Source organism: Talpa occidentalis, unplaced genomic scaffold (assembly GCF_014898055.3).
Source record: "Talpa occidentalis isolate TD23 unplaced genomic scaffold, MPIMG_talOcc4v2.1 talOcc4.18, whole genome shotgun sequence".
Lineage (NCBI taxonomy): Eukaryota > Metazoa > Chordata > Mammalia > Eulipotyphla > Talpidae > Talpa > Talpa occidentalis.
The window spans coordinates 13,001,284-13,073,372 of NW_023601851.1; the positions used below are offsets into that span (position 1 = coordinate 13,001,284).

A 72,089-nucleotide genomic window follows, 5' to 3' on the forward strand; every position below is an offset into this window, starting at 1 on the left:
GCAGCATAGCGGTCATAACTCATCACCACAAGGATGTGAAACTCTGCAGCCCCTGAAAGTATCAGCACAAAGACCTGGAGGACACAGCCCGGGAAGGAGATGGAGCCGCTGTGCCTCAGAGAGTTGGCAATGGACTTGGGGACTGTGGCTGAGAGGAAGCAGAGGTCCGAGAAGGACAGACTCCTCAGGAAGAAGTACATGGGGGTGTGGAGGTACCGGTCCAGGGTGGTGATGAGGATGATGAGCCCGTTCCCCAGCAGGGCGCACAGGTAGACCAGGGAGAAGAGCAGTGGGTGCAGGAAGCCCATGGTCCCCTGGGTGGGGAACCCCAGGAGGACGAATTCTGTCACAGCTGTGAGATTGGTCACCCCTGGAGCCGTCATCTGTGTAAAACCATCGACCTGAATAAAACATGACACCTACAAGGACAGTCACAGGCATTTCCCAGCAGTCACTCTGAGGCTGTGGAGTGGAGCAGCTCCATGTCACTCACTCTGTTGGGTCTTTTGCGTTCAGCTCCAGAAACGCGCCTTTATCACAATGGATCTGGGATCAGGAAGAAGGATCATTTTGGTGATCATAGGATTATGCTCAGGTTGATCTCATAGCCAGACTAACAGCCCCTCCCCACCGCCCCAGTCCTGTTGCTCCCGCCTCTTGCCCAGACCCCAGAGTCTCCACCCAGCACACCTCCCAGAGGTTGTCCTGGGCACAGCCCCAGAGGACAAGTGACCATGCCCAGCCCCTCCCAACCCTGGAGACGTGAACATGCCCAGCCCCTCCCCACCCTGGAGATCCTTTCCCTGCTCCTCCATCACAGCCCTGGTCTGGGGAGGCACCACAGTGACCGGCGTGCAGGGAGATGGTGTGTGCGGGTCTCTGTTTTCCTGCCCCCAGGACCCGACACTGTCCTGGAACTGAATGATCTGGGCTCGGCGTCACGTGCGGCATGTTCTGATGCCTCCATTGTCAGATTCCTGCCCCTGTGGCCTCACTGCTGCCTCCTTGTCTGTCCCCTCATCTCCTCATCTCCCTGCCCCTGACTACCCACATCTGAGGACTCGGAGACCACATTTCCCGCAGAGTCTCCTCGGGGTCGCACCCACACGTCCCTCCTGCAGGATGGGCTCATCCACCCTTGGTCCCTCCCGGCCCCTCTGTCCCCCTCAGACTCATGCACATCTGTGCAGGGTGGAGGCCGCTCTGGGGCTGAGCTGGACGGTCTGTGCGTGTGGCTGTCCCTGCCGGTCCCAGGGCCCCGGGTACCCTGGGTGCGGGTTTGTTCCTCCCCCCAAGCCCATGCATGAGTGGGGACCCTGGACATGGGACAGCCCTGCACACTCTCCTCCCCTCCAATGTCATCCTCTCCCCCCTCTGTGGGGTGACGGAGGGTCAGGCCCTGGGGAGGCAGGACTTTTAAGGGCAATGTGGGGAATAAACTTGTGGCTATGCATCAGTGTACATACAATTCAAAGAAATTTAATAAAAACTAGAAGATAAATTAAAATACCAGGTGGTCATACATGTAGACATCTTAGGAGTGATTTAAAATACTATTTGTAATGATGAAATAATTTTTGATACATCTCTCTCCAGGTGTTGTTAAAATATTGTGTTTTTTCATTTTAATATCACTATCCTTGAGTGATGAGTCGGGGAAAAATCCCAATTTCATGTCCAAAATTAGTAGACGTCCGTGCCACCCTCCCGTTAGTGTTAGAGCCATGAAGTGGTGATCATGTTGCTTTAAAAAGTTTTTGAATTTCCACTTGTCTCTTATATCTGTTGCAATATTTCAGAATAAAATGCCTTATCATTTTGATTTTTACCTATAAGTATTTTTATTTGATTTTGAGTTTTTTAATCCCAATTTAATTGCATCTATTGTTTTGATTTTATTTGATACTTAATATACACTGACTCTTTGAGTTGAGTGCCCAGATCATAGTTTTGAAGTTATATGCATCATATATTAAAATCTACTAATATGATGATGCTATTAAAATTTATAATATTTGGATTTTTCAATTAAAAAAAGTTATTTTCTCTCATTGAATCTTAACCCCAGGATGATACAGCAGTGCATCGTTGAGGAACTTCTGCAACTCTATAAGCAATAGTTTTCATTATTTATGAAATGTCTATTTTGGATGATGTGCTTTCTCTAATCTACAATGAAGCTTGAAATCTAAAAACTTTCAAGTCTGAACGATTTCTATTCTGAAAACTGTTTACGAACAGAATACCTGCAGTCTGAGGGGGGCGTTTCCAGCTGCCCTGATGAGTCTCTGTCCTGAGGTTGTCCCCATGGCGGGGCAGAGGGCGTCCTGGCCTCTCACTCCATGGTCGGGGCTCGTGGGGAGCCTCTGTGCACTAACAGGCGGTTCCACCCCGTCCTGCGCTGCCTCATGGACAGAGCAGGGTCTCAGGGCTGGGCTATTTGAACTCTGGAGCTGGTGTCTGCGTGTTGGACACTGTCCAGATACCAGCCCTCAGGGACCTTCCTACAGAGGGAAAGTGTGTGTTTACTCGACTGTGTTAATTGGAGCATCCTGTAGCACATTCAGTGAGCAATTAGTGCACTGAGTGTGGTAGAGGCAATTTTGTTAGTTTTTACACCTGTGAGGACAGGTCAGTTTTTACTCCTTGCCAGTCTCCATCACCCTGCACTGACCGGCCACAGGGGACCTGGGTGTGGCCCAGCAGACTTCATGCTCTTGCTCTGATATAATCCTGGTTTTTGCTTTTGTTTCCTTAAAAGCCTTAAAAGCTGTCCTTCCTTAAAAGCCACAATATGTGCCACGTCCAACGGGAGCTGGAAAGTCATCGTAACCCACTGTGCACGCTGGTTGGGGAGGGTGATGGGGCGGGGTGGAGGCAGGGGCGATAGGTGGGGGTAGCAAGGTGGACAGACAAGGGAAAACTCAGCAGATGTGAAGTTTAATGGGTGGAGCCTGGATCTTTTGAAATGTGTGTCTGTCTCGCCAGCTGTTCCCCTCAGCAGTGTATTTCAGTCAATCCACCTGTTCTGCTTGCTCCCCACTCTGTCTCTGATGAATCTTCTCATCCCCCACACCTCTGGCCTGTACCCCAGATCTTTCATGGATAAATAAATTAAATATTAAAAAAAAATAAAACCCAATTACCAAATATACAAATTATCTGAAAAGACACTTTACCATAATATACACATGATAAACAGGTGCATAGAAAGATTTTAATTATAATATGCCATCAGAGAATTTAAAATTAAAAGAGAATTGTAATACCACCACATTAACATTAAAATTACTAAAATCCCAAGCACAACAACCCCAAGTTCTTGTGAGGATGTGTAGCAACAGAAACTCCTCATTATTGATGGGATTGCAAAATGGCATAGCCACTTGGGAAGATGGTTTGAAATTGTATCGAAACAAACTGCTTTGTTCTTATAAAACTAAACATACTATATGATCCATAAATTGTCCTCACTGGTATTTATTCAAGTAAAATTTTAAAAGTAGTCCTACAGAAAAATCTGCATAGAAATGTTTGTACAGGCTCTATTCATAATTGCTAAAACTTGGAAGCAACCAAGATAGTCTTTAAAAGATGAACTGATAAGCTGTAGTATATTCAGACAATGAGCTATATAGCTCAGTGGTCAAAAAAAATAAGTTATCACATACATATATACATATACTTGTGCCTTGAAAACATATATATGTGTGTGTATAAGTTATTTTGTGTGTAAGTTATTCCTTTATCAAAGGATATAAAATAAACAACAGAAAGAGTGAAACCTAATGTAAAATATGGACCTTAAAGATAATGCATCAATAGTGGTTCATCAATTGTAACAGTAGATTCTGGATCACTAAATTGGTGGAAAATTAGTGGCTATGCAAGATATTAATAAGAAGGAACACTGTGTTTTTGGGAGGTCGAGGGGATATACAGGAACTCTGCAATTTCCACTCATTTTTCCTCCAAAAATTAACTCATAAAATAAAGTCTATTAATTTAAAAACTACAAAATAAATAATTGAAATTTACTGAGACATGATGTGGCAGTGAGTGAACAAAACATATTTTTACCACATTTAGTAAGGTTTTTTCAGTAGCTTAATTAAAGACAAAAAAAAATAGAAATGAAAAAATAATAAGTAATTCACCAGTATTTATCAAGCCGTATCTTTTCTGTAATAGAATTTGTGTGACAATTAGATAAATACTCAATCAGAAAAGAATGGAAGTTCACTGAATGGTTGTGCCTATTAATAAAGTAAACAAGATTAATTTATATGGTTAAATATGCTGAAAAAAATGGGAAGTTTTTAGTGCAGTTCCTAGCACATAGTATATGCTCAACAAAGCTAACATGTGCTGGGTAGTTTGTGGTCTGTGTGACAGAAGTGAAACACTTAATGCACATGATAAGAATTCAGAGAACAGGGCCTCCCTGGCGGTGCAAGGGGTTTAGCACCACACTATGAAGCTGTCCACAGCGTGTGTAGCATGAGTTCCATCCCCAGACAGCCAGGGAGCAACTCACATGGTGCAGCAGACCTCTCCTGTCTCGTTCGCTGCTCCACTCAGCAGTGTATTTCAGTCAATCTGCCTCTTCTGTCTGCCCCCGCCCCCATGTCTCTGTCCTGTACCCCAGCTCTTGTATACATAAATAAATAAATCTTTAAAAGAAAAGAATTCAGAGAACAGAGAACTTACTGCAAACTGGAATACTTGTGATGGAACTGAAATTTGTACTAATGTTAACACAAAAAAGAGGATCTGATAGGCAAATAAAAAAATACAAGCAAACCCACGAGGAACAATAGAAAGGTGTTAAACAAGCGAAACATGTCATGAACAGACATGCTGAACTCTAAGCCCCTCAGTCACTGCTTGCAAATATGTCATGGTGTTTCATTGCCAAGAAAGGCAGTCGTTCCAGGCAGCCATCACAAGAGGATTCTGTGTCATGAAGCAAGCAAGCCCACCCAGGGGAGCTGAAAATAGAGTGGCCTGAAGAAAGGCAGTGATGGTGGACTCAGCCCACATAGCAAATGCGAGGTGCACACAGATCACACACAGTGTGACTTTGGTCTAGGCAAAAAAAACTTCTTCTGTCTCTCCATTCCCTTACACTTCAGGAACAGAAATAATAGCAATCAAAGGGTGCTTCTTAGTAAATTTTATGATGTAGCCTGAAGGATGTTTCCTAAGTGAAGAACAAAAGGAGCAACAGCACATAAACATTCAGACATTACAACAATTTCGTTCATTTGAAGTTTAAAATCACTACATAGTACTGCTGTTTTAGCACAACCTAATGGTGATAGTCATTATTTTTCTTAACAGTTTTTAAAGATATAATCCAAATACCATAAAAGTCACCTGTTAAAGCATACAAATAAATGATAACTTCACAGTTGTGCAAACATCACCAAAATAAAATTTGGAACATTTTCATCACCCCCAAATTAACCCTAGACCACTAGCAGATACGCAGATACTTCCTTTTTGTACCAACCCTTAGTCTTGGCAAAATCCAACCTACTATGTCTCTCTGTAGATATCCCTCATCGGGTTTTTGAAATGAATGGAATCTTATAAGAAGTTATGTTCTGTGTCTCGATTCTTTGACTTAGCGTAAGACTTTCAAAATCCATCCAGGTCTCAGAATTTCATCCCTTTTTTTTTTTTAAAGATTTATTTATTTAATTATACAAGCACTGGGTACAGTCAGAAGTGCGTGAGGGTGAGAGAATGCACCAGAGCCAGAACGGGGAGCAGAACAGGCAGACTGACGAAATACACTGCTGAGGGGAGCAGTGTGCGCGGCAGGAGAGGTCTGCATGCCATGTGGGACCCTCACCGGTGGCCAGGGATCGAACCTGCGCTGCAGAGGCTGCGGGCAGCTTCGCAGCCCCACCAGGGGAGGGCCCATTTGTATTTTTCTTTTTTTTTTAAAGATGTATTTATTTATTTATTTATACAAGCACTGGGTACAGTCAGAAGCACGGGAGGGTGAGAGAATTCACCAGAGTCAGAGCGGGGAGCAGAGCAGGCAGAAGGACCGAAGTACACTGCTGAGGGGAGCAGCGCGCGGCAGGAGAGGTCTGCGCGCCATGTGGGACCCTCCTCCGGTGGCAGGGGAGCAGCTGGGGATCGAACCGGCGCCACAGAGGCCACGGGCAGCTTCGCAACCCAGCGCTCAACCGCTGCGCCACCGGGGAGGCCCCCATTTGTATTTTTCTTAACAAGCCATTTTAACCCAAAGCTGGAAGATTTACCACTATGTTTTCTTTCAAGAACTTTGTAGTATTTGATATTCCTTTTAAGTTGAATATTGATATTCAACATGGAGTTGAATGAAAGTTTGTGTGTGGTCTAAGATATACAACTTCATTTATTTGCACACAGACATTCAGTTGTCCCAACATTTGTTGAGAAGACTAATTTTTTTTCCATTGAGTTTTCTTTTCACCCTTGTTAAAAAATCAGTTGGCCATAAATGTAAAGGTTTACTTCTGGACCTTCCCTACAATTTCATTGATCTATGACTGTTCTGCTAGTATCACATTGTCTTTATATCTTCAATTTTAGCAAGTTTGGAAATAAGACTGAACCCTTCAAACTGGTTATTCTTATTTCAGATATTTTTGGCCATTCTGAGTCCTTTGTATTTTCCTATGAATATTAGAATCAGTTTGCTAATATTTGCAAGAAAATACACAAACAAGACAGGTTGAAGTTTCATAAATATGCACTGAAACTATATATCAGTTTAGGGAATATTGCCGTGGTTACAATATGAAGCCTCAGATCCATGAAGCTATGATATTATTCCATTTATCTAGATCTTTAATACAGCTTTCAACAATGTTTTATAGTGATCTCTGCGAAGGTCTTGCATTTCCATTGTAAAATTTATTCTTAAGCATTTATTCTTTTTGATAGATCGTTATCTTAATTTCATTTTCAGCATTTTAACTATTGATTTTTCTATACTGAGGGAATTTTAAACTTATTGAACTCACTCTTCTAATAATTTTCCATTGGATTGTTCTAGATTTTGTTATTACAGTATCATTTTATATATAATAAGATAATTTCACATATTATTTTACAATCTGAATTTTTCTTTCTTCTCTAATTTCTTTGGCTAAAACCACAGTACTGTGTTGAGTGAAGGAGCCAAACTGGAAATCTCTATGTTGTCTGTGATCCTTGGGAGAAATCATTCAGCCTTTTACCATAAGTCTGTTTCTGCCTGCTTCTTTTTGTAGATAACTTTCTCAGGTCGAGGGAATTTCCCTCTGCTGGTTTTTTTTATCATGAAAATATATTGAATATTGGGCCTCCCTGGTGGCACAGGGTAAAGACAGTGCTATCAAGCTAGTGACAACCACCCTAGGCTGGCCAGGGAGCAATCCATATGGCACAGCAGACCACTCCTGTCTCCCCCAATGCTCCTCTCAGCAGTATATCCTATCCAGCTCCCCACTCTGTCTCTGGGGAATCCTCTCATCCCCCCACACCTTTGGCCTGTACCCCAGTTCTTATATGCATAAATAAATAAGTCTTAAAATAAAAACTGGTGATACTTGTCCCTATCAAGCTCCACCACCAAAGGGAAGGTAGCTGGGACCTGAGGGTGGGGTTAAACAGCCAGGTTTGGTATAAAGCCAGACATGTGGGCTTTAGTGGGGGTTCCCCCATTTTGGCTCCCCACCAGCTTGCAGCATCCGGACAGCTCTGAGAGTGCCTTTGGGTTTCCAGGTCGGCGAATCGGGTAGGACGCATTAAAGAATTTATCTCCCTATTTTCTCCCTGAGTTGTACATTTTCCTTATTTCCGTTTCCCTTGTAAATAGACCTTTTATTAACCTTTTGTGTATGCCTGTAGTGGAGTATTAATAAGTCCCTTTTAAGTGTGCGGGTGAGGCCCCACAGCCAGGCAACCCGTTCAATATTGGGCCTGCCCTATAACACTAGGAGAAAATATAATCCCTGGTTTACAAAACAAGAAATGGGCCTAATGAGAGAAACCAACATCACAAAGAAATTCCAGATTTAGGAAGTAACGACTAGCTCCTGCATTAGAACTAAAACTTAGGACAGTGGAGTCTTCCATCAAGGGCTGCCTTCCAGGCCACCCTGATGGACAAAATACATCATCACATTTTACAGTTGAGCAGATGGTACATTGAGCTTTGACTAAGTGCTCTCCATTCTTCACTGTTCAGAACTGCTCTTAGGTGTACTACAGGAATATAAGATGTGAGAATGTTATGTGTGTGCTGTGATGTTCCCCATGGTGGCAAGGGTTTGTTGCAACTTGATTGTCTAAATGGGTGGGCCAAATGCTGAATGCATTAACATCAGACCAGCTCAGAAGGGCATGAATACAAAGATCATGGGGACCATGCTACTCATGTCGTCTGACAAATGTCCGGGCATGGGGCAGATTTCTGAAAAATCAGGAATCTCGTTAGCTGACTCCTGCTAGAGTCTCCTCATTTGTTTACGGCTAGTTTCTACCATTGCTAAAATACGCATTTAAAAGTAAAACGGCAAATATGGATCAATCACCGAATAACCAGTTTGATGGCAAATGGCAGTGTGTGATACAAATATTACATTTTTTTATAAAATTAGTAGTTCTCTGCCAAAGGCAGCAATTCAACATCTGGCCTTACATGAACAAGTGAAAAAAACTTCTGGGAACAAAAGGCTATAAACCTCCCTGGGCCAAGTCTTTTAGTGTGGAGATGTGGCCATTTAAGGCAAGGGCTAACTGGAAGATGTTGTGCCCAAGATCAGTAAACTCTGTGAGCATAGCCTCCATGAATCCAAAGACAGCTGATGCAAATGCAAAAGGGAGTTTATTACGGCTCAAGTCCGGGTCCTGGACAGGAACCGATGCAATGGCAGAGGTCGAGAGCCTGAACAGAGGAAGCAGGGGTCAATTATAGGGTCACAAGCGGTGCAAATTTGAAAGAAGCTGGCAATTACTCATTGGCTACTACAAAGGCATTTTGGCGTGCGTGGTTACAGTTTCAAACTGATTGGACAGGTAGAGATGCTGTCCCATTTATGGATAGGACTGCCCTCATTGGAGGTTGGGGTGGTCTGCTTTCTCATCACCAAGTGGAGTGAGGGTTGTGACTGCTGAAACTATCTCCGGAATGCGGCTGGACCAGATGTAACATATCAAGTTGGAGGATATACAAAATGGCAAAACCTCGGCTAAGCTTGGTTCCACAGAAGAAAGTCTTTTCCTTTACAGTTAAAGATAACAGTTGAATGTCAGAGGTGAGCCAAGCTCCAAGTAGAAGAAAACTCTTGATAAGCCAGAAGGCACCATAGTCGACTCCTGCTAATTCATTCATGTTTATTTAGGGCTGATTGGTATGGTAGCTGTTAGAGTACACATTGGAGAATAAATCGACAGTTTTGTGACTGGTTGAGCTAGCTATAACCATCTTTGGCCATGCATCTGATAAAATATTGGTAACTCCTTACAACTACAAACAACAATCAGCAATCTTACAGAGAAAGGAATTTTCCCTTAATCTTAAAGTTAGATACAGAAACTAGGCTGCCTAGATAAGTAGAAGAGTAATAGGCAGAAAACTCCTTGTTTACATTAGGGGAATTCCTCCCTGAAGGGAGAGCTGGGGGCTAGGGAGGAGTCAGTGCAGCTTGCCTGGCACTAATGCCCTCCAGGCCCTTGGTTCCTTAAGAGCCCATCAATATTAAAACAATATACTATAGATGATAACTTCTAGATAAAAGCCTTCTGTTTTTTGCTTTAGTCAATGAGTTAATATGTTAATCTCAATTTTATAGGTTAGTTGGAAAAAAATCCCTTTGTCTCCCTTCCCCCAGGTAATTTCCTGCCCTTTGTTTCCCCAGCCTTAGTTAATCCTTCACTCAGTAAACATGGAAATGTTAATGCAGTCCCAGAAGCCTTTTGCTAGTAATAAAATGACTGGTCATTTCAGATAAATGACTATTCTGAGAAACTTGTTGAGCTAATGAGCCTCCTTTAAATAAAAAAAAATAATAATAAATGTCACAGCCTCTGCAAAAGGGTAAATCAACCCTTGCTGCTCTGGGAAAAGATGTGACTGTTACCTTCCCTCATGCATATGCTTAGGCACTCTCCTGGTTTGCTTGAAATTTATAAATGAAGGGCTGCTGAGACCCTCAGCAGGACAAGGCCCCCACCCTGACACAGTGTCTGTGTCTCCTCATTCCCCCTCCCTTATCATTCTCTACAATTGCGCCAACACAGTCCCATCCTTCAGGAATCTCTGACACCCGGAGGGCTGCGGCTGGCTCACAACAAAATATTTCATCTTTGTATTATTATTTCCAATTTTTAATTGTTAAGTGAAGGGAAAGTATGCACTAGAAGACCTGCCTGTGTGTAATCTCTAGGACAGCAGAGGTTGGAAAGGAAAGGCCGGTCCGACCTGAGACAGCTCGTATTGTTAGGGGGAAATGATGCCCTCAGCTAATCCCATAAAGGCTTTGTGGACCCCACCCCCACTCCAGACTAAAGCCATCAGGACATTGGGAAAGACAAATCCCATCACCACCAAATGGAGGGTGGCTGGGACCTAAGGGTGGAGTTAAGCAGCCAGGTTGGGTATAAAAACCAAACACGTGGGCCTTGGGCTGGCTTGCTATAGCTCGCCTCCCTGCTTCAAGGCCAGCTCTCAAAGAGCCATTTGGGATTCCTGATCGGAGGATCGGTTAGGACTCATTTAAAACTTTGTCTCCCACTTTTCTCCCTGAGCTGTATATTTCCTCATTTCCCCTTCCCTTGTAAATAAACATTTTATTAACCTTTCGCGTGTGCCTGCAGTAGAGCATTGATAAGTCCTTTTAAGCACAGGGGTGAGGACCCACAGTCAGGCACCCCGTTTTGTATCGGGGTTGCTCTACAACACTATCAGGCCAATTAGCAATTTGCCTGAGCTCACTGAAGATGGTGACTAATGCAAGAAAAATTACTTTGGGCTGGTCAACCACAGGTGAAGCTTGGAAAACACATTGGGCGCCAGCTGTTATAGGGCAATCCCAATATTAAACGGGTGGCCTGGCTGTGGGTTCTCACCCGCGAGCTTAAAAGGGACTAATTAATACTCCACTACAGGCATACACAAAAGGTTAATAAAAGGCTTATTTACAAGGGAAAAGGAAATAAGGAAAATGTACAACTCAGGAAGAAAATAGGGAAATAAAGTCTTTAATGTGTCCTACCCGATCCGCCGACCTGGAAACCCAAAGGCACTCTCAGAGCTGGCCGGACGCTGCGAGCTGGCGGAGAGCCAAAGTGGGGGATCCCCTCCAAAGCCCACGGGTCTGGCTTTATACCAAACCTGGCTGCTTAACTCCACCCTCAGGTCCCAGCCACCTTCCCTTAGGTGGTGATGGGATGTGGAGTCCCAGTGTCTTTGGCTTTGGCCTGGGGTGGGGGTGGAGTCCACAAAGCCTGTATGGAATTAGCTTTAGGATATCCTTTTCCCCCTAACAACCCCATGCACATGCTAAATACCACCACCAACCCACTCACATCTCTGCCTCAGAGTCCACAACCCGCCAGGTGCGAGCTCCCGAAGGAGAGCCCGGAGGCGACCCAGCAGGACAAGAGCCAGAATCACTTCTGTTGGTCAATCTTTATTGGTTACTCTCACCCTTCACCCCAGGGATGCAGACCGTGGGGGACAGCAGGAAGCCACATGTGAGGCAGCGCCAGCCAGCTGGGAGTGCGGGGCTGGGCCCCAGCACAGAGTGCACCCCAGGGCCAGGAGTCCCTCCCTCCACAGCAGTGTGGCCTTCACAACCCTGGAAAGAGCTGCCTGTACTGTCCTTTTTATTTTTTTTATTTTTATTGCTTTAATAATAAGAGGAAAGGAAAATTTTGTATAATGTGTATGCTATTCTTGCTATCTACATTATATATAAAATATAGACTCTGTTTACTTTATAACACACATCTTTCCCCTTGATAAATAACTTAAAGATATCTAGTATACATGCCTTGACCTTGTCTATATACGTTTGGTTTTCTACATACATACATATATATAAATACATACATATATTTACTCACGTCTGTAAAACACAATAAATACATCCTCAACAATGACAACTGAACAAATGTAATTTTGGTTTAAAAAAATGAAGTATTTCTGTGAAAGCACCAGGCAGCAAACAGAAAGCCATAACTGCTAGAAACTTCTTCCTCCCCTGGGCTAGACACAGGGCAGAATTCTAAATATGTTTGGTTGCCTAAACAACAAAGAGGGGTCTAAGGAGTTGGTCGGGTCCCTGCTTTTGTTTCTTTTCCTGGGATGTGACTAGAGTTACAAGTAAGTCATTACATTCAGAAGGACACCAAGGTGTCCTGGTGATGCTTCAGGGACAGCAGAGACCCGCACAGGAAGGGAAACGCAATGGCAGCAGGCCACCATGGGGCAGAGCCCGGCCTGCCTGACAGCCTAGCTAAGTGCAGAGCCATCACCTATAGCACAGTCTTGCTATTACTCTGCTCGCTGTGTAAACAGAAAGGGTACAGCAGATTCAAGAGTGTTCAGTAGTGCAACACTTTAGTAGCCTGACTGAGCCAGATGCTCCGGTGCCCTGTCCAGGACTCCAGCACAGAGAGACTGGGATGTGGGGAAGAGGAAGGTTCTGAGGCCACTGCTTTGCACTGCTCACTGACTGGGGTCACTCAGTGCAGTCCTGGCTTCATCTCAAGATCCAGTGAGACCACCGAGCCTATCGTCTGTTGCAGTTGCCCAGGATGTCTTCACTGTTCTTGTAAGAAGTGCTGGAAGCCACTCAGGAGGGCCACTCCTGAAATTGGGAGCATTCCCTGTCTGTCCACTTTCCTGCCCACGGGGAGGACAGCCCAATGGCTGCAAAGTCTGCAGCCACATTGTGAAGTAGCACACCTTTCTTTCTCTGCCCTCCACCCTGGCTCCAAAAGGGAACTGAAACGCAGGGTGAACTCTTTTTTTAACGAGCTCCCACTTCTACAGCCTCTGCAGTAGAAAAACGGAGGCAGTGGGTGGAGCAGCGTCCTCAGGCAGTGGAACCCTAGGTCTGGATCTAGGATTGGGGTGGGGGCAACCTAAGGAGAGCTGGCCTCAGGAAATCCAAAAAGTAAACATCTGAATTGGTGTCCCTGTTCACCCTACTATAAGACAAATCGGTGAGAACGGTTCACCTTAAAATCACAATGGGAAAGTTTAAACAGCTAGTTTTTTTGGTAGAGTCGAGACATAATTGAGTTTCTAAAAACATTCAGTTAGCTACAATACAACAAAAACATTCTGTAGCTAAACATTCAGTTAGCTACACTACAGTCCTTAGCAGGTTTGAGTTCTAGCTGCAAGTCATACATCAATCAGCCAGGACCTCAGCCAAGTCACTTCACCTCTGAGCCTCCCTCTTCCTATCAGAGAGCCCCAAATCCTGGTAGGAGTGCAGTGTGACATAGAAATCTGGGTGACTTGTGGTACCACTAAGAAGAAGTACTGTAACCTTGACCATCATGTCACCTCCCTAGGATGTAAAATAAAAGAAGTGAATATGCTGCCCAGAATCCAGGGCAAATGGATTCACTTTCTCCCCAGGATTTCACTGGCCACGGCTGAAGCGACCCCATCCCGGCCCAACCCACCAGAATAAAGACAATCACATCAGAAACCTAATTTATGAGCACAGACCACATTCAACAGCTTCTGCTATGAGACAAGATAGTTAAAACCGGATAAAGGTATGAATTCAATATACAGCTAAAATCTAAGTCACAAATGAACATTAAAAGATCCACTCCCTAAGAAAAGGCATATTCCCATGGCATACACCCAGACCTCCGAGAACACATTTGACAGTCATTGGTAATAACCGGCCATGGACATTTGAAAATCCTAAGTCTGAAGCTTGCTGCATCACCTACACTCAAAATCAACTAGGAAGTCAATTTTTAAAGGACTTTAGCGATATTTCTGTTTCGGAAGGGAAATAAAAATTGACTCCTACTTGTAGCTCTCTCACTATCCTTCTGGAGGAATGTGAGTGTGGTTTCCTGCTCAACAGGAGGGTGTTGACAGAAGTGCAGAGCCCCATGCAGGTTGCAGAGAGCCCTAATCACAGCTGCTCCACAGGGCAGGAGGACAGCCCCCTTCAGAGTCCGCAGGGAGTGCTTTACTGCCCAGGAGAAGTACAGAGTCACAAATCCTTCTATTAGGGAGGCAAACTGGTTTGATGGAGAGGAAAGGCTTTGGAGTCCATTTTGCTTAATAGCTGTGGACTTTCGGCAATTTGCTCTTCCTTCAAGTCTCAATTTTCTCATGTATAAAATGGGTCCCGAAATACCCACTACTGAGTGTGGTTTATAGACGAATGATATCACAGATCTGCAACACTGCACACAGTAGAAAAATCAAGAAATGTTGGCGCACAGGGGGTTCCTCAATGGCTCTCTGCAGATAAAGTGTTTGGGAGGAGTTGTCTTGAGTTGCAGAGGGCCAAGTTTGCCCCTGAAGTGTCCAGATACACCTGACATAGGTAATGAAGGCCAGGCAGACTAAGGAATGTGGCTGGACTCTGCAACACCTCTCCCATCGTGGAGAGACTGGCAGTGATTGTAGACTCTCCAGAAGAAAGCTTAGAGAATCCAAACTTTCCAAATAAGCCCAGTGCATTTCCAAACACTGGACACCAGTGGATACCAGAACATCAGACTTACACCCTCTTTCAGGATGTGGAATTTGGGATCCCTGTGAAAGCAACCAGTGGCTTCAGCCACATTTTCAGTACTAGAAGCAGACACACATCTCAGAAAGTAAACCAGGGAACGGCAGAACTAGATGTGAAAACCAGAAAGTGCCGCCTCCATGCCACAGGTTCCTTGCTACATCTTAAAGCCGAAAGGCGCCGGATTATCACCAAGACTATTTCCCAGGTCAGTCAGTGGATGTGCCCAGACACCTAAGGACGCTACTGTCCATATGGGCTAAAACAAAGCCTTCTGCAGAGTGCCGTCGAGGGCTGAAGATGTCCGTTTCCTATTGTGACTCCCAATCAAGGCTTTGCAAGTGGTAAGACTGGGACCAACGGAGCACTAACATGTATCCCAAGCCCACTCGCAGTGAGCTTTGTATTAAAAAGTCAACTATCTGGGGCTTTATTCCTCCCATTTCTTCATCTACCTACTACATGTGTTGCAGCAGACAAAACAAATATACTTACTAAAATATTTTTCATGCTTCTCTAAAAGTCTATTTTCTTTCTATATACCCCAGCCTCAAATGAGAATTTTTGTTTTAGACCTGGAGCTCAGAGGCCTCGTGGGAGAAACCTCCCAAATATCATGGCTAAATGGAGGAACCTAAAATGAAAATCCGAGGAATATCCCAACTTACATTATCAACAATTTAGAAAAATGAAATGCAGAGTCACTGGTTTCCCTCCCTATTCAATCACAGCCTCGTAGGCCAGCTAGAAAAAAAACTTGTTTCCACTCAGAAGGCAATTTAGGACAACCTGAACCAATACAGTCCCTGGCCTGGCCTCTGCTCAAATTAATGGGAGACTTTAATTCTATCAGATGTGGTTTTGAACTGATAGTTACCAAAGCAACTAGCCAACAGGGAGCCAAGAGGGGAGCCAAGAGGGGACCCGCAGATCATTGTGAACCCGCAGTCTGATTTTGGGGCCTCTCCTGGTGGCGCAGACTCCTTGAGGCTGTCTGTAGCCTCTGCAGCGCCAGTTCAATCCCGGCCAGCCTACGAGGGTCTCACAAGGTGTGGCAGAACCCTCCTGTTGTGCCCGCTGCTCCCCTCAGCAGTGTATTTTGTCAGACTGCCAGTTTGATTCCCCGCTCTGGCTCTGGGGGATCCTCTCATCCTCCCGCACACATGGCCTGTACCCCGGTTCTTGTATAAATAAATAATATTTGAAAAAAATATAAAGTGAAGATTTGCATCCAGGAAGCCGCCTGATCCCCTTTCTTCCAAAAAAAAGTTTGAATTTACCCTAGTGGAAAAGAAGTGTGAGCACAGCGGGACTTTGCCTCCCGCCCTTCGTGACCTAATCATGTGGAGGGTTCATCTCCTCATTTTTTATTTATACATACCAGAACTGGGGTACAGGCCAGAGGTGTGGGGGGTGAGAGGATTCACCAGAGAGAGTGGGGAGCAGCACAGGAGGATCTACTGAAACACTATTGAGGGGAGCAGCGGGGAGACAGGAGTGGTCTGCCGCGCCCTGTGGGCAGCTCCCTGGCCGGGACCGAACTCGTGCAGCAGAGGCTGCAGACAGCCTCATAGAGCTGCGTCTGAACCTTGCTGCCCAGGGAGGTCCTGTGGTCAGCTCCCTGGCCGGTACCAAACTCGTGCAGCAGAGGCTGTGGACAGCCTCACAGAGCTGCGTCTGACCCTTGCTCCCCAGGGAGGCCCTGTGGCCTCCTTCCTGAAGGTCCTCTCTGGAGAGTAGCAGCTGGGTGCCCCGGGTTAGAGCCTCATCACCTGCCCCCAGAGCACACGGTGGGGTGGAGAGACGGGCTCCCCTTCCTTCGGGGCCGCCATTCAGACCCGGTTGGGGCGGGGTGCTCTCCCGCCAGCCAGACCTGGGCGGGGAGGAGGCGACGGCCCTGGACTATGTCACCCACGGTCCTCAAACCCTGAGGCGCGTCCCTGAGATGAACACACGGGTGGGGAGGACTGGCCCGGTGCACCCACCCCAGGTGCACCCACTTGCCACGACGCACCGGGAGACCAGTCCGCGGAGGCGGGTCACGGAGGGTCACACTCAGTAATGAGCCCCGACCCCCAGGGTCCTCCCGGCCCAGGATGATGCCAGCCAAGCCCCCAGGTTCCCACCCGCAGCCCCCACACGGTCTCTGCGCGCCACAATATCACATCACGGGTCTCCACCGCAGCGGTGCCTGCGGGAGCTGTAGTCACCCGAGCAGGGGCAGGAGAGAGGTCTGCTAGTGAAACCTCCCCACCTCACCCACAGTGTCCTTCCCCACCCCTCCTTTGGCTGCAGCCAGAGGACTCCACAGACAAGCAGGAGGACGGAATCAACACCTGAGTTGCCGAAGCTCCCAAATGATCACGTAGAGGCCCCCAGCCAGACAGGCACCCCCATGAGAGAGGGAGGGAGTTTAGGGGCTGAAGCACCCGGTGTTCCAGGTTTCACGTTATAGCACCTGGGGTCCTTTACTGTGAGCGATGCAAATGGTGTCTTGAATGACGACGACATCCTGGACACTACATGAAATATCTTTTCCTTTATTGGTGCATCCCGTGCTGTCCTTCTAAGTATCATCTCCCAGGAACCGATCTGCCCAACATGTAAATTTTTCCCAAGCTGAGATGACTGCTCTCCATAGAGAAAACTGCCAATAATTACTGTCATCAGAAACTTCTGGATGTTCTTATGAACCCGAAACTCCACTTGGCTCTAAACAACTCCGATTTCACTGTTAGAATCATTCTCCTTAAACAAGGAGAAATGGAAGCTCCTTGACCTATGACTCTGTCAACTGCCCGGTTTATGTTTCACAGCCTTCCTGAGGGGCCGGCTGACCTGGACACATTCTGCGGCGCTGAGAGTCTTGAGGGGCTCTGCACGCAGGGCCTGGGGGCAGCAAAATGCTGTTGCTTCCGTGGCCGCAGTCTGGGCCACAAGAGGGGCAGCTAATCTGGTCCGACTGTGCAGGGCTCAGCCGCTCCCCTCCTGCCCATGGGGCTCTAGCAACCATCCCTTCCTCAAGACGCTTGGCCAGATTGTTTTAAATTTATGCTTTTTTTTAAAGATTTTTTTATTCATTTATTTATACAAGCACTGGGTACAGTCAGAAGCGCGGGAGGGTGAGAGAATTCACCAGAGCCAGAGCGGGGAGCAGAGCAGGCAGAAGGACCGAAGTACACTGCTGAGGGGAGCAGCGGGCGGCAGGAGAGGTCTGCGCGCCAAGTGGGATCCTCCTTTGGTGGCAGGGGAGCAGCCGGGGATCGAACAGGCGCTGCAGAGGCTGCGGGCAGCTTCGCAACCCAGTGCTCAACCGCTGCACCACTGGGGAGGCCCCTTTTTATGCTTTTTCTTGATGCAGCAGATGCAGACCCTTTATGGAGCGGATATTCTGGGGGCTTTGCACTCCCCCCACCTCCTGTAACAACAGGACTTTTTAAATTCCCAATTTTGACGTCACGCCCCCCCAGAAGACAAAGGAGGTGAGTGACAGACACAGAACAACCCCCGCACAAACTCGTCTCTCCACACTCTGAGGACTGTCGCCCGCACGACCCCTGGGGACACCCGTGTCCAGTGGCTCCGGAGGAGCAGTGCCCCGGGAGAGTCGAGGGAGGACTGAGAACCCGGAGGAGGCGCCGCCAGCTCAGACCCAGGTGTGCGGGGAGGACGTGGCCGGCACGGGGTGACGCTCCGGAGGCGCCGAGACCGTCGCGGCGCGGGGAGGACACGCGGGTCACGGGGGAGCTGGGGGGGGGGAGACGGTCCCGCCAGGGACCCGGGACGGTCCTTCCTCCCCGCGGGCGACGGTGCCAGGGCCGCCTCTGCCCAGGCGGGTGCAGGTGCCCCTGCCCACCGCCACCCCTGGCTTCTCATCACCCCGTTTCCTCCGCGGGCCTTGCCAGCCGCTGTGGAGAGAATCCCCTGCGAGCGCCTTGAGGACATTCGTGCCCGATGGAGGAATCCACCCAAGGGCCGCTCCCGGCACCACACGTTCTGGGCCGACTCGCCTCCACAGCCCGACTCCACCTGGCCCAGGAACCTCGCCCACCCCCCAAGTTCGGGACTCAGGCCCCTGGAGGCGGCGGCTCCGGCTTCCCCGAGGTTTTCCCTGGAGGGCCGGGAGCAGTCGGAGCCAGCACATGGCTCGCTCAGAGGGAAAATGTTCCCGGGCTACTCAGCAGTGACCACGGCAAGCGCCAGGGGCCTTTTCACAGACTTCACGTGCCCTTCACACTGTTTCCTCAGCTCACCCCGAAAGGCCGCCGAGTAGGGTGCGCAGAGTCACGGCTAGACGGCACCCCGAGCGGCGTCCACGTCCTCCACCCCAGCTCTCTGCAGGAGGACGGCCCCGATCACTCTCTCCTCAGGACTGAGAGTGTCCACACTTCACCTCACCTTGGCCGACATGTCGGTCACCGCAGCCAAGCCCAGGAAAGTCTCATGACACTAGCTGGAAACAACGTGGCCTCTCCCCGCCCGAGACTGCTTGATGCTCATCCCTGCTTGTGAGAAGGTGAGCAGCTCATCCTGGCCTGCTCTCGGGATGTATTTTCTGTCTCTCAGGATGTTCCACATAATCTTGCACACATCCAAGTTTTTACAGATTTGTTTCATGAATCTACACATACTTATTAGTAGTATTCTTCAAAATGATATCACAAGTCAGATTTATAACTAAGGATTTGATAAGGTAACTCTAGCTCAATTATTTATTTGGCTTTCCAAAATACTCGTTTAACAAATAGTTAAGATTTATTTATTTATGCACACAAGAGCTGGGGTACAGGCCGTAGATGCTGGGGTTGAGAGGATTCCCCAGAGACAGAGCAGGGAACAGAGCAGGCCAACTGACAAAATACACTGCTGAGGGGCGCAGCAGGCCAGTCAGGAGAGGTCTGAGGCACATGGCAGTCAGCTCCCTGGCTGGCTGGGGATCCAACTTGTGCACAGTGGCTGGCAGTAGTTTGAGAGCACTGTGTTTAACCCCTGGGCCACCAGGGAGGCCCCTTACCTTTAGTTTGAGATCAGAAGTGTGACTCCTTCATTTCCCCCCACTTTTAATCAGGAAAGCTTTGGTTATTTGGGGTCTTATGTGTTTCCATATGAACCTCAGTAATCTTTGTTCTATTCCTCTGAAGAATGCCATCGGGATATTTATTGGGGTTGCAGTGATTCTAGAAGGGGCTTTGGGTTGGATGGCCCTTTGGACAATGTTGATTCTTCCACCCCATGAGCTGGGTCTTTCTTTCCATTTCTCTACGCTTTCTATTATTTTTTTTCCACAATGTTTGATAGTTTTCCTTGTAAAAGTCTTTCACCTCCTCTGTTAAATTTATTCCCAGTTAATTTTTTTGCGTGTGCAATTGTAGGTGGGATGGCTTTGTTAATTTCCTCTTCTAGTTCATTATTTGTACTTAGGAAGGCATATGTTTTTCAATGCAGAGTTTGGTGGCATTACATACACTCACTCTGTCGTATAACTCTTATTTCTGAAACCAGGGTGTCCCAAAGGCTTACATACACCCCCAAAATAGACCTGCGTTCTTTCTGCTCATTGCTTAACCCTTTGCACTCCGCTGTCCCCTCTCAGGGGACATTGGAATTCTAGCATATCACTCGGATGTCCCCTCTCAGGGGACATTGCAATTTATTAGTGATTATGGGGAATTGAGTTATTTCAACGCAACTTTTTGAGACATGCATGTTTCCCTGAAGTTTTATCTTGAAATGGCACAAGAAATTAAATAAAAATATCGTAAAATTACTAAGATATATACAAGAAATGTCAGCGGGTTTTGTGTCAGACGAGAATGTGAGATGCGTGCTCACGATGGTCCGAACACTTCAAAACGCCACTTGAAAAGAGTGATAAGGGGAGTTTGTAGAAGAAAGGTCGGTTTTCAAACATAGTGCACACTGTGTAGTGAGATATATAATTAAAAATAAACAAGTCTACATCTGGAGGAAAAGATTTTCAAAGCTGAGGTCATTTTGGTTTGAAGCTTCGAGCAGTGCACAATGATCTAACGAGGAGAAAATCGGAAAATGATTCTTTTCTTAGTGAATAAATTGTTTGGTGAAAGTTATTTTGGTAAATATCATCTTGTCAGCTAGTAATAACAATTAGAAATTTTCAACCCATGCATTTATTCATATTTTTATTAGAACAATGGCAAAGCGTCCAACCACGAATGAGTCTCATGACACAAGTAGCAGTAAAGATGAGCTCCACTAATCAGCCCGCAATGCATATTGGGGAGTGTTACAAAATTTATCATACTGTACAAAATTATAAACAATAAAATATTGGTTTTTTTGGACATATACATTCCTCGATGTCACCCAATTTATGTAAGTCCAATATCATTCTAATATGTTACTTGGTTCCAAAATTATAATAAATAATGCGAGGGTCTGTAAATGCACGTTTCCGCCGCAAACTAGCGTCGAATAGCTGGTAGCCAATGTCCAGAATGGTTTGGAGTGCAAAGGGTTAAAAGTCAAACTATTCTTTGTCTTCTAGCCTGGCTACATTACCAAGACGAACATGTTCTTCCCGAGCAGTTCTGCTTCTCCAGAGAAAGAGAACCTCGCAGCCCAAGACCGGCCATCCACCTCGGTCTTATGGGTACACTCCCTTTCATCCAGGGGATGAACTTAGGGGTGGGGGCGACCAAGGGAGATGGCACAGACCTGCAAGTAGCACACACCTCTTGTCCCCATATCCGAAGGATAAGCACCCCACAGAAGAATGGACCCATAGCCTCCCTGCTCCATAAGTCTCAGACCGTGAAGCTGTCCACAGCCACTGCAGCAAGAACTCCATCCCCAGCCAGGGAGCTGACCCACAGGGCGCAGCACCTCTCCTGTCTCCCCGCGGCTCCCCTCAGCAGTGGATTTCAGTGGATCTGCCTGTTCTGCTCCCCACTCGTCTCTGGGGAGTCCTCCCCTGCCCCGGTCCACTCCCTGCCCCTGGAGCTCAGGGTTCCTCAGGGTTCCTGTAGTGTCCTCACCGCTGGAGCATGGACAGTGTCTCTGGGCTGGGCTGATCCTGCACGTCCTGACCCCGGGATGTGGCTGAGCTGGGCAAGGTCCCCACGGAGCACGGTGGAGGCCATTCCTGGGCCTCCGCCCACCCATCCACAGAAGCCTCACCCGCCACACCCCTGGACGCCCCAACACACCTCTAGGGGGACGTGACACGAGTCCCCTGAACCCCTCACCTTCAAAGCAGAGAGTGACACTTGCTGCAACAGCCCACATGGGTCACGTCACAGCAACAGACACTTCCAGGGAACGTGGCACTAGCAGAGGAGTGTTGTCTTAGCAAACCCTGCAGGCCTCTTTGGACCAGGTCTGAGGTGAAGGCTGAGGGGCCCGATGCCATCTTTAATGGGCGCTCAAGGACACCTAGGAGCCTGCAGCATCGTGGAAAGCGGCCTGCGGCCTAGGGGTGAAAACCTCAGCAACCTCCCACGGCGCATTGAGGAATATGGCCCGTGGCCCCGACACTCCAGGTGGAGTTTAAAGGGACCAATGTACCTCCCCCTGAATCAGGGAAGATGCTCTCAGGGGACAGACACCCCGTCAGTCACCGAACTGGAAACACAGGATGGGGGCTCTGGCCATAGAGATGTTCCTGACGGAGGAAGCTGCGTAGAGGGCACGGACAGGGAGGAGCGGGCGCCCAAGTCCCAAATCCATGATCAGAGAAACAATCCCCGACGGACGGGCCCCGAGCCCAGCCCTGCGGAGAGGACGCCGAGTAGCCTACACAGGGCACGACTGCAAATCCACAGACCGAGGCTAGGTGTGGACATGCAGGCGATTAACGGGGGCAAACTCAGCGGGCCTCGGAGCCTCGGGAGAGACCTCAGGCCAAGCCCTTCAGCAAGAGACACGCCACAGAGACCCCCACCACCAGCACCCGCTCCCTGCCCGCCACAGCCGTGGGAGCCCCTGCTTCTCGGCCCCAGCAGCCACCCCTCGGGACCGTTCTGCTCAGGGAGCTTTCTTGTCCTTACTCCTGTGAGTAAATCTCTGGCTCTTCTGGAACTCTGGGCTCCACCTGGAAGTACTTTCGTACCAAAGACAAGAAATGAGGAAGAGCACACCCGAGGCCTCAGACTCCGGGCCTGCTGCACAAACTCTCCGCTCAACATCACCACGGAGCCAAAGAAAGACACCAGAAGGTGCCCGGGGCCCCTGAGGGGGGAGTGGTAGCGAGAGTTACATCAAGGACATCATCAGCCACCACCTAATACACCGACCACTCACCCCAAGGTATGAACTGACTCAGACAAAGACCACATTCAGGGCACGGCCAGCAACGGCGGAAGGGATTATGTTCTGAACAAAGAGTGAAGGAAGAAGACCTGGATTACATCATCACCTCCAGGAGGAATACAGGGGAATGAAGAAAGGATCAGGGGAAAAAGACAAAACTAGCAGGCAGATGACAGAGCTGAGACGCCAGCAGGGGATGGGGCAGAACAGGGGCCAGGAGGGGAGGAGCAGCACCAGGGCCTGGGGTGACGGGTCTCAGGGGCGGTGCGGACAGGACATTTGCAAGAATTATACAGAAGGGGAGCAATCCAATATTGCACAAAGATGAACAACAATTTAATAAAAAAAAATAACAGGCAAGAATCCTTTCCTTTAAAAAAAATTCAGGGGCCTCTGTTGGCGCAGGGGTGAAGTCTCAGCACTATGAAGCTGTTCTCAGTACTGCAGACACGAGTTCGATCCCTGGCCAGGGAGGTGACCCACGGGCACAGTAGACCTCTCCTGTGTCCCCACTGGCCCCCTTAGCAGTGGATTTCAGTAGATCCACCTGCTGTGCACCCCACTCTCTCTGTGGAGAATCCTCTCACCCCCTCATACCTCCGGCTTGCACCCCAGATCTTGTATGCAGAATTAATCTTCCAACAAAATTCCCTTATTTTGTAGAACTGGGGTGTAGACCAGAGGTTCGGGGGTGAGAGGATTCACCAGATACTGAGTGTGGTGACAAACAGGCAGAACCACTGAAATACATGGCTAACGGGAGCAGCGTGTGACACAGGAGAGGCATGTTGCGGCCATATGTGGGGCGGCTCCCTAGCTAGGGCTGAAACCCTGGCCAGAGCAGGTAATAGCGCTGAGATTTAAACCCCGAGGCCACCAGGGAGGCCCCGAAAATCCTTCATCATGAAAGGTAGGTAAAGACAGCCGCAGACCTCAACCTATAGCCAAGAGCACACAGTTCAACATTTCCTTCTAGAGGAGGACATTTTGGTGGTGAGCAATTCCAGCATCGGGGGGCACCACAAAGACTTAGAGTACTGGACAGAATGTGACGACTAAGTTAGAAAACCCAGAGAGACCACTTACCCACGCAACATGCAGTGTGCCATGTAGACAGACAGCTGCTGTGGACAGGCATAGCATCGCCCAGGAACTTAAGAGGATACTAGAAGCAACGGCAACAGGAACAACGACATCATCACTGCATGAACTTGGGAGAACAGAGTGAACCAGGTAACTCCAAGCAATTAAGATTGAAACTATGTCAGTTCCCATTGATCTCAGCTGCATGATGTGGTTTGAGCTCCTAACTTTGAATATTTTTAAAAGATTTTTATTTATTCAAGCATACAAGAACCAGGGTACAGGCCAGATGTGTGGGAGGGTGAGAGGATGCACCAGAGACAGAGCGGGGAACAGAACAGGCAGACTGACCGAAATACAATGCTGAAATACACGCAGCGGGCCAGACAGGAGAGGTCTGCCGCACCATGGGGTTGCTCCTGGCCAGCCAGGGAATCAAACTCCCACCACAAAGGCCATGGACAGCTTCACAGCGCTGCGCTCAACCACCTGCACCACCAGGGGAGGCCTGCCTGTCCACTCTTGACATTCATAGCATTTCCTTCCAGTGTGGAGTTTGTCATGCCTAGTGAGGGCTGACTTCCTGAAAAGTTTTCCCACTCTTCACAATCATAGGGATTTTGTCCAGTGACATCTCTGATGTCCAGTGAGAGCTTGCTTACTGGAAAAAGTTTTCCCACGCTCTTGACACTCATAAGGCTTCTCTCCACTGTGACTTCTCTGATGTTTACTGAGGGATGATTTCTGGCGGAAAGCCTTCCCACATTCTTGACACTCATAGGATTTCTCTCCACTATGAATTCTCTGATGTGTAATGAGGTGTGGCTTACTAGAAAAAGCTTTCCCACACCCTTCACAATCATAGGGTTTCTCTCCAGTGTGAATTTTCTGATGTTTACTGAGGGATGATTTCCAGAGGAAAGTCTTCCTACACTTGACATTCATAAGGCTTCTCTTCAGTGTGAATTCTCTGATGCTCACTGAGGTAACACTTACTGGAAAAAGCTTTCCCACACCCTTCACATTCATAGGGTTTCTGTCCAGTGTGAATTCTCTGATGTCTAATAAGGTGTGCCTTACTAGAAAAAGCTTTCCCTTCACAATCATAGAGTTTCTCTCCAGTGTGAATTCTCTGATGGAGACTGAGGGATGACTTCCTAGAAAAAGCTTTCCCACACTCTTCACAATAATAGGGTTTCTCTCCAGTGTGAATTCTGTCATGTTTATTGAGGTTTGATTTCAAGAGAAAAGTCTTCCTACACTCGACATTCATAAGGCTTCTCTTCAGTGTGAATTCTCTGATGTTTACTGAGGGATGATTTCCAGGGGAAAGTCTTCCTACACTCTTGACATTCATAAGGCTTCTCTCCACTGTGAATTGTCTGATGCTCACTGAGGTAATATTTACTGGAAAAAGCTTTACCACACCCTTCACATTCATAGGGTTTCTCTCCAGTGTGAATTCTCTGATGTCTAATAAGGTGTGCCTTACTAGAAAAAGCTTTCCCACACCCTTCACAATCATAGTTTCTCTCCAGTGTGAATTCTCTGATGGAGACTGAGGGATGATTTCCAGAGGAAAGTCTTCCTACACTCTTGACATTCGTAAGGCTTCTCTCCAGTGTGAATTCTCTGATGCTCAGTAAGGTGAGCCTTCCTGGAAAAAGCTTTCCCACACCCTTCACATTCATAGCATTTCTCTCCAGTGTGAGTCCTCTCATGTAGAACAAGAACTGACTTACAGGAGAACACTTTCCTGCACGCCTGACATTCATAGGGTTTCTCCCTTGTATGAATTCTCTGATGGACACTAAAACCAGGTTTCCACCTGAAAGTTTTCTTACACACCTGACACGGGTAGCGCTTCACTCCCGTTTGAGATTGTGGATGTACAGTGAGGGCAGTCTTCCATGAGTAAGTTTTCACATAATCGTTAGAGCCAAACAACTTCACTGCAGTGAGATTTCTCTGGTATCCCCTCTGTAAGGAAATCTCAGCGGTGCCCCCACACTCATCAGGTTGATCGTCTGCTTGTGTTTTCTGATGTTCAGTCAGAACAGAGGTTTTAGAGGCCGCTTCACCATATCTCTTATATCCCAAATGATTCTTTCCTAACTGGGTACTCTCACACGGATAGGTGTGAAATGTTTTTCTGAGACTGGCCCCACTTTCACAACATTTCTGCTGCTTATGTTCAAGATACCTAGGAGGATTCAAATGAACTGGAGTCATCTCCGCAGCTCTCCCCTTTTCATTACAACTGCAGGGAGTCTGTCTTCCTTGGGTTCTGTCTCGGACAACGAAAGGCACCTCATCACGGGTGTCCCTGCACTCATTGCATTTACGGACAATCCCTTCCAGAAGGGCTCCTCTAGGTGTAAATACTATTTCTTCACTCACGACTTTTCCTTGTTCACAAAATTCAAAAGGCTGTTGAAAGTTCTGAATCACCTGGTGACTAAGGTGCTCAGGATACTTGATGGGTTCCCTCATTCTACTAAAACCTCCTCGTTCTCTCTAGCATGCCCTTCATGAGGCTCACCAGGGATCATCATGGTCCTATGTATAGTAAAGTCCTCAGGCATCATCGCTGAATTGTTTTCATTTTTGATACTATGGTTCAAACAATGAATTGAGTGCAAATTGTTTTTTTCCATTAAGTCAGTTCTCTCCTTGGATGGTATTTTGCTGCTGGTGGTAAGAACTTGCCACACATGTCTGCCCTGATTTGCAGGGCTGTCCTGAGTCAGGTGATCCACAGTATGGACATCTAAAGTGAGATAAAAATGACCATGTCTCTAAAAAGGAAGCATTTTGAGTGAATACTACCAAGCGGCACGAAAGTTCCTATATTACAAAATAATTTACAGGTATTAATTTTCTGATTCATGTGTTTTGCCCATAGTAAATTATGGGGAGAATAGATTTTTTGGTATTTTTTACTTTAGCATAGGAGATCTGGGGTGTAGGCCAGAGGTGCAGGAGTGGGGGTGCTGTAGGGGAGTGTGCTGTAGGGGAGTGTGTTGACCAGAACAGGCGGACTGACTGAAATACACTGTTGAGGGGAGCGGCAGGTGAGACTGGAGAGATTTGCTGTGCCAAAGTCGGTGAACTCCTTCACTGTGGATCAAACTCAGGCCATAATAGTGAGAGCTAAGAGACTTAATCCCTAGGCCTCCAGGGAGGCCCCAATTAACAGATTTTCTAATGCCAAACCAGGATAACAAAGCAGTAAATCTAATTTCACAATGGTTTTATAAAATCATAAATATTTGCTAAATATAGTCTTTTAACTAGAGTTGTCGATTTCAACCAGAAGCATTTCACCCAACATAGATCCTACACACCTTCTTTCTTAGACTGACCCTGTGCAACTCTTGAGGGTACTTTCTGAATAACCAAGCCCTGCAGAGGCCATGGCTTTCCCAGAAACCCGTGGACTGAGAGACCCAGTCATTGCCCAGGCACTTTAAGCAAGAGGCCTGCTGAGACACAAGGACTCTGCTTCTCCATTTCCTTAGTTCTTCTTTCGACTCTGGCCCTGGCCACGGTCACCTGCAGAGGTTCTCAGAGGCATGTGCTTCCCTCCATGGAAGAGACCCGTCAGTTCATATTTAAATATCATATCACATTAAGGCTCAGAATCCTAATACATGCAGCAAACTCCACCTCATCATTGTGTCCCACGTTCCTGCTAAGTGATAGGAAAAAAGTTCTGCATCCATCCTGTGCTATCAGCGTTAAAGTCTTTTCTCACATCCTTCTGAGAGCAACACCCTGGTGGTCTCAACGCACTCCCTGGAACCTGTGTTTCTGCTTTGTTCATAGCAGCTCCAGTTTCTATGTTGTGTGTGACTCTCAGCTACATCACACTGTCGTAGATTCCTTTACTTTCCTCCCAACGATTCCCACGAGAAGGTGGAATTGCACAGGTCACACTGCTCCTCAAGGTATGAGCCCCCAACCTGAAACTCTTGGTGCCATGGCTTTAGAAACCACCACCTCAGGTTCCCCCTCCCATGTCACAGAACATCCCTTCCAACGCTGAACAATTCTGGGTCCTCCTCAGCCTCACAATTACTATGAGGGCGGTCACAAGGCTTGCCCTGAAACACTACTCATGTTCTAAATAACTCTCCAGTCAACGCCTCTCTATCCCTTTTGAGTTAGTCACCTGCTCAGTGACATCTCCAATAGCAATACATAGCCTCTATCCCAGACTGCAGAGGGAACTATAGATATGACATGTCAGTGCAACCCATTCACCTCACCTGAGCTCTGAAAGAAAATAATTAATCTCTATAATGATGCGTATGGAGCACACACAAAAACAACATCCTCCACTCTGTTTAACTCATGCTGGTCAAAGATCCTCTGTGGCTTTACCTCTCTATTAATAAATGTATTTATTACATATTCTTTCCTCACAGAGTGTATAACTTCAGAATGTAAAGATCATTTCTGTGAGTACTGTTGCTCTCCCCGCTCAGAAAATTTACCACTGGCTAAACTTCCCATAAACATACAGAAAGAATAAAAAAAAATTCCTCAACAGGAACCTAAAGAAAACAGTCTATGAGAATACACTAAGAGAGAGAATAGAGATATGTGATTACTGCAGAATCATCCCCATGTATCAGGGACTGCATACTGGTTTAAGAACATAAACAACCATTTTTAAAAGAGCAGGACGAAATTCACAAGAGAGTAATATTTGGAAACTGAATAAAGAATCAGTTTGATATATGCAGACACACTCTCCAAGATTGGACACTGAAAAAGCACCTCAGTGTGGCCAATATCACTGGCCACACTCCCAGCCTCCTCTCAGCCTCCCGGCCTGGCAAGCACTGACTGACCTGAGAGGTCCTGGTTTGGGGGATCGTCCACAGTCCACGGCTGTAATCCCTGCTCCGACCTGATGCTCTCCTCAGGATCGGTAACACAGTGCCCTGTGATGAGAAACAGTGTTGGTCTTCGATCAAGTTCAACTTCAGTCTTTGAAAACTAACAAATGCAGTGTGAAGAGCTGTGCAAAAGAGGCCAATCTGAATCTTTCCAAACGAAAACCGAAACACCCACAATGTACACTGCCTGCCATGTTCAACCTCACCAACACTCAGTTTCATAAGCAAGTGCACACTTATCAGTGCAGAAGACAGCATTGCACTAGAGTGTTACACTGGAGCTTCCTCACCTAGGGACACCAGGTGATTGCAGGTCTCCAGCATCACATCCCGGTACAGGGTCCTCTGAGCTTCACTCAGGTACCGCCACTCCTGCCACGTGAAGTTCACAGCCACATCTTCAAATGACACCGTCCCTTCTGAGGGAACATTTCTCATCTCAGGGCCGGCAGCCTGGGTCAGACAGAGCAAGTGCAAACACATCTTATTTTGTGGGTCTTCGGTCCTGTATAGAATTCGCAGTTGAAAGAGCCTCACCTCTACATTCACCCCTTTGGTCCTACAAGTAAACTATAGCTTACCTTATATATTTGAAGTGTCTATGATTCTAAGAATAAAAGGATGAATAAAATTGGCTCCTTGAGGAGCTGATAGCCTGGCTGGCAGGTGTAACAGACATACACCCGGAATCATGTGCTAAAGGAGCTTCATAACAAATGAAAAGCATGTGCAACTTTGTGCCAATATTTTACTCCCGTGACCTCAAAGCCTGCTATCTCCAACTCACAGTAAACAAAAACTGAACCCGAAAACAGGATGTTCAAGCAATGAGGTGGGAAAAAGCAAAGGTAAGAGATGTTCAACTACAAGCAAGTATAAACCAGAGATGCACTATGGGGGGTGGAGAGATTAGGGTTAAAATAAGGGGGGTGGGATGTATGGGGACTATAACCAAGATGAAAAATGCATAACTTGTGCAGAAATAAAAAATGATGTAAAATATATATAAAATAAAATTTTAAGAAAAGATGTTCAGCTGACAGAGTCAGAAGAAGACAGATCAGGTCATCACTTCTAAAATGGAAGGACAAAGGGGAGGAGAACTTGGTAATAACTTGGTGGCTGAGGTACGAGGAATGTTTTCCTAATATGCTGTCTGCATGACAGGCTGGTAGACACTGGAATTCCACACGCAACTGGACATGTGTCTGGTAGATCAGGAAGTCTAAGGTGAAAACAGAAATTTGGGAATCAGGTCCTCCCTGGTGGCACAAGAGTTTAAGTCTCAGCACTATGAAGCTATCGGCAGTTGCTGCAGCAAAAATTCAATCCCCAACCAGGGAGCTATCCACAAGGCGCAGCAGACCTCTCCTGTCTCCCCGCTGCTCCCCTCAGCAGTGTATTTCAGTCAGTCTGCCTGTTCTGTTCCTCGCTCTGTCTCTGGTGAATCCTCTCACCCCCTGCACCTGTGGCCTACACCCGAGCGTTTATATGCATACATAAAATAAATATTAAAGAAAAGAAAGAATATGGGAATCTCCAGGATATTATTGATAGTTTTCATCACCGTAGGGGAGAACACGTTGACCAGAACAAAAGGTATTGAAAGAAGAGGAAAAACAACTAGAAGAGACAAATATTTCTTTTCGAGAAAGAAAAAAATAGATCATAGCAATGAAAGAGTTTTGAAAAATAAGATACACGGTATAAGAAAACAAACATCTTATGAAATCCGTAAATTTATTCCATCATTTCCTTTCCTGTGTAGTAAATCCTGTGCACCTCCACATACATATAGAATAGGAACCCATTAAAATAAATTTCCATTTGTATTAGCTAAAAAAGGATTCAGAGGATTTTTCCTCAACACAAATCAAGTCCTTGACAGTCACAGGCGACATCAACATTCCCAGTGAGAGAAGGACTAACAAAGACGCTCAGTGTCCCCTATTCACAATGGGTTTGGGTGACGCTACGTAACAACAACAACAACAAAAAGACAACATACATAAAAATGGTCATAACTAGTTATAATTCATTCTTGGAAAACTAATGAAAGCCACAGGTAAAGCGACTCTGGAAAGGAAAACCCAGTGAGCAGACTATAACACACACCCGTGTTCACACACACAGGAGCTCCTGTACGCTGCCAGTGAAATGACAAAACAGTAAGCAATGCATGTAGCGGAACCAAGGGCAGAGACTTGCTGGAATAAAGAAACCTGGAGGGTTAAACAATGAATAAAACAAATGCAAAGACACAACAGCATCCAGGACACGATGAGCCTGATGCACTGACAGCAACTCTTGCAAGGTAACCCGGCACATCCCAGTTCTAGGAAAACAAAAATGCATTTATTTACAGGCTCATTGATTAAAACACTAATACGAGAAATAAAACAACAGCAAAGAAAGAGAAGGTGGATGGCTCATGTCTGCGCACAGAAACTCACGGGGACCTCCCAGCAGGAGTGGGCTCAGGATGCCATAAAAGGACCATATGATGAAATGGGACAATACAATCCCCTCACGCTTTCGACCCTGTTCAAAATGGAAATGTGCAGCAATGAGTAAAGGACTGGAATACACAGCTCTGCAAATCACATACCCAAGCGGGTCCTAACACATGAACGTTCTCAATACGATCAGTCACGAAGGAAAAATGAATCAGAAGTACAAGAGATGAGATTTTACGTCCGCTGGGATCGCAATGATTTAAAAAGAAAGAAAAGAACAAGTACTGGCAAAAATTTGGACCTGGCTCCCTTGCGCACTGTTGGGGCAAACATAAATGATGCAGCCAGGAGGGAAGACAGGAAGGTGATTCTTGGGAAAAGGGAACTCAGAATGACAGGAGTACCCACCCCCACCCCGGGGTGTTCACCAATAGCAGGGACAGCAGGAACGGGCAGAGACGTTTGCTCACCTACTGTCACTGCACCACCAGTCATTACAGCCCAAAGCAAAATCAACCCAAGGTGATGGATTAATGGATAAATAAGACTGGAAAATACACATATTATTAATGAGCCTCACAATGGAACTAAACAATGACACACACTACAATATGAATTCACTCCTGTACGATACCTATGAAATGACAAAACAGTTAACAATGCAATAAAATAAGAGATTCACCAAGAAAACAAGGTGTAATAAGACTCCATTCATACAGGTCTGAGTTGTCAAACTCTTGAAAACAGAAAGTAAATGGTGGATACAGGGGCTGATGGACAGAGCAGTTGGGAGCGAGAGTTTAATGAGTACAGTATTTTATTACTGGGAAATGAAAAAATCTGGAAGGTGGTGATGGCTGTATAACACTGGTAGCCAGAGAGCTACCCACATGGTGTGGCAGACCTCTCCTGACTCTCCCACTGCTCCCCTCAGCAGAGTATTTCAATAGATTTGCCTGTTCTGCTCCCCACTCTGTCTCTGGTGAATCCTCCCCCCTCCCACACCTCTGGCCCATACCTCAGTTTTTGCATAAATAAATTCATCTTTTAAAACATGAATGAATGAATGAATGAATGAATGAATGGAGGGCCACGTTTTCTAGGAAAAGGAGAAAAAGAAGCAACAGTCATGCTGGGCAGAAGAGCAGCCACTGCTGCTCCCCACAGTGCAAAGTTTTATAAAATGAAACACTTGCATGGTCACAGGTGACAGAAGAGCTGGTAAAATTAGGTTGCAAAATATATTCATTCTATCAATATTCTATAAACATCTATCAAAATTAAAAAAATCTACCATTAACCGTAACTTCAGCAAGAATCATATGTATGACAAATGCAAACGCACCTACTATACTCCAGACTTGATGACAGAAACCTGAAGCTCTTTATTAAAAACTACATTGAGCATCACTGACATAAACTCCCAACAACCAAAGGTCAAATGATGAACATCTGCGCTACCTGGTTTTACTCAGCGAGTGTCTGTGTCATGACCCTTGTTCAAACGTGTCCCACTGACCCCTGAGTACTTTCTCCCCCTGAACTCTGAGGTGTCACCACACCCTGGCCAGTCGGAGGCAGAAAGGGGAGCAACCTCATCACTGAGAAAACACATCCATCAGGTTTGGCCAAGAATGAGAACTGTAATGTGAAAGAAAGTGAACACACACACTCACACGCATGCACGCATGCACGGCGGTGCTGTTGTTAGCAACCATTAAGATATCAGGTAATACTGAAGAGTAACTTGCATTGGGTGAGACTAAACTCTGGATCAGAGTAATCCCTTTCTGGTGGCGGGAGACCTGGGCTGAGAAGGATCTAATTCCACACGGGAGGGCACAACACAGGACGAGGTTTGCATGTTGCATGAGCAGCAGGTGCCATTGGGACGGCTACAGGCGCAGTCAGGTGGGAGCCGAGCCTGTGGTACTAGGCCTGGGCAGGAGGCCCACGCGCAAGTGTAACTGGCAGAAGTGGCAAAACACAGTTGACTGACTCACTAAGGAGAAGTGCAGACTGAAGACGGGAGACCAGATCGGAACACAGGGACTAGCTACATTCAGAAGCACAAGATACTCAAGCATTCAGGGACACAGAAAATAAATCATCAGAGAGACCATGACAGAAGCAAACACAAAGAAATTTGCATCTTCCAAAACACTGGAGACGGAGGAAAACTCACCAACACATACGACGAGGTCAGCATTGCCGATACCCTCCAAAAAAAAGACAGCATAAAAGGGAAAAATAGACCAACACCACCAAAGAACAGAGAAGCGAAAATCCTCAACAAATTCCAACCGAGTTAATACAGCAACATGGAGTCTCCCTGGTGAAGCAAGGAGTTAAGGCAAAGCACTATGAAGCTATCCACAGCCCCTGCAGCATGAGTTCGTCCCCAGTCAGGGAACTCACCCACACGGCACACCTGACCTCTCCTGTCTCCTTGCTGTTCCCCTTAGTAGTGTATTTCACCAGATCTGCCTGTTTTGTTCCCCACTCTGTCTCTGGTCAATCCTCTCACTCACCACATGTCTGGCCTGTACCCCAGCTCTTATATAGATAAATAAATCAATCTATAAAATTCCAAATGGGTTAAATATTTGGTGATGTACTTGACAGAAAATATAGGGACACACTAAGGACAGTTGCCCCAAAGTGCACTAGGGAACACAACCCCAACACCCAGGAAAACAAAAGCAAAAATCAACAAGTGGGACACCACTAAACCTAAAAGCTTTCATACCTTAAAAGAAACCAGCCCAAAAACTGAAAGGCAGTCTACAGAACAGAAAAAGAATCTGCATGCTACACATGTGACAAGGGGTTCATTCCAAAATTTATAACATCCCCAAACAATGTGAGAAACCAACTGATGACTCAATTAAAAATGGACAAAGGGGGGCCTCCCTGGTGACACAAGGGGTTGGGACGCAGCCTATGAAGCTCTCCAAAGCCTCTGCAGCACAAGTTTGATCCCTGGCTGGCAGGGAGCAACCCGCATGGCGCAGCAGACCTCTCCTGACTCCCCACTACTCCCCTCAGCAGTGTGTTTCAGTAAGTCTGCCTGTTCTGCTCCCCACTCTGTCTCTGGCGAATCCTCTCACCCTCTGCACCTCTCGCCTGTACCCCAATTCTTGTATGCATAAATGAATAAATCTTAATTAAAAAATGGACAAAGGAACTACATACACTCTTCTCTAGAAAGGGAATTCTGACATCCTACAGACAATAGGAATGTTCACCTTAACTTATTTTAAGAGAAATGTAAATTAAAAGCACACTTAGATGCCACCTCACCCCTTGAGAAGGCCCAAATGAAAATGAATGGATTTATACAAAACAGGGGGTGAGGGGTGAGAATTTTATGGGGACTACAACAAAGATGTAAATGATTACACTGTGCAAAAATGAAAATGATGTAAAATTATGTAAAATAGTATTTAAAAAAGTGAAACACTAAAAAAAAAAAAAAAAAATATGGAATGAACAATGCTGGAGAGAACACAGAGAAAAGGGAGCTCTCACCCACGGCTGGTGGCCATGACATTCGGAACAGACCCTGTGGATGAGGGTGCAGAGGTTTCTATAAAATAAAATAAAAACGGAAATTCCATAGCATCTGCAATACTTCTACACATTATCCTCACGGGAAAACTCAAACACAAAAAGATTTATCCCATCCATGAGCAGAGCAGCTGTGTTTCCAACTGCCCAGTCATGGCCCCAACTACATCCCTTTAGCAGAGGCAGGGCAGGAAGTGTGGAGCACACGCAGGGGAGCACTGCAGGGCTGTGAGGAAGGAGCAAAGGGCCACACTGAGGATAAAATGGGTGGGCAAGGAGGTGATATTGTTTTTTTTTTTAAATATTTATTTATTTATGCATACAGGAGCTGGGGTACAGGTCAGAGGTGCAAGGGAGGAAGGTGAGAGGATTCACCAGAGACAGAGCAGGGAACAGAACAGGCAGATAGACCGAAATACACTGCCGAGGGACGCAGCAGGCCAGTCAGGTCTGCTACGCCATGTGGGTAGCTCCCTGGCTGGCCAGGGGATGGAACTTGTGCTGCAGAGACTACAGACAGCCCCATCGGTTGCATCTCAAACCCTTGTGCCACCAGGGAGGCCCCGGGAGGTGCTATTCTTGAGTGAAATAAGCCAAAAAGTAAAGACACATATGAGATCGCTTGACTCATCTGTGGAAAATAAATACCCAAAAAACATTTACAGCCAAAATACTTGAATAAATCTTGAACAGGGTCATTTGAAGGTAAAGATGACCACCAGAGGGAACAGGGAAATGGGTGGAGAAGTTAGGGAGGGAGGAAGACGGGGGACGGGCCAGAGTGGTTTGCTAGAGGGGGAAACTAGGGGTAGGGCAAGACACATTAGGATTGTAGGAAAAAACTGGCAACTATTTCAGCAGAAGGCTTTTAGTGCTACACATGTCAATGACAGATCGAGGAGGGAAAATAAGTAAAAGAATAAGAAAAAAAGTATAAGAAGCTTTAAAACAATTAAAAAAAATGAAATTTCCCAAAGGTCACACATGGTGTTCTCAAACATGGCAGGAACTTTTGGAGAGTGTAACTGGACTGGAGAGCATCTTAGGGTGTAGTGAGTGTCACTAGAAATGCATTCAGTCCACACCAAGGAGAAATGCGCAGGAGCAGTGGAAACAACGGCCAGAAAAAAGGACTCTGAAGAGTCTACTGGGCACCTTCGGTTTGCAGGCCACCTGAGAGAAAGGCAGGGGCAGGTATGTAAGGATCCCCCATTGGACTCAACGGCACACATGCCAAGACTGATGCCTGCATGAAAGTCTCCGAGAGTTGTGCAGGACACAGTATATGATTTTAGCTACTGCACAGAAACCTTAAAAATTCAGTTGGGGCCTCCTGGGGGGCCAAGGGTTTGAGCGTTGGGTTGTGAAGCTGCCCGCAGCCTCTGCAGCGCCAGTTGGATCACCAGCGAGGGTCCCACATGGCGCGCAGACCTCTCCTGCCACCGGCTGCTCCCCTCAGCAGTGTACTTCGGTCCTTCTGCCTGCTCTGCTCCCCGCTCTGGCTCTGGTGAATTCTCTCACCCTCCTGTGCTTCTGACTGTACCCAGTGCATTTATAAATAAATAAACAAACCTTGAAAAAAAAAATCAGTTGTCCTTTCTAAAAGACATGTGGCTCCTTCACCCCCATTCTGCACTCAGGTCCTCAGGCCCCATCCTCCCCCTCCTCCCTCACCCCGCACCGGACCAGCGCAGAGCTGGGAAGTGTTTCTGTCCAGCGGGGTGAAGAGCCACAGTCCACACCTTCAGCGTCATCAACCGCGACCCAGGCACAGACTCTGACTCTGCGTTGCGTGAGCACCAGGGCAGAGCCCCATCTTCACACATGCTGGACATGTGAAGTGCCTGGATCTACGCCACACCTTTCTCTGGTGAGGAATGTGTCCCTGGAGAAAACTATGTTTCTAATTTACGTGTCCGTTGACGTACTCCCATAAAGTCAATGCACCCCAAGCTGAAGCAAACACAGCACTCACCAGAGATTGATCCATTGTCGCTGCTCTCACAGAGGCATGAGGGCTCTGGAGGCGGCGCTGGGAGGGGCGATGGGGTCCAGCACAGAGGACGGAGGCAGCTGCACGGGGTCCTGGAGTCTCCTGTCCAGAGCCCGCCACACGCTGCCTGGAGACACCAGAGAGTCACTGCGGGTGATGGCCGTGTGACACTTCTAGCAGGGGCAGGAGAGGCCCCGCGAGTCCATTAGTGGCAGAACTGGGTTTAGGGTTCACCATAACTTAACAAAAGGTGACACTGCCCACTGCCTGATCAACAGTCACGCCAAGAACAACCGTCTCAAAGCTGAGGAGTCACTTCAGAGTGTGGACACGATTTCCAACGAGACGACGCCCCGAACGCACTGTTCTGCCAGGACACCCCAGCAGTGGCTCCGCGCCGCCTCTCGCCCTCCTCTCCGTGGACACCCCAACAGGGACACAGTCCCCCTGGGTGCGCACCTCCAGGATGGAGGCCTAATGCAGAAGCCAGCAGGACGCCGCCTGGGGGCGGGAATGCGAAAGGAGCCTGGAAATTCAGACAACAAGCCTCTAACGCAGCAGAAACCCCCCCCCTAAACCCGGGACCTCCCCACCCCCACAGGGGCTGCCTCCATCCTGGCAACCTGAGCAACGTCACCAGCCCACCTTGGGTCCATGAATCTGGCCCCGGGCGCAATACAACCCCGCCCAGAAACGCAGCCTGGCTCTCCTCTCCCTCACCGCCCGACTTTCGGGGGTCCAGAGGAGTCAGTGCGCATGTGCACAGGCGGACCCGCGCTTCCCCAGGGCCCCCGCCTTGGGGACCCCGTCCCCCCGACCCGGGAAGACCCCGGGCAGCGTCCGGGGTCAGGGCCGGGCGGCCGCGCCGGGGACACCCCGGAAAGGCCGGGACGTTCTCCCCAATGGCCCTGCCCCGCCCCCACGCGCTCTCCGGGGGGAATCGGCTCCAAAGCGCCCGACTCCACGCGGCCGGGGCCCCCGCTCGCCCGCGCCCCCGCTCCCCAACCCCCGGCGTCTCCGCTCACCCGAGCCCGGCCTCCCGGGACAAACCCGCGCTCACCTCGGGGCGCCCCAGCGCTCGCGGAGGCGGCAGAACATTCGGACGGACGGTGGGAGGGGGTTACGGGGGCGCGCCTGCGCAGATCGCGGAAGCCCCGCCCAGAAACCTCCGCGGGAACCACGGGGGCTGGAGACTACATTTCCCACAACCCCTTGCGCAGCCCGTCAGGCCGTCGTTGGGGTGGGGTTGAGGCCTGGAAGTGGGAGGAGTGGAGGTTGAGGAGAACCGGCAGGTGGGCGAGGCCCATGAAAACTGCGGGGCCCATAACGGGTTCAGGGCTCTGAGGGAAGAGAGGTCAACGGGGCCGCCCTGGGCTGAAGGGGTTAAGCACCCCGCTGACTGACAAGCTATCTGCCCCCTCCACAGCAGGGAGCTACCCACAGGGCATGGCAGACCTCTCCCTTCTTGCCCACTGCTCCCCTCAGTAGTGTATTTCAGTCAGTCGGCCTGTTCTATGCCCCACTCTGTCTCTGGTGAATCCTCTCTCTCTCTCTCTCTCTCTCTCTCTCTCACACACACACACACACACACACACACACACACACACACACCCATTTGGCCTGCACCCCAGCTCTTGTATGAATAAATTTTAAAAATATACATAAGAAGTTCACATATAGTCTAAATAAGACATTCATCTACCAAAACACATTTCATCAAAATCAACATTCAGGTATTTAAGAAGCATCTTGACCTTCTGATATCTGGATCACAGAGTCGGTGTTCAACATAAAGATGCTTTGCTTAGCTAATGTGAATGGACAAGAATTCTACGCTGTTATGAAAAGCTTACCTGCTCTTTCATCACACGCTTGTGAAGATTTTTGTTGGCAACAACGTCCAATAATATTCATGGCTCCATTACTACCATGAAGAAACATGAGGATATTAATAAACTGTTAGTGTATTCCCTGAAGGAGAAAATGATGAAATGAGTTGAACTTCAGCACGTTTCCGTGTCTAACTTGTATGCCCACAATGAAGTCCACCACTCCTCTGGGTGATTTAGATCAATCTGTTCAGTCAGACACAAAGAGCATATCCATTTAGATTTTCATCATCCATGATACATGACACCATCATAAATGTACCCAAGCAATTGAGATGTAAAGAAACTCATCAACTGGAGAGGGTCCCTTAGATGTTTGACACATGAAAGTCAAACACTTGACTCCACCTACATACCAGGAGAAAGCCATAGAGTGAAATGATTTAGGGCTGAATTATGTTCATCAGGTCTCTTCACAATATCTCAAGTATGGTTGATTAAAAAAAGGACAAAGAAAATAACTATACAGGGCCCCAAACCATCGTCTTGAACTCTAATTTATTTTTTAAAGATTGATTTTATTTATTTATGCATACAAGAACAGAGGGGTAGGCCAGAAGTGTACGGGGTGAGAGGATTCCCTAAAGACAGAGTGCAGAGCAGAACAAGCAGATTGACTGAAACACACTGCTGAGGGGAGCAGCAGATAAGTCAGGAGAGGTCTGCTGTTTCATGTGGTCAGCTCCCTGGCCAGGGACCAAACGATAGCTTCATAGTGCTGTGACTTAACCCTCTGCACCACCAGGAAGGCCCTCAGACTTTTCAGTTATTCTAATATTTAGTGTTTTAATGTTGGCTTATGCTCCATAAAAATTTTCTGACTTAAGGAATGTAAAGTGTTTCTCACTTCCTACTGTATTGCAATATCTTAATATGAATCTAAATTGCATTATTAATTACTTAATCATATCTTCACTTCTTTCAAGTTTCCAGTATGAAAACCTGGTTGCTTCAAAATTCATATTTGGACAATCCACTCATCACTTTCCATTTACAGTTTCTCTTGGTTTGCACTCTCTGATGTTTAGGATGATCTGACTTCTGGTTAATCACTTTGACACTTCTGGTTAAACTTCTGGACTTCTGGTTAAAGACACCAAAGTTGGGACCTCACTGGTGGCACAAGGGGTTAAGACACAACCTATGTAGCTATACGCAGCCACTGCAGTACGAGTTGGATTCCAGGTCAGGGAGCTACCCACATGGTGCAGCAGACCCCTCCTGTCTCGCCTGCTGCTCCCCTCAGCAGTTTATTTCAGTCAATCCGCCTGTTCTGTTCCCCACTCTGCCTCTGATGAATACTCTCACACACCCCCACCTCTGGCAGATACCCCAGTTCTTATATGCATAATAAAATAAATATTGAAAAAAAGAGACTAAAGTAAAAAAAATTGACTTCACAATTTTAACATTTCTCTCTGATGTGAATTCTCTAATGTAGAGTAACACTTGACTTGCGGTGAAAGGCTTTGCCACATTCTTCACATTTGTAAAGTTTCTCCCCAGTATGAATTCTGTGATGTTGACTTAAATGTGATGGATGGTAGAAGGCTTTGCCTACATTCTTCACATCTGGAAGGTTTCTCCCCTGTATGAATTCTGTGTTGTCGAGTAAGACATGACTTATTGTTAAAGGCTTTGTCACATCCTTCACAATTGTAAGGTTTCCCCTCAGTATGAATTCTGTGATGCTAAGATAGTTAAAGGCTGACAGTTGGTTAAAGGCTTTCCCACATTCCTCACATCTGTAAGGTTTCTCCCCAGTGTGAACTCTCTGATGTCGGGAAAGGTGACACAGCACAGGAAGGTGTTACCACAATCAGGACATGTGTAGGCTTTTCTCCACCATGAATCCTTAGATGGTTAGTCAGCTGTGGATGCCAATACAAGGCTTTACCATGCTCTTCACACTTGTGAGGTTTCTCTCTGTGATGTTCAGTAAGTCTTAGGCACCATTTGGTAGCTTTGCCATATCCTTTACAATTGTAGAGTTTCCCATGAAGTACATGATGCTGGAAAAGTATTGAGGACTCCTCAATAGGATCCTGTGTAGATTTTTCATCTTCCTTTATAATTCTCTGATGTTGAGAATGACATGACTGAAAGTTTATGACAGTGTTTTGAATAATCATTAGCATTATGTACTAGGGGACTTCCCATATGTTCCAACAATCTTCTCAGAGATTGTGTCTTGTTAAAAATGTCACGTGGATCTTTGCTAACAGAAACATATTTATCTCTACCTGCAACAGACGTAAAATGGAGTTTTACCCAGCATGGTTTACACGCAGGATCACTTTGTACAGGAGGAATTTTGTTATGGATAATTGTCCCTTATTGAGACTCTTCATTTTCAACAACTGTTGTTCCCTTCACATGTCTCTTGACATGTCTGGTCTATCAATAATTGTAAATTCTCAAAGGTGCCCATTCCATCTCCTCCCAGTCCCACATATAGCAACAAATCTTCTGTGCCTGACTGTGGCATGGAGACCTGGTTGTCTTGAGAAGACAGGGCAGGAAGACAACGAGGAATAACTACCCCACACACAGAACTCAAGACAAAATACTTTAAATATTTAAGACATAAAATAAATACCATATAAAGACCCCTGACATGATTTTGGATAGGTAACATCAGCACTAGACAGCAACACACATGCTTATGAATAGGTAACATCCTTAGGGAAAGGTAAATTCATAGCAAATACAGATATAACCCTATAGTAAAAATATTGTTTCTGCTTCAGAATTTGGAAATATGGCACAAAAAAAATCATAGATTCATGTTATAGAATACAAATATCATGAGATATAATTTGTGATGTCAGTAGGGGTAGAAATGTTAAAGAGTGGAGTTTTGGTATGCAGCTGAATTTACATGGTTTTCACTTTAGAAAAGACTGTCATAACTATTCAACATGCTATGGAATGCCCATGAGAAAAAAAATACCGTAAAATACGTGGAAAAGAAATGAAAACAGAGACTGATGTTATGTGTACATAGGTTGGATGACAATGCTTTACAATGTTTGTAAACAATATTACAAACCAATATACCTCCATTAACATCAAAATGTCTGAAAGTGGAAGGAAATCAACAAGAAAGGAGAGAGGAATTAAAGCATATAAGAAAAGGTCAAAAAATATACAGTGATGCAGTAGGTTGGAAATGGGGTATAAAATGGCTGAGAATACTGCATCCGCAGTGGCACAGCGGTTGAGCGCTGGGTCGTGAAGCTGCCCGCAGCCTCTGCAGAGCTGGTTAGATCTCCGGCTGCCAGCAAGGGTCCCACATATTGTGCAGACCTCTCATGCTGCCCACTGCTCCCCTCAGCAGTGTACTTTGTCAATCTGCTTGTTCTGTTCTCCGCTCTGGTTCTGGTGAATTCTCGCACCCTCCCGTGCTTCTGACTGCACCCCGTGCTTGAATAAATAATAAATAAATCTTAAAAAATTTAAAAAAAATAAAATGACTGAGAATAGAGGAATCATTCTTTAATAAAGTTAACGCCTCCCTTTCAGTAATACTTTGGTGTAAATAAAAGTCCACAATACAATGACAAATGTGTCTGAATGAATTAAAAATAACACCAATTCAATCTTGCCTATATGACACTCAACTTAGCCTTCAGCGCACTATGTGGAATGTAAGGATGGAACTAGAGTCTGTGAAGACTAATCATGAAAATGGAGCCGTGTAGATCATGCTAATGATATGATCTGAGTCTAAAGCATCACAGAATGAAAAGAATGACCCCAGAAAATAACAGATAACTACCTCTATTGAGAAGTCATTGTAATATTACCTATACACTAAGATGAGATCCTGAATGTGTGCCACAAACAAAGACAGAACTCAATGCAGAAGATGAAAACAATAAAATCAAGGAGAGGTTCAAGGCCCAATTGCAATTGGAAGGAAAATAATGTTATCAATTCAGGAAACAGAGTTGACAAACGGGTGAAAAATAATTTGAAATGAAAGAAGTGGTATATAGACAGGATGAAATACTAGTGAGCTATGAAAAAGGATACATCTGGACATGTGCAACAACAACAATGGAATGCTGGGGGAGGATTATGCTCAGTGAAAAGAATCAGAAGGAGAAAGACTTACTGGATGAATTCACTACTATTTGGACTTTGGAAAAACAAGGCAAAGAAACTGACATTACAAAAAAAATCTAGAAATATGACTGCAGAATGAGGGTACAAAGAGGGAAGGACAGTAGGTGTGGGTACAAAAGTGGCAGGGGATTCAAAGATTTATGGAGAAGCCCACAATGCACTGGTGGTGGGTATGGTGGTGACAGACATCTGAGGATATGAAAATCTATTCCCTGAATGACGAAGAGTGAGATAAAACCATGGTTCCTTGATTCCAAAAAACTAAGCAATACTGAGAAAACATTGCAACAAAGCAAACTCCCCAAAACTTGTCATTCAGAAAACAATACTAAGAGGTAAATTTAAAGCATTAAACAATTACACTAGCAATAAGAGAGATCTCAGTTGAGCAATGTAACTTCACACCTCCAGGAATTAGAAAAAAAAAACAATTTTAGCTCCATATTGGCAGAAAGGAGGACATTGAAAAAAATAAGAAATACATAAATAGAAAATTATGACCAAATAGCAGGTGCTTCTCTATGAAAGGAAGTCTGGATTTTGAAAGATCAACAAAATGGACAAAACCTAAGTTCAATTCAGTAAGAAGGAAAGACAGAGGACTCAAGTGTCAGAGAGGAGACGCCCCCAGGTAGAGCAAGACTAAGACTTCTCTTCACATCCCAGGGCTCCATTTTTTCGCTCAAACAAGATGACCAGCTTGGGCGTAGACACAGCAAGATCTGTTTATTAGGACAGGTGATATGAGATGGCCTGAAGATTCTCAAATTCCCAATACAGTATTGTGTTCAGTAGAGGGGACAGTATAGAAGGTTCTAGAAAAGGATCACTGCAAATACTTTTTCTGACAGCACCTTTACCAGAAATCATTGAAATTTTCTTATCCTAAGAACCATTTCTACACCTCTGAGTCCTAGCAATGTGATAGAGAAGCTGGGATTTTGCTTGTAGCCATAACACTTAAGTCACATATTTTCTTGAATGAGCACTCATACAGAGAGAAGGTTGCCGATCATCCTAAGACAAGAGAAATTTAAGCCATGATGAAACATCATGAGACTTTCCAACAAACCCACACCGTTTTTCTTTAAAACAGGGACTTAAAAGTATCCAACAATCCTGGGCATCCCTGGAGCACATCCACACGTGGTACAGGAAACACTGAGGACAGGTGAGGAAATCTACAGGGATATTCTCCTCACCCAAGGACACCACATTTCTGTAGTTCTCTAGCACCACGTCCCTGTACAATTTCCACTGTAGCTGGTCCAGGCCCTCCTGCTCCTTGTGTGAGAATTTGGTGGCCACATCTCTGAAGGCCAAGGGTTCCTGAAATCAAATTACACAGTTAATACATGGCCACCAGCAGAACTCTAAATAGGACACAAAGTGAAAAGAGAGTTGTGAGGGGCCCCATGGTGGCACAAGGGGTTCAGTCTCAGCACTATGAAGCTATGACAACCACTTAAGGACAAGTTTGATCTCTGGCCAGGGAACTGACTCACATGGCAGAGCAGACCTCTCCTGTCTCGTCTGGTGCGCCCCTCAGCAGTTTATTTCAGTAGATCTGCCTGTTCTGCTCCCCACTCTGTCTCTGGTGAATCCTCTCACCCCCCCAAACCCTCACCTTTGGCCGATACCTCACCAATTTATGTATAAGTAAATAAAATAAATCTTTAAAAAAATGGGGAGACCTGGTTCTGAGAAAGAAGAATGCCCTTACGCAGTGACATCCATGTTTACACAGCAACAGTCTAATGCACCCACTGAGCCCAGAGGATCACATATGCCCACAAAACCACCGTGGACACTATAATTTCAGTGACGTCAAATCCGACCCAGGACACATATCTGTACAACAAGGAGGCAGGACAATTGGAAAATTCATAGTAGAAATGGAGATGAAAGACTGAAAGGAAATTGTAGGTAATGATCAAATACTAAGCAAAGCGACAACAACAAAAATGATCATTTTTAAAGATTATTTTTTTATGCATACAAAAACTGGGGTACAGGTCAGAAGTGTGGGAGGTGAGAGGAGTCACCAGAGAGACAAAGTGGGGCACAGAACAGGCAGACTGACCAAATTACACTGCTGAGGGGAGTAGCGGATGAGACAGGAGAGGTCTGCTGCACAATGTGGGCAGCCTCCTGGCCTGCCAGGGATCGAACTTGTGCTGCAGAGGCTGCGGACAGCTTCACAGTGCTGTGCTTAGCCTTTGCCCCACCAAGGAGACCCCGTTCCCACAGCTTTCATTAGACTCATGTATGAACCAGATATAATTCTCTGAGCTTTTAATATACTTTATCTTTTATGTGACCATATCCTCAAACACTCACGATATTACAGACCAGGGTTTTCCCTACAGATCTGAGCTAAAATGAATCAAAGAGGACCCTAAATGAATGAACACAGCAGGTTTTATAGCCTACAAGAATGGTTTGGTTAAAAAAAGGGAAAGACACAGGACACAGTATACAATGTTATGTTTCAATTAATAAAAATGGGACCACATACACACTACATGGATGAATGTAGTCTTGTCAAAGAATTCAAGATTATTCAAATACTATGAAGGAAACCGAGCTGTGGGTGATACTATGTACATACTTCAAACCCACTATGTAGACATACCATGTGGAATCCATTAGAATAAAAACTACTGTTTTTGAGTGTAATTTCTCAAAAAATGTTACATTATATAGGTTCAACTATTTTAAAATTTTACTACAATTCAATACATGATAACATTTTTGGTTCACTTCTCTGGAAGTATAAACAAGGTATGAGAGAGAACGTGTGTGAAATGACTGGTATTTCCATTGACATTCACACCGAAAGGAATGAAATAACTGTGACTGTATCATTAAAGTGAAAGAAGGAGGTGAGGGACCTGAACCCTGAAAATTACAAAACTCTATTAAAGGAAATAAAAGACACAGAGAAATACAAAGATGGCCCATCCTCCTAGGTGGGGAGAATTAACATCATAAATGGCCTGATTGTCTAGAGCAATTTACAAACTTATGCAATACCTACCAAATACCAAGGACGTTTTTTATAAGGATATAGAACAATCCCCACATTTATATGAACCCACAGAAGGTCCCAAATACCAAAAAATCTTGGGAAAAAGAAGAGAATGTAAGTATCACATTTCCTGACTTCAAAATATATATATAATGCCAACAGTAATCACAACATTATTTTTCTGGAACAAAACCAGAACTCAGAGCAGGGAAGGCAACTAAAAACCCAGAGAGCAAATGATATGCATATGAAGAGTTCAATCTTGGACAAATGAGCTAATATCATACCATTCAGACAAGATAGCCTCTTTAATAAATAGTACTGGGATGGGCCCCCTGGCGGCCTAGGGGTTAAGAGTCAGTGCTATCATGGCTATTCCAGGCCAGAGAGCTGATCCACATGTGGCACAGCCGACCTCACCAGTCCCTCTCACTGATTCCGTGAGCAGTGTATTTCAGTGGCTCTGCCTGTTCTGCTCCATACTGTGTTTCTGGCAAATCTTCTCAAACCCTGGACATCTGGTCTACACCCCAGTTCTTCTATGCAGAAATAAATAAATACATATTTTTAAAAAATGGTGCAGGGAAACATGAATAATGACTTGCAAAAATAAGAACCAAGACCCATTTGAAACTCCATACAGGGCCTCCCTGGTGGCACAACATATGAAGGTATCCATAGCCACTGCAGCATGAGTTCGATTTCCAGGTAGGGAGTTACCCATATGGTGCAGCAGACCTCTCCTGACTTGCCCACTGCTCCCCTCACCAGTGTATTTCAGTCAGTATGCCTGTTCTGTTCCTCACTCTGTCCCTGGTTGTGATACATATTGAATCTTCTCATCCCCCACACCTCCGGCCTTTACCCCAGTTCTTGTATGCATAAATAAATAAATCTTTAATAGAAAAACTCCATACAGAAAACTAATTCCAAATGGATTAAAAGTTTGGACATAAGAGCCCAAAGCATGAAGCACTGAAAGAAAATAAAAGGGTACACTATGGGACAGCTGCTGCAAAATTCACGAGGGAACACAACCCCAACGCCAAGGGAAACAAAAGCAAGTTTCACAAGTGGGACAACACCAAATCTAAAAGCTTTTAGAACTCAAAATAAGCCAGCACAGAAACAGAAATGCATCCTACAGAATAGAACACACACAACACATCTGACAAGGGGTTCATTCCAAAATTTGTAATGTTCCCACCCAGTGCGAAAAACCAACCAATGAGTCAATTGAAAAGGGCAAAGGAAATAAACACTTCGCTAAAGAGGAAATTCTGAGGTCCAACAGACATAGGAATGTTCACCTTAATTTATTGTAAGAGAAATGTCAATTAAAACCACACTGAGATTCCACCTCAACACTTGGGAATGGTCCAAATAAAAAAGAGTGAAATGAACAACGCTGGAGAGGGTGCAGAAAAAAGGGAGCTCTCAACCATGGCTGGTGGCCATGAGAGATTGACAGTCCCTGCAGATAATGGGTAGAGATTTCTTAAAGAAATAAAAATGGAAATTTCGTATGTCAGCAATACTTCTACAAGTTATTTATCCAGGGCCTCCCTGGTAGTGCAGGGGTTAACACGCAACCTATGAAGCAATCCGCAGCCACTGCAGCACCAGTTTGATTCCTGGCTGGCCAGGGGAGCAACCCACATGGCGGGACAGACCTCCCCTGTCTTGCCTACTGCTCCCCTCAACAGTGAACTTCAGTCTGTCTGTCTGTTCTGTTCCTCACTCCATCTTTGGTGAATCCTCTCACATTCCTGTGCATCTGGACTGTACCCCGGTTCTTGAATAAATAAATACATTTTAAAAATAAATAAATAAAAATTTAAAAAAGCATGAATTAAATCTTTTGGAAAAAATCAATCGACTTTATTAAAACCTGCATTAGGTTCACATATAGTCTAAATATTTAAATATTTATGCTCCATGTTGAAAATAAAAATGCAGGCATTTAAGAAGCATTCTTGTTCTTTTGAAACCAGGATCCCTAAGTTGGTGGTCAACAGAGTCATTACTTAGCTACTGTGCATACACAAATTCTATGCCCAGTACGGGACAGTCACCTGTTCTGTCATCATGTGTCTGTGAAGATTTCTTTTGGCAATGATATCAAATAATATTCATCTCTCTATTACTACCATAAAGAAACATCACAATTTTAATAAACTGTGCATTTCCTCAAGGAGTCCATCGTGATATGATTTGACATGTTCCTCTGTCTGACTTTAATGGCAACATTAAGGCCCAGAACGCTTCTTGGTGATTTAGATCAATGTTTTGAGCCAACCAGAAGCAGCATGTCCATTCATAATTTCCTGATACATGGCACATTACTGTCCTAAATTTACCCTGCAAGTTAGATATAAACAAATCCATCGACTAGGACAGCCTCTTAGATGTTTGAGGCAGCAAAAACAAACAAAAAAAATCAAACACCTGACTTCACATATACAACGGACAAAGCCAGAGAATGAACTGATTTAGAGCTGAATTATATTCATCACCTCTTCATAATATCTCAAGCATGACTGACAAAAAGTACATGGAAGGTAATTATACTGGTCCCCAACACATCGCCTTAGACATTTAAATGATACTAAAACATACTTAGTGATTTAATGTTGGTTTATGCTCCATAAAAATATCTGATTTAAATATCAGTGAAGTTTTTTTGAATTATTATTGTACTGCAATTTTTAAATGTATATTTAGAGTTGATTATTATATGACAACTTAATTTTCCATATCTTTACTTCTTCAAAGTATCGTGCTAGCATGAAAATGGTGGTTGCAAAATATCTATTCGTACAAACCACTCATCACTTTACCTTTGCAGGTTTCTCCCCAGTGTGCATTCTCTGATGTGCAGAGTGATTTGACTTCTGGTTAAACAGTTGGCCACATTCTTCACATTTTGAACATTTCACTCTTATATGAATTCTCCGATGTTGAGCAAGTTTTGACTTCTGCTTAAAGGCTTTGCTGAATTCTTCACATTTATAAGCTTTTTCTTTCACATTTATATGAATTCAGTGATGATGAGTAAGATTTGACTGCTGGTTAAAGGCTTTCCCAAATTCTTCACATCTGTACGTTTTCTCAGCATTATGAACTCTCTGGTGTTCAGAAAGGTGACACAGGTAGAGAAAGGCTTTACCACAGTGTGGCCATGTGTAAACCTTTTTTCCAGTATGAATCCTTACATGTTTAGTGAGCTGTGGATGCCAATAAAAGGCTTTACCACACTCTTCATATTTGTGCCATTTCACTCTCTGATGTTGAGTGAGTCTTGAGCACCATTTGTTAGTGTTGCCTTATCCTTTACAGTTTCAGGGATTCTCCTGAAATGTGTAATGTTGGAGTAGTTTTGAGGACTCCTCAATATGATCCCATGTAGATTTTTTTTTATCTTCCCATTCGCATCTCTGATGTTGAGTACTATTTGACTCAAAGTCTACACCTGTCCCATATTCACAATGTACTGAATGATTATTGCATGATGGACTATGGGACTGCCTACATGTTCTAACTGTATTCTCAGAGAATATGTATTATTAAAAATCTGATAGAGATCTCTGCTTACAGTAACACCCTTTTGTATGCAAGGAACAGACATAAATGTGGCTTGACCCAAGACATTTCACACACATGATCTCTTCTTGTGGGAAGAGTTGTATTCTGTGTCATTGTTCCAGCTTGGCTAACTTCATTGCAAAAAATTTTCTGCCCTTCAATGGATCTTTGGCATGTCTGGTCTTCCACTAATTGTAAATTCTCAAAGGCACAGATTCAATCTCCTCCCAGTTCCATATCTGGAAGCAAATCTTCTGTGCCTGATTATGGCATGAGGACATGGATGTCATGAGAAGAGATGACTGGAAGAAAGCAAGTGACTATTTACCACATTTACAGCACTCAAGACAAAATGCATTAAATGCATAGTCTATAAAACTAATATCAAGTAAAGGACATAGGCATGATGTTAGAATAGGTAACACTATGACTTTGCTCCTCCTATAAAGCTAAAAGGATTCTAGACAGCAACACAAAAGTTTATGAAAAGGTACTTTCCTTAGGGAAAGGTAAATACAAAGAAAATATACAAAATTGCATGATACAGTCCTGTAGTAAAAATATTGATTCTGCTTGATCATTTGGAAAGGCCACATCAAAAATACCCATGGAATTATGTTCTGGAATACACGATGTAGTGAGATGTTGTGATGGCAACAATGTAGGTGTAGGGTAGGAATGTTAAATAATTGATTTTCGTGTGTGCAATTGAAATTACATTCTTTTTAGTCTAAAAGGTTTCATAGCTTTTCAATATGGCACGTAATGCACATTATAACAATAAAGACACCAGGAGAACACATGGGAGGGAAATGAACACGGAACATAATGTCCTGTGCACACAGGCTAGATGAAAATACTGTACACAATAAATAGTATTATGAATCAATATACCTCACTAAGCATAAAAAATATGATGACATATTAGACAAAAATCACCAGACAAAAAAGGAGAAAGGAATAAAAGCATGTCACACAAAGTCAACGAAACACAGAGATGCAATCAAGAGGAAATAAGGCATGAAAAAAGGCTGATCATAAAGAAACATTTTTAAATAACAATACCTGGGCCTCCCTTTCTGTAATTAGTTTGTTCATAAATGAAAAAAAAATCCACACTGAAATGACAATGTGTCTGAATGAATAAGAAAACACCACCAATACAATGTTATCCTCATCACACCCACCAAAGATTTAAGTGCACCATGAGGAATGGAAGATGGAACTATATGCTGGGAAAAGTGATAATCAAATATGGAGCTGTGTTGAACACACTAATATCAGAAGAATATAAACTGAGTCAAAACCATCACAGAATGTAAAGAAGATCACAACAATAGAAAATGACATATTTTGGGTAGTCATTAAAAATAGTCCACATGCACTAACGTGAGGTCGCTGAATGTGTGCAGACCACACAGACAGGACTGAATGCGGAAGATGAAGACAATACAATTCTAGGAGAGGCTCCAGCCCCAATTGCGATTAGAAGGAAAATAATAGTGTAAGTTCAAGAAGGTGAGTTGACCAATAGGGTCAAATTTAAATCTGAAAGCAAGATGCAGTTCACATACACGATAGAGTAGAGAGAGCTAAGCTATAAAAAAGGATGAACTCAGGCTATTTGCAACAACAGGATGGAACATAGCAGGAGCATAGCTAATGTAGAAAATCAGGAGAAAGACATTTGCTGGATTGCTTCACTCCAACTTCAAATCTGGAGGGAAAAAGAAAGGAACCGACAAACCAGAACAATCTCTGGAAATATGACTGCAGAATTGTGGCTATTAGAGAGGGATGGAGAGTGGGTGTGGGTACAGAGGTGGGAGGGTGTTCAAAGATCTATGGAGAAGGCCCACAAGTGCACTGGTGGTGAGTGTGGTGGTGGCAGACCTCTGAGAATATGAAACTCTATTCCCTAAATCAAATGTTACCTCGATTCAAAAAATTAAAGAATATATTGAAAATAAGGAGATGAAACAAATTTCCCAAAAACTGTGGACTCAAATGCATGTACTTCCCTTCATGACAGGGAGAGACCTTTCTGTCAATTCTTATTTAAAGGAACAGTGTTGGTTTGGTCAAGTTAAACTTCAGTTTTGAAGACTAACGAAAGCAGTGTTTAGAGCTGTGCAACGAAGGTCACCTGGAACTTTTCAGAAATAGGGTGAACACCCACAATCTAGTCTGTTTGCCATGTTCAACCTCACCACCACCCAATTTCACAAGAAAGACCACACTTAATCAGTGTAGAAAACAGCACTTGCACTCGTGTTACACTGGAGCTTCCTCACAGAGAGACACCAGGTGACTGTAGGTCTCCAGCATCACATCCTGGTACAGGGTCCTCTGAGCATCATTCAGGTCTTCCCACTCCTGCCAGGGGAAGTTCACAGCCACATCCTCCAATGACACCATCTCCTGTGAGGGAACATTTCTCCTCATTTCAGGGCCGTCAGCGTGGGTCACACAGCAACAGTGTAAACACTCCTTCTTGTGCTCTTGTACAGGAGGCACCATCTTCCTACTCACACTGTGCTGTGAACAGAATTCTCAGGGGAAATAGTCTTACCTCTAGATTAACCCATTTGCTCCTAAAAGAACCACAATAGTTTACCATACAAATTTGGAAGTGTCTTTGAGTCTATGAATACAAGGATGAATAAAATCTTCCCCTTGAAGAGCTTATCACCTGGTTGGCATGTAGAATAACACATACGTGGAATAACGTGCTATGTAGCGGTGTGAAAAGCCTGCTGAATGCAGACACGGTACAAAAGAAGAAAAACCAACACTTTGTAGTGTTGGGTTACACGTCACTGAAGACCCAAACGCTTAGCTCTTCCTTGTAAATCACACTGTCATGAGGATGAGACAACAGCAGATGTCATAGAGTGAGAAAATTAAAAACACTCTCCATGATAACTGACCTGCAGAGAGCAGGCTGCCAGGCAGAGTCCCCAGCAGGAAGGCAGGAGAGACAGTGAAAGTATTCTGGAACTGAAGCCAGTCAGATTTATGAACTGTGGGACATGTGAGCTGAATTCACCAGAATAGAAGGATATGTGGGGTCTCCCTGGTGGCGCAAGTAGTGAAGCACCTCAGATCTGCCTTTTCTGCTCCCCACTCTGTCTCTGATGAGTCCTCTCACCCCCGCACCTCTGGCCTGTACCCACCTCTTATATTCATACATAAATAAAAATGAATCTTTTAAATAAATCAGGCTTGAAGGGGAGTTAGGTATTTGGGGGAAATATACTCACTGGGCAGCAGGCTGAGCCACACAGCAGGACTGGAGCAGACAGGCCCAGCACAGGAAGGTGAGGGGCCAACGGCCTCCCCTCTTCACCAGGTGAGTATCATGGAGGACGAAAAAGACAGGTGGAGATTATAGATAAATTTCCATCTGGTAATGACCAAGAGGCTGAGCTGACCCAGCACGTGCATTAATTGGATGCAGGGGTGTGAGCCTGTGTGGACCCTGGGGAGGACACTCGCGGCTCTACAGGCACTTCTGCTACAGGAGAATTACATTTACTGGGTGCTCCTGGGAGTCAGACGGAGGGGCTCCGACAGGCGGGTGGAGGTTGCCCTTTTGTGATACTCATTTCCACGAATAAGAGAACATCCCCGTGAGGAGGCGTCCAGGTTCTCACGTTGGAAGGATTTGTCCAAATCTCTCCATCCCTTATCAGAGGGAGAGGCAGCCCCTTAGGAGCGCACCACTCGCACCCTTGTAGCTGGGCTCCCCACTGCCCCCCAGGGCTGACCCCCATCCTCTGTCCTTTCTCTGGAGTTGAAGATGTCATTGCACAGGGGGCAGAGACCATGTTGGTGGGTCACTCAGTGTTCCTGGGTCTTCCCCAGGCGAGCGAGGAGGTGTCCACGTGTACTCAAGTATATTTTCTCCCACTGATGCCCTTTATTCCAGGAAGGTCTCCATGGAGAACCGCAGGGTAGATGAGATGACGTTTCCTCCCAGGATCCCGGCGCAGACCCAGAGGAGTATACAGAAGGGGAGACAGGAGGTGCTTCAGGGCAAACCCGAAGGGAAGGGTTGACCCAGGTGGGGAGTCCTCAGCACGTGCTGGGGAATCAAGGGCAAGGCCCCCCAATGAGCAGAGAGAAAAGGGACCTTAAAGGCATTACCCCAGGAGCGAGAGGAGGGAAAGCCGAGGGAGACAAGGAAAGGGAAGACCGCGCGGCAGCAGCAGGTGGCAGTGTTGGGGCAGACCCAGAGGCACCCTGAGACCCCAGACCCTGCGCACCCTCCACTGGCACTGCCATCTGTTGCATGCGGAGCAAACACCCCCTCACGTGAAAGCCCTGCTGTGGAAAACAACAGGGTTGGGGTGCAAGGGAGAGGAGAAAGGACAGGGTTAAACAGTTTCCAAGGAACCAAAGCCTCCCGGGCCTGCAGGGTCAGTCCCATGACCCCTACAGTGATGACCCCAGCTTTGGGCACCGCCTGCCGCATCCTCTCTGCAAGTCCCCCCTCCAGGGGCTGTGGGGGAAGCGGACACACCTGACCTGCCCTCAGGCTACAGAATTTTTGGGGACTTGCTGTCGGGGTCTCCGCCGTCTCACATGTCTGTCCTGGAACGGACCTGCCCCAACAAGGGTCCTGAGCCATGAGGGGTCTCTGCCCCCCCCGGCCTCTTTCATTCCTGCCCATGCTGCAGTGATCCCCAGACCCAATGTGGGGTCATCCCTGGGGCAAACACCTGCCCAAGAGGGCGGCTTCTGCACGGGAGTCTCCAGCTGGCCAGGGATGTCTACGGGAAAGTAGAAGGGGAGACCCCAGCAGGTGGCACCTCTGTGCACCCCTCCACCTGCAAGGGAGAAGAATAGCCCCCCCAAATGCCGCTGTGGCCCTAGATTCAGTGCAGGACAGGCCCTTGAGAAAAAGCTGGGTCAAGAACACCGGCTCCCACACCCCTGAAAGCAGGAGCTGAATCTCCCCTGCCCGGGGCTGCCCCAGGGAGAGGGGAAATCACAGGGGTCTGCAGGTCCGTCTCCCCTGCCCGGAGCTGGCGCCCCCGACCTTCCCCGGTTGCTGTCCCCCCAGAGCCTTCCCTGCCCCAAGGGTGGCGCCCACTGTGGTCCAAGGACCCACCCGGAGTCTGCTCATCTCTCCCTGGAGAAAAGATGTGTGTGGGGACGGGACACCTGACGCCCCCCACTATTCGAAATTCCTTCCCGGTTCCTGTGCATCACAGAGTTGGGTGGAGGCTCCTCTGCACTTACCCAGCAATTTCTCTCCCACAAGGTTTTCTTCTAACGCCGTAGGGAGCATCACGTGGAGCCCCCGCGCCATCTTCTGGCCAAGACAGAGAGAAGCTGTTTAAACAATGAGAGTGAAGGATTGACATTTTTCCAGTTAGCAGAAGTCACGGAACAGATCTGAAGACCCATTGCTCCTCCCCACTGAACGAAGGTTTGCCCCGGTTGCCTGGCTGCTGCATGCAAGTTGGGTGAACTGCAGCGTGCCCTCAGCGAAGCATCACCGGGCAGTGGGGCTCAAAGGGCAGACTGAATTTTCAGGACACCCCTTCCTGCCCCCAGGGCTCTGATGGAAACTGTTTTTGAGCCACAGATCTTGGAAACAGCGAGAAGGATGGGACCAAGGCCCACGTCGGAAAACGTCTTTAAAAATCTTTTTATGGGGCCTCCCTGGTGGCGCAGGCGGTTGAGGGCCGCACCATGAAGTAATCCGCAGCCTCTGCAGCAAGGTTCAATCCCTGCAAGTCAGGGAGAAACCCACATGGTGCAGCAGACCTCTCCTGTCTCGTCCGCTGCACCCTCAGCAGTGTATTTCAGTCAATCTGCTGTTCTGTTCCCCACTCTCTCTGGTGGATCCTCTCACCCCCTGCATCTCTGGCCTGTACCTCAGATCATGTATGCATAAATAAATATTTAAAAAATCATTTTATGGCGCCTCCCTGGTGGGGCAAGGGTTGGGACGCAGGCTATGGGGCTGTCCACGGCCACTGCAGCGCAGGTTGGATCCCCGGCCAGGGAGATACCCAGGTATACAGCAGACCTCTCCTGTCTCCCCGCTGCTCCCCTCAGCAGTGTATTTCAGTCAGTCTGCCTGTTCTGCTCCCCGCTCTGTCTCCAGTGAATCCTCTCACCCTCCCAAGCATCTGGCCTGTACCCCAGTTCTTGTATAAAAATAAATAAATCTTTAAAGAATAAACAAATAGATAAATAAATAAATAAAAAGGTGGACTGTGGTCCTCACTCTAACTTGACTTTAAATCTCACCCAACTTTCCTGAGAGTCTGACTAGCCTCCCAGTGATCATGCTCACAACACTGTCCCTAACTAAACTAAGAAACTAGTAGTTTTCACTGGCCTTGCGACTCTGCACACACAGCAAGCCAACCCTCCCGCAGAGTTCCTGGCAATGTGCCTTACTCCAGCATTTCAGGGCTCCCCGGGTGGGTGTTGCCCTAACTAGGGACACACAGGATTTAGAACAGCTCCTCTGCTAGGAACAAATATCCCACCGACATTCTTTTTAGTCTAACAGCACTCTAAAAATGGGTCGCTTCCCTGGTGAAATGTACTCTCATGTCACAACCCCAAAACTTGCTAGCTATTTTACTACTGCTCCTCTTGTTACTAAGCCTACCACACAGCGGCTGTCCCCAATGACTTTGCTACAGGGCAGGGAGAGGGGCAGCCCAGACCCCGCAAACCTGCCTGCTCTAAACAGATTCTGCCATCCTGCTTCCTTCCTTCCTCAGTCTCCTCTGCAGCTTCTTCTCTCCCTGATCAGCTCCACTCTCCCTTGGATGGGGCAGGGAACCTGGAACCTCCCCCTTTCCTGGGGACCCCCGTTACAACTTCACCTGTGACCGAGGGCCCTTAGTTGCTGCTGTACTTCTCATTCTCCTCTTTAAATCTTAACATACACAATCTCCTACTCAAATTTGTTTCTTCTAACCTAGGGGGAGCGCCTCAAGTTTAAACTCCTCCTCCCAACAAACAGCTCACCCGTACAAGAGGAACAGCCTGTCCAGATGCCCCACCCGTGCACTCCAGATGCACCCCTCGCCTCCTTCCAGAACCACCAACAGACAGCTCAGGGACTCGTGTCAGGGAGACCATCTCCCGGGCCCTTGGAGGTAGGGCCAACTCTACATCCCACTCCAGCAGGAAGCAGCTACGGAAAATGGACATCCTCCCTTCAACTCCCCAAAAGATTTTGGGCTGGATATGGTCATGGGGGGATGATGGAGGACAAGAATGGAAAGACTGGAAAGGACGTGCCCCAAGGCCAAAACCTGACTCACACAAGGAGGTGGGGGTCGAGGAAATGCACATGACCATTAACCCAGCTGTGGTGGACGGACCCTCAGGCGCCAGCGCCTTGTCACGAGGCAGGAGAGGTGAGCAGGATCCGATGCTCTAGGGAGTGGGACACAGGCCTGAGAGGAAGGATGTGGAGACGGGGCCCACCCCGGAATCTCTGGTCCCTTTCTAGCACTGCCTGTTGCCCAACATCCGCAACAAGCAGCCGCTCCACGGAGGAGTGAGCCTCCCAAGGAGAAAGGGACTGTGGCAGGGCAGGCTCCGCACAGGCCCGGGGCAACCGTCCCCCTGCCCGCCCGTGACCACACAGGAGCCTCTTCTCACCAGCTCTCGCCTCTGTGGGGCAGCAGCCTCCTGCTGGTGGCCTGTACCTGCCAGGACGTCTCCACTGATCTCCCTCAGCGGAGGCCGCTCTCCTCAAGGCCACCCGCCTGCAACCGTGCAGGCCTCTCTAAGCAAACCTGTCGCCTTCCCTTTTCCTGAGAAACCAGCCCTTTAAACACAACTAACATCTTCGTCTCATGGAGAAGCGACCTGGGAAACTCCCGGGTGCTGCTGAAACAGGGTCTGGGGAAACATTCCCAGAGTGAACCCCAGTACCTCGCACTCCAAAAACTCCATCACCCTCACTCTATTCCCCCGAGGCCCACGGAAAAAAACCCGCAGTTCTGGAAGGACACTAGGAAAGATCTCTGACACCACCTAGTGCCCAGAACAAAATCACCACCTTCCTGATAGTGGGAAGCCAGGGATCCCAAAACCACCTCAGGCGCTGAGAGGGGCTGGGCCAAGCAAATGGGGTAAGAAGAGAATCCAGGACAGTCAACTGTAAAAGCAAAACCAATCATGAGAGCTGAAAATACATGTGGTCCTGCTGGCAGGACAATCACAGACACTGCTACTACAACTGTAATTTGATGCCACCATTAAATAAAATGCCAAATTTCAGTTAGAATTAGGGAAAATCAAGATGCATTTTACCTCTTCCCTGATTCCATACTCCCGTCTAATTGAAGGATAAAGGGCTGAGTTCAGTGAACAGGGAGTGTTCAAGGTGGGGAATCTGAGCAGGTTGGAGACCAATTCCAGCTAGATGTCGGTGTCAGGGATCTCAGCAGGAGAGGACCACCTTGGTGAAGTTTTTCGGAGGGCTGAGGGGAAGTGGAGCCAGGTAGGAGAGAGGAAGACACAGACACCGTCTCTCATGCAAGTACCTCCTCCTGAGGGTCTCAGCAGGTCTATTTTATACCTTAAGGCAGTGGTGAGATGGTATCAGTATAAGCATCAAAGCAGAACAGAGACCATCATTACATATTTTCTCATGAACATACAAAGACCCTCTTGATCTCATACTACAAAAGGACACTTCCTTAATCTGATTAAGAAAATCTACAGGGAAAATGACTCCCTTAGGTACAACTCTTTTTCTAATGTAATCCATTGTCTCACCCAGTAAAATGTTTGTAAGATATTGAAGGACTAAAAATAGCAAGACAGCAGCCATTTTAAGGAAAATGACCGTCTTAAAGAGCACAGCTGTCCGTTGCAGGGTAAAACCACAAGAACCACAAGGCAAGGGCGAAAACTTAAAGGTTGCCAAAGAAAGGTACACAATCAGATTGAACTTGGTCCCTGTTGTGAAAGGTCCCCTTTTTATGGTATGAAAGGTCCCCTTTTTCTGCTGTCAACAGTGTATAAAAAACAGCTTTTCACCCTTAACGGGGTCCCTCTCTCAACCTGATGAGACTGCTGTGTCAGTACACCAGGCAGAGTCGGACCCTAGCTTAAGCTAGCAATAAAGCCTTTTTGCTTTTGCATCTCTAGCTCCATGTAGTTTTTGGGAACCCCAGACGGAGTTGAGGCGCCAACTCCTAACATGTTCAGTAACAATCAATCACCCTGTCAAGCCTTCCTAATTTCCCAGTGGACATGAAAGTCCATTGTTATGCTATATTACTAAAATCAACCCATCCCCTAGTACTCAATTCCTCTAGCCCATTATCAATTACTTCAAAGTGATCTAAAGTAACTCATCAATACTGTTTAGTTCTACAGAAATCTAACTTTCAACTAGAAATGCCGAACCTCCACACAACCTGCACACTGTTAACTTTTCGCATACACCAGGAGATGTACAGTTGCCGAAGTCAGGTACCCCCCAGGTTAGGCTATGGTTTCCAAGCACAGCTGGTTCAGGGCAGCTTGTTCTCCATAGTTTTCGGGGCCAAAACATTTCTTTCCTAACTATATCTTTAACAATTTTTACTTCCTTTGTGACAGTTCATGCGAAAGAACAATAAGCCAATTGTCACCTGGGTCCGAATTAGGTTTTCACAGGCCAATGAATAACTAACTTACTTCAGCATTAACTAGGAACAAAGAGGAGAGCTTTAGAAGGCTTTGCCATGGAGACTCCCTAGTTCAGATCTTCTTTGGGAGGTGCAAGAACTCCCGTCTCTGGGAAGTACAACTTTCCCTCTTCAGGGGAGCACAGGGACTCCCCGCTTTTTGAAGTCTCCCCTAATGCCCTGACGATTTCAAGAGACAGCCTGAGGGGCCTCCCTGGTGGCGCAGCGGTTGAGCGCTGGGTTGCGAAGCTGCCTGCGGACTTTGCGGCGCCGGTTCGATCCCCGGCTGCTCCCCGGCCACTGGAGGAGGGTCCCACATGGCGCGCAGACCTCTCCTGCCGCCCGCTGCTCCCCTCAGCAGTGTACTTCGATCCTTCTGCCTGCTCTGCTCCCCGCTCTGGCTCTGGTGAATTCTCTCACCCTCCCGCGCTTCTGACTGTACCCAATGCATGTACAAAACAAACAAATGAATACATAAATAAATAAATAAAAATACATGCCTCTCTTAAAAAAAAAAAAAAAGAGACAGCCTGAGTGGTGCAGCAGCCACAGAGCAGGCTGGGAAGGATGAGACCAAGCGATAGAATAAAGAGGGCTGCCTTCACTTCCTCATGCAAAGAGGAGGATACCAATGTACAGAAATGTCCGGAAAAACAGGTCTGAGGCCCATGTCAGAGGCCTTAGTTCCAATGAATGAAAGCAAGAAGACATTGTAAACAGGTGGGGGACACACTTGGAGGTCACAGGCCAGCTGATGAGAGAGAAGACCCAGGAGAGGTCTGAGGACAGAGCAGGGAGGCTCAGGACAGCTGAGACCAAAGACTGACACAGCTGAGGCAGGTCCACTCCTGCTGGGTTTTTCCCAGGGATGTTTTTCATAAATGCTCTGGTGCAGTGGCACACAATGAAATGTTACTTAGGGATCAAGAAAGACAAACTCACGCCATCTGTGGTAACAAGGATGGAGCTGGAAGGCTACACTAGCCGATGTAAGTCAGAAGGAAGAAGATAAATACCGGATGGTCTCACTGATATGTGGAATATAGAGAAACCAAAAAAAAATCAAGAAAAAGATAAAACTAGAAAACTGACCACAGAGCTGAGGTGCACAGCAAAGGAAGGAGAGTGAGGGGGGCGAGACAGTAGAGGAAAACACAGTGATGGTTCACTGGTGATGTGGTGGTGGGAGAGCTATGGGGACTACTAAAAGAAAAAGAAATGCTCTGGTGCCGAGTGAGGCAGGGCATCTGAGAGCTGAGAGGAGATAAGAGGCTGCCTACACAGAAGAGCCTTCATGACTGATGCCTGAGGGGAAAGTGTGTGCAGGGGCCTGGGTTAGGGGACTGACAGAAAGGGTGACGTGGCAGGCAACAAATACTTGAAGACTGCAGGTTTGGGAAAATCACAACTGGAAAGCAACAAAAAGGGAGGATGTAATCCAAGGTCCACCCCGGTGGTGTGGCACTCCATATATGGTTGGTGTTAAAATTCTTCTAGCAAACGCCAACAGCTTGATAGCTGTGATGAGCTCTAGAAGTGAATCAGCCAGACCTTTGAAAGTTCCTGTAAGAATTCCTCCCTCATTCCTTCTCCTGTGCCACCCCCTCATGCAAGCTGTTCTCAGAACACAGATAAAGGCCCGTCAGCCAGAGAGGAACCATATTCCAGACATCTCATGTAATGCTTACTTACCGCCAGAACCTTCCATGTCTTAGATGTGCCTTTCATCTGTCTCCCCCTTATCTATTTACCCTTGGCATGGACTCCAGGTCAGCTCCTTCCCTCTAGCACCCATGCTGCCTCCCATCACCTCCAGCGATCCTCTTTTCTCATCCCTTCCCTCCCACTGCTTCTTCTCTAATGCATATAGTTCTAGCACTTCAGAGCCAGACTGATTCACAGCTGCTCTTCCCAGATACTCTTTGGTTCCTGAGGAAACCTAAATGTCATTTCCAGATTCCTCAGCCCAGCGCACTGAAAACTGACCGACTTCTCCAGGCTCCCCTGTGAACTCCCATATTCCAGGTGAGCAGCCTCAGAAGACCTAGAAAGACTGGGTCACAGGTCTTGTTACCACCAATAATCTCATTAGCTACTGTTCCTGCTGGTCCTTGATGATGGGGTCCCGAGTGATTCACCAGGCCCAAGGCAGTCTCAAATAGCCCTTGTCTGATTTCCACCCCTCAGTGTGCTCTAAAAGGATATTAGAACTTGGGGGAATTCAAGACTGAGGACTGCTAAGCATCCACAGGGTTTGTGGACATAGTTCCTATCAGCTGCTGTTATTAAGGACCCCTTGGCATTCTTGAAAATTGTCCAGTATATCCTTCTTCCAAAGCATTGATTGCCAGTGTGCACAAATCAGAGACAATGGGACTGACATACATAGATGCTCTAGAACATAATTCGGGAGTTGAACCCCCATCAAATTTGAGCACAAATATTAATCAAGAAATGAATTAGGGCCTCCCCGGTGGTGCAGAGGTTGAGCGCTGGACTGTGAAGCTGCCCACCGCCTCTGCAGCGCTGCTTCAACCCCAGGCCACCAGCGAGGGTCCCACATGGCACGCAGACTTCTCCTGCTGCCCGCTGCTCCCGTCAGCAGTGTACTTCGGTCCTTCTGCCTGCTCTGCTCCCCGCTCTGGCTCTGGTGAATTCTCTCAACCTCCCGCGCTTCTGACTGTACCCAGTGCTTGTATGAATAAATAAATACATAAATCTTTACAAAAAAAAGAGTCTGCCCATCTCTTCTGAAAAAAAAAAAGTGATGAAAAGATTATGTATGAATGAAATTAAGATGTGATGCTACTATACAATTTACAAACATGATCAAGAGGAGAAAACAACAGAATTAAAACATACAGATGAATGACAGACATTGAGAATCTGTTTGAGAAAAATCTCACAGTTTTTTTATCATTATTATTATTTTTTAATAAAGGCATGTTTTATTTATTTATTTGTTTGTTTGTTTGTTTTGTTTATACTTGCACTGGGTACAGTCAGAAGTGCAGGAGGGTGAGTGAATTCACCAGAGCCAGAGCGGGGAGCAGAGCAGGCAGAAAGACCGAAGTACACTGCTGAGGGAGCAGCGGGCGGCAGGAGAGGTCTACGTGCCATGTGGGGACCTCCTCCAGTGGCCGGGGTGCAGCTGGGGATCAAACGGGCACCGCAGAGGCCGCGGGCAGCTTCAAAACCCAGCGCTCAACTGCTGCACCACCGGGGAGGCCCAAGAAAAATCTCATAGTTTTGAGGACAAAAATACAAATTAATTACAGACATAAAATGAAATTGTAATTAGTGAGCATAACCAATGGAAATTCAACATAAAAAAATGCCGTTGTGCATGTACAGAAGAAAACAAAAAGCAAAGAGAAAACACTAGATAGATGACTGATTGATGATAGAGGGATGGATGTATAGATCAATCAATCGATCGATTGTGGGTCAATTGATAAACAAAGACAAGAGATATAGATGAATTTGGTAAAGTTTCTAAACAAAAGGTTTAGAAAGAATCTTCTAAAATTCTAGAGATCTTTCAGAAAATTTTGATCCCTTGTAAAGAAACACATAAAGTCACACCTTCTTGTTAATATTAGATGCAGGACTCCCTCGTGGCGCAAGGGCATAAGACACAACCTATGAAGCTATCCGCTGTCATGTATCACAAGTTTGATCTCTGGCCAGGGAGCTTCCCATGTGGTTTAGCAGACCTCTCCTGTCTCTCTGCTGCTCCCATCAGCAATGTATTTCAGCAGTCTGCCTGTTCTGTTCCCCAATCTGTCTCTGGTGAATCCTCTCACCCCTTGAGCTTCTGGCCTGTACCCCAGCTCTTATGGACATGTTTCATTTTGTGGCTTCTATAGGAATTCTTTGTGAAAGTTGAATTTGACCTGAAGCAAGAAAAAAGAACCTGCTGCTTTGTTTGTGGGGTTCCAGAGACATCCAAAGAGGGTGAGGAAGCTTACCTCCACTGGTAGGACTCGACAACTGAGGAAAAAAAAAAGTTTCTGGTAACCTGGAGAATAGGAAACTCCAGGTGGAAACCAACTTTGTTTCTGAAGCCTACATGGACTAGATGTCAAGAGTTCACTCTGATCTTATATGGAGTTTTCCAGCAAAGTTAGCTAGAATTGCTGTTTGGTTACTCTGCCTTGTGATTTTATGCAAAAATAAGTAAATTGGTCTGAGAGTATATTCAGATTGCAAATGTTTTGCTGTACTATTGTATAAAATTGGGTCAAGGTGGAGAGAACTTGTTTTTAGAAAAGTTAAACCGGACTTCCCTGGTGGCGCAGGGTGTTAAAGACAGAATTATCGAACTATTGCCAGCCACTGAAGCATGAGTTCGATCCCCGGCTGGCCAGGGAGCTACCCACATGGCACAGCAGACCTCTTCTGGCTTGCCTGCTGCTCCCCTCAGCAGTGTATTTCAGTAGATCTTCCTGTTCTGCTCCCCACTCTCTCTGGTGAATCTTCTCACCCCACCCCCATGGACTGAGTAATTTCCAGGAATGAAGGACTATCATACTAGACACGTACAGACAACACTGGCAGCTGATTGTTATTCTCTAGCATACACTAAAACCCTGAGATCGGGGTTTAAAATACAAAAAAAAAAAAAATAGTGGGCGTCTAGAAGAAAATATGTGCCTATCGGTACTTATATACAACATTTTATTTACTTTTAAATTGTTGAATTGCAACTGCTTTGGTCTAACAACTGTTGAGCAACATCTCATTCCTACTTCCTCAGGGCAGTGGAGCAGCATTTTATGACAGCAACACCAAGCCCTAGGCCCCTGGTCATAGATTACTGTCCATCGCAAGGGCCAACTTGGCTGGGACCTTAAAACACTGAACATGGGCCCCCCCTGGAGGCACAAGGGCTTAAGGCACAACCTATGAAGCTGTCTGCAGCCACCACAGCAGGAGCTGGATCCCCCAGTCGGCCAGGGAGCTTCCTACATGGTGCAGCAGACCTCTCCTGACTCACACACTTTTCCCCTCAGTGGTGTACTCCGGTCAATCTGCATGTTCTGTTCCCCACTCTGTCTCTGGTGAATCCTCTCTCTCTCACACACACACTCACACCTCTGGCCTGTATTCCAGCTCCTGTATGCATAAATAAATAAATATTAAAAAAAACCACTGAACATGGGGGAGAGGGTATGTTACTGTTTCATTACCTACAGGACCAATTTGGATTCCAGCAGAAAAGGACCCATCTTATTGCAGAGCTCCAGCCATTAGCCATCTAGCTGCCACCTGGAATGCCACCTATGTAGGCTGACAGGAGGAATGAGGACCCTTCCCACTGACTGTGCTGTTCTCCGGAACCTCAGATCAAGACTCGATGCCCTTCAGGCTGCTGTACGCTGACATGATGGACATCAACAAGCCCCCTAGACACCACCAACTCTGTTGTGTTTTGTTATGACACTGTTCTACGAAACTTCTATTCTGATGTCACGGACCTTAGAGACAATCTATAAGGACAACAGACGGTAAATTTGTCAAGAGATCAGCTAAAAACTGTACAGACCCAACTGTCTTAGCCCTGTGACTGGACCTGTACATCCATCTGTGTAACTCCATTGGTATATAATCAGAATCAGGCTACATGGAAACATATTAAGCTACAATTTCTAGGAAATGTAAATATGTCTGAGCAAATGCAACACTTGCAACAAAATACACAGGGGACATTTGTTAAATGCTTATCAGCAGTAGGAGGGAAATATGTTGTAAATTTAATGATGGGGGTTAGCCAATTTAAATAAACTGAACTATGTAAAAGCTTTGGGAATGATCTTCATGTTATTTGCACTAATCCTTATTTTTGCATATCTGTTACTTTAAATCCTCTTCTACAAAAGTAAAGGAAGAAGCATGTGGGAGTGAAAACAACTGAATGTTGCTGCCATAGTCATTGTCAAGGCTACACTAAAAAACAAAACAAAAAAAAGGGGACCTCCCTGCTGGTGCAAGGGGTTGAGATGCAACCTATGAAGCTGTCCAAAGCCAGTGAACACAAGTTTGATCTCCAGCCAGGGGGTTACCCACATGGCACAGCAGACCTCTCCAGACATCCCGCTGCTCCCCTCAGCAGTGTATTTCCATTAGTCCACCTGTTCTGTTCTCCACTCTGGTGAATTCTCTCATTCCCCCACACTTCAGGCCTGTACCCCAGTTCTTGTATGCATAAAACATAAATATTTTTTTAAAAAGGGGGGAAATGTGGAGACCCCTATGGCATAAAGTGCTGAGGCAAGGAAACTATCACAGTCATGGCTGAAAGACTGGGCATGGCTAAAAGATGGATCAGCCCTGGTCAGAAGATTGGCCCTCCTACAGATCAGGATGTTGTGTCAGCGAATCCAGGCCTGTGAGAGAAACTAGATTAGAAGATAGAACAGAATAATCTGATAATGCAGAACCTTGGCTGTGCATGTGTGCCAGAATAATGCTGAATACTTAGGAACAAAAGAATAATCCACTGTTTTGTTACTAACCTAGGAGGTGGTCTATCTCCATAAATCTGAGTTGTTCTGGGTGCTCTGGATGACTGAGCCAGAATGAGAAGCCTTGCGTCCCCTGTGTATGTTTTCTTCTCCCTGTTGTTTGCTTTCAATTTAGTTCTATGCATTGAGACGTTGTGCCACTGGTGTTGGCGAGCATCTCTTTGGAGTGCTCCTCTAGGGATGTCGGAAACTGTTCACCAGACTGAGACTAGCACTGGTAGGCCAAAACTCCACCAGAGGGTTGATGCTGTGTTGCTGGGCACTGTCCCTTACAGTTCCCTCCCTCTGTATTTACTTAGTTCCAACAGGGAATCAGTTAGTTGGTGATTTTGTTCTGGTCATGAGGTGGCACAAGAGACCTGTCCTTGCTGACCTTTCCTTTTTCCCAGTGGTTCTCGGCTGGCCTTAGGCTATTTGTAGGTCTCCATGGAGTCCTTGTCTTCCTCTGATGGCGCTCGGAGACACTCGATCACCTCTGTGGTGATTTCATCACCGTTCTCCACAGTCCCCATTTGTGGGGTGAGGTGCCTGAAATAGTTCCTCTCTACTCAGTGTCCCACTTGATCTGTAGTTTGTTCTTGCTGGCTTTTTTTCTTTCCCTCTTTCCGTTGGTCAGAGAGTGCCTACTTAGTGGGTGGAGGAGGTAGCAGGGTTCTGACTCTTTCCCTTTTTTTAAAAAAAGGAAATAATAAAACTTCTCTTTGGCAGAGACTAAAAGTCTCTGTCTTGTGGGGAAACTCACTGTGTATGTGAAAGGGGGAATCTGGTGAAACTTTCCTCAGACGTGACCCAAGAACTCCAACTATGACCCCAACACCTCTCCAAAATATCACTCCTCACCAATGTCAATGTTATAAAAACAAGCAAATTCAGAGAAACAGTGAGCAAGAGGCACATCAAAGAGAACTGTCTGTAACTGAATGAGGCAATTTGGATTACGGAACATAAAATGTACATTAGGAAAAACTAATGAAATTAAGCACGGAGTTTGGTAATTGTGTCAATATTGCTTCATTAGCTGTAAAAAATACAAAAAAAAAAAATCATGTAAGATGTTAAAGTGGAAATGGTGTGGTATAAATAAGAACTGTACTATCTTTACAACTTTTCTGTAAATTTAACAGTATTCATTAAATGTTATATATTTTTAATGTCCTCAATACTAAATAGGTTGTAAAAGGAAAAAAACGATCTACTTTCCTGTTCCCCCAGGTTTTGTTATCCAGAGGCTGGAGAGAGGGATTCTGGGGAGCAAAGCTGGAAACCTCACACCCAGGGCATTCCCCCGAGTCTCCTCTCCTCTGAGCCCTGCTTCTCTGAATCCTCACAGAGCATCTCACCACCAGGATGCCGGCCTCCAGGACCCCCAACTCTTCCCATTTCAGAACCGGCCATGTCCTTGCAACTCCTCCAGAATCCGAAACACTCCACCAGAATCGGGAAACAGTCAGACAACCCTTTTTATACCAGGGTTGCCCTGTAACAGTTTGGCTCAGTAAAGAAAGGGGGAACCAAGCTAAACTTTCTCAAAGGAAGGGAAAATTCATTGCACCCCCAGGCGAGCTTCGGGGTCCCAAGTAGGGGGGTTCCCTGAAGTTGTGCCGTTGTGGGGGGAGATGTCATTTTATAGGGTGAGGAGAGGTTAGGCAGGAAAACTGGGTTGGCGGGGGGGAGAAACAGGTTTAGAGGGAATAAGTTGTTTTTTCATGGAGCCAAATTGTTTTCTCCTGCTTATGGCTTCAGTTTCGGTTTGATGGAATCAGGGGTACTGGTGTCAGGACCATCTTGTTGTTTGTATGTGGGCTTCCCCATTCCTGGTCCCTGCATCAACCTTTCATGCCAGCCTTTTGTTGAAAAGGGCCAATGGTTCTTTATTTGGCTACTTTCTGCTGGACAGCGGTGAAGACCAGTGTGGGGGCTCAGGGCTGGTTATGAGATAGTCTTTGCAGGGACACGATGATATGGGTGGAGAAGGAGTTGCTTAAAGGTGGTATGGGAAAGTTCTTGGATCCAGTGTGGGATGAAACAGAGTAAGCATGGGGCAAAAAGAATAAAATTAGGAGATTAGGATAAGAGGCCCTATGAGTGGTAATACTTTGCCCGAGGCTGTGTTGATCTGAAATTGTCAGGCATAGACAGAAGAAAGGGAAGTGGCTTGAAGAAATGGGATTAGAAAGAGAGGAAGGAGAGGAGCCTCTCAGGTGGTGCAGCGGTGGACGGTTGAGCGCTGGATTGCCAAGCTGCCCGCAGCCTCTACAGCACCGGTTCAATTCCTGGCCTCAAGGTGAGGGTCCCACAAGGCGGGCAGACCTCTCCTGCCACCCACTGCTCGCCTCAGCAATGTGCTTCGTCAAGTCTGCCTGTTCTGCTTTTCGCTTTGTCTCTGGTGAGTTCTCTCACCCTCCTGTGCTTCTGACTGTACCCAGTGCTTGCATAAATAAATCTTAAAAAAATTAAAACAAAAACAGAGGAAGGTGAATCAGAGGGCCTCTGCTTTATAGGCTGAGTGGGATGTGGACCAGGGGCGCAGTGATGTGTACCCTAGTTGGGCCCATGTGCCCGCATACATACTGCTTGTCCACAGGGACCAGTTTGACCCTGAACAGCTGATGCCAGGATTTGTTGCCCAAGACCTTGACAGCCGTTGGTGTAGTCAGGATGATCGTGTGTGGACCCATCCACTTTGGCGGAAGTGGTTTTGGAGAGATGGCTTTCAGAAGAACCTGGTCTCCAGGGCACAGCAGGTTGACAGGTGCATCAGGGGACAGAAGCACAGGTTGTGGCAGACAACAGTCTGCGTATTCTTGGAGCAGCTGTCTGAGCAAAGATAAGTATGGAAAATATCTAGCCAATGTGTCGGTTGGACGGGGAGTTCATGGTTAGTAAGAAGAGGTCTGCCATACATCCGTTCAAGGCGGGGTCAGGAACAAGGGGCCACAGGGAGTGGCTCGGAGGTGCTCTAAAGCCAGTGTGAGCAGCTCTACCCAGGATTTACGCAGATAAGTGGAGAGTTTGGCTAAGTGATCTCTGGTAAGACCATTCACCCGATCTACCTTACCAGAGGATTGCGGTCCGGAGGGAATGTATAGTTTCCATGTGATGCCCAGGGAGGAGACCTGTGGAGTAATCTTTGAGATAAAGGTGGGTCCATTGTCCGACTGGTGATGGTGTCCACCATAGTAAGAAGAGGGTGTTATCTGCATTAGGGAGTGGAACGTGAGGCCTGGCAGGATGGAGAGTCGAGGATTGGGATAGGGAGATGAGATAAGAGGGTCTTTGACAAAGAGAGTAGAATCTAACAGACAAGAAGGTGATGGAGGGGAGAGAGCCTGTTGAATGAGCAGGTCCTTGAGCCTAGGTGAGGAACTAACGTTTACAGGTTGGCCCAGTGTGGGTTTTAAGGCTGTCTAGCGAGACAAGCAGCTGCCATAAGTGCACGCAGGCAGGGCTGCCATCCTCTTACAGTGGGATCCATTTGTTTAGAGAAATAAGCAACTGTTTGCTGGACTGGCCCAGGTTGGTCCAGAATCCCTAGAGCAATGCCCTGTTGCTCATCTGTCCATAATAGGAATGGCTTTCCCGGGTCTGGGAGAGAGAAGGCTCATCTCAGAGAGCGTTGTATGGATAAAGCAGAAAAAACGGGGTGTAGAAACAAAGAAAAGCTTAATCATGATCACTGGACCTACTAGGGGCAGCATCCATGGCAGTAAGGGAGAGCTTGTCCACGTTTGGTTGTACTGGCCCCAGCTTCGGCTGACAAAGTATCGATCAGAGGGGGCTTTGCTGGTCAGATGAGCAAGCCCATGAATGTGTTGAAAGAGGGGGAGACACCTGAGAACACACGGATTCTCACCAAAATCTCCCTCTCAGACATTCAACACTTTATTTTGCTTTCTTTCTTATGCCATTTCATTTTACTCATCCTGCTTTACATTATCTTAAGGCCCTTCAGAATATCCCTCTTCCATACATTTCTTTTTTCAAACACACATACCTCACCTCACTTGCATTTACCAGACTTAGCTAAACCTTAGTTTTAGAAGAGAATTGAACACCATCTAAACAATGATGAAAAAACACAAATTTAAGGTAGATAGCCCCTGTAGCTTTTCGTTCCTGTACCCAGTGATTTAATTGGCAGAGACTAGTGTCCCAAGCCTGCATCTGTTGGGTGATATTAATGTTTCCAATTTGGCTAAGGTCACACTGTGGGGTTTGAATCCAGGGAGGAGGAGGGGTGGGTGGCCATCTGGAGAGGATTTTTAAAAGGAGAAATTCCAGCTGGGCTGACACTGTGTAAGAATCCCAAGCTGCAAAATCCCTCCTGCACGTACTCCATGACAAGCTGCAGCTTCGGCCCAGGGGACATTGGACACCCAGGTGTGCTCGCTGGGGGACTGAGATTGATCATAGCCTAGGCTTCGAGGAGCAGGAAGATGTGCGGATTTTCCAGCTGAGCAGGTCGTGGTCGAGTAGGGCTGCTCTGTGAATAACCTCTGCCCACCTTGGAGAGTCCCGTTTGGATTCTAATATACTGGTCCCCGAGTCTTTCTTAAGGGGAGCTAAAGAACCTCTCTATCTGCTCCTTGCAATCTGCACGTTTTACCACCTGGGGCCAAGCCTTTGCAAGAGCTCCTGCATCCTCTGCACCATCCGTGTGCCCAGGGGTGAGCAGCAGGTCTCTCCCACCAAGGGGGCAGAACCTAAGATGGGTGAGAGAGGTCCAAGGTTCCCCGCCTCTGGCCCTGGGGCCACTGGAGGCTCTGCCCACACAGCCCCACACCCCTCTCCTGGTCCTGTACCTGCTCACCTCTCCCCAACCCTTCGACACCATACCCCTCTCCCACTCTTCTCCCCTCCAGGTGCTTCACCAGTTTCGTTGCCCACCTGGCCCTTCACCTGCTCTGCTCCAGGGACATCTGTGCTCCAGGGACATCTGTGCTGCCCAGACTTCTGTGCTGCAGTCCTATGAGTCTCATGCTGCTCCTGGCCCCTCTGACTGGGCCCAGCCCCTGGGCATCTCCAGAGCCTCAACCTTCCCTGGTGTACTCCTGTTCCCCATGGCCACTGAGTGGTAGTGCTTTGGGGGTGGTTGTCTTCTGCCAGGTATGGCGCTATTTTCTTTTTTTTTTCTTGTAGTTATTTATTATCCTGGTCCCTTATTTAAGTTTTCTAGATTCCTGCTATGAGTGAGACCATCTGGTATTTTTCTTTTTCTTTCTGGCTTATTTCGCTGAGCATGATCCCTTCCAGCATATGGCACTATTTTCAATCTTTGTTGCTCTCCAGTTCCAATGCTGCACAGCAGCAGCAAAATTCCAGGATAATTTCTAATACTCTATCTCTGGCCCTGATGATTGCTGAAGGGGCCACTGCACTGGAAGGCCAGCCACGTCTTGGGAGACATCTTAGGATGTTGCTGCAGGGCTAGGGAGCTGGACAGATTGTGTTGGCCCTGCTTTCCTGGACCCTCTCCAGCTGGGGGCCTGTCTCAGTGGTGCTGCTGTGCTCCCCAGCGTCCTCCAGCTAGAGGACTGACACTAAGGTGCTGCTGTGCTCCCCAGCGTCCTCCAGCTGGAGGACTGACGCCGAGGTGCTGCTGTGCTCCCCGGCATCCTCCTGCTGGTGTCCAGCCACAGAGGTGCTGGTGTCCCCCCAGGCGTCCTCCAGCTCTGGGCCTAGCATGGAGGGTCTACACTTTGGGGTGTCCTTTAGCAGGGGGTGCTGCAGGAGGCCTTGATGCCCCAGCCAGATAAGACACTGGCAAGCAGCGAAGCCCAAAGGGCCTCACACCGTGGGGCCGAAGCCAAAGGGCCTCACACCGTGGGGCTAAAGATTCCTTGTGCCTCACACTGTGAGGTTGAAGATCTAACATTCCTTCACTTTTGTTTCCCAAAAAAGTACATTAGGCACTATATTATATGCATCAGTATATTGCAAATAAACGGCATGGAAAATTAGAAACTAATTATTAAACAATTTGGCCTACTTGACAATGGAAGACAACTTATTGAGCATGCCTGACAAGCATTACAATACAATAATCATAGTAGGTCCTTCTATTTTGTTTTCTCTTGAAGTTTCTTGGGAAAGTTTTTAATATGAAGCTATTTGAGTTAAGGAGTTTCTAGGTAAAAAAAAGTTCTGATAGCTGAACAGCAGCTGGTCTCCAGCTGAAGGTCATGTGAATAG

General features: G+C 46.5%; 1 protein-coding gene across 1 annotated transcript; it reads right to left on the reverse strand.

Moving 5' to 3' along the window:
* Positions 1 to 357: 357 nt before the first annotated feature.
* Positions 358 to 37,912, reverse strand: LOC129146176 (zinc finger protein 39-like). Its single transcript, XM_054697706.1, has 5 exons — positions 37,787 to 37,912; positions 37,049 to 37,193; positions 29,338 to 29,500; positions 29,000 to 29,092; positions 358 to 546 (listed from the first exon to the last, which is right to left on the reverse strand). Exons 1-5 carry the CDS (start codon positions 37,822 to 37,824, stop codon positions 536 to 538), a joined length of 450 nt encoding a protein of 149 aa, XP_054553681.1. The 5' UTR covers positions 37,825 to 37,912; the 3' UTR covers positions 358 to 535.
* Positions 37,913 to 72,089: the final 34,177 nt, after the last annotated feature.

Excerpts from the sequence above, each read along its gene's own strand:
- LOC129146176 (XM_054697706.1), bottom strand. The coding sequence starts at position 37,824 with ATGCGCACTGACTCCTCTGGACCCCCGAAAGTCGGGCG. Across the intron at positions 37,194-37,786 it reads GGACCCCCGAAAGTCGGGCG|GCAGCGTGTGGCGGGCTCTG; the intron begins GTGAGGGAGAGG and ends TGGTGTCTCCAG. Across the intron at positions 29,501-37,048 it reads CGACAATGGATCAATCTCTG|GCTGCCGGCCCTGAGATGAG; the intron begins GTGAGTGCTGTG and ends TGTCTGACCCAG.